The sequence below is a fragment of the Chionomys nivalis genome, chromosome 15 (assembly GCF_950005125.1).
Source record: "Chionomys nivalis chromosome 15, mChiNiv1.1, whole genome shotgun sequence".
Lineage (NCBI taxonomy): Eukaryota > Metazoa > Chordata > Mammalia > Rodentia > Cricetidae > Chionomys > Chionomys nivalis.
The window spans coordinates 27294307-27366395 of NC_080100.1; the positions used below are offsets into that span (position 1 = coordinate 27294307).

The window sequence follows — 72089 nt, forward strand, 5'->3', positions numbered from 1 at the left end:
AGTTCATCAAAGAAGAGAAACTATACCAGTAAGGCTTTGATCTTTAGTGTAAGTTAATTTCCAAAGCCTTGGAGCCTCTGCAGAGTGAAGAGTCAGAAAAAACTTGGTCAGATGGAGAGCAGTTCAGTCAGCCCGCAGAGAATGTTGCCTCGGAGATAAAAGTGATGTTCAGGAGGAAGGCAAAAGTGAGGAAGGCCAAGACACTACTCCTCTATTAGACAAAACAGATTTTGCTATAGAATTGCAAAATTTGCAGATACAAATAAAAAGAATGAAATAAGGCGGGGAGTTTCTTCCCATTAGAAAGAAGAGAGGGAATAATTAATCACCATCAAAGACCTCTGGAGTCTCCTTATGAAGGAACTGAGGAATTGCTGCCTAAGGTCATAAGCACGCAGCCTCAGGTGTTTTCCAGTCACTGTGTAGCAACTTCCTGCAAACCAATATCCTCAAGGTTATGTTCAGGTGAGTTGGAGGTCTACAGAAATGACAGCTCTGAAGTTGTTAAAGAAGAAGCAGAGGCATAGGGTATGCATTTACCTAAGGTAAGACAGATTTTATATAATTTGGCTACTCAGAATAGAGTAATTTCTCAGACTTTGTGGTAGCTAGACTAGAAGCTGGTCCTCAGTTGCCGAGCTTACTTGGTGGGAAGGGGAAGCAGCGGCCATGGAACATAGTACTCAGGCTAGAGAAGCAAAAGTGGAGGAAGCGAACTGGAATTCTTATGACTGTTTGCCTAGGTCACAGTTCCTTAAGACAATGACTCCTTCAGATAAGGGATTTTGGTATTGGGGAATCGGCTTTCTAAAAGACCTTTTGCGTATCAATAAAAACAGCTTCTGCAGAGTTCTAGAAAGTCAAGTCCATGGAGACTGATTTCCCACTGCTGCTTTTGCTAAGCACAGATTCATTCTGCAGTGTCTCTCTTTCTTCCACCGGCCCTCATAACTCAGAACACTAACAAAAGGTTCAACTATATAAAAGTCGCCAGTGGCAAGTAATTGAACTTACAGACACACATCACTGTTGTTATTTGGCACACCTATATGAGAAAATAAGTCCCGAACAAAAATGCAAAGTAGTTAAAGAAGTTTATAAGAGAATGCTGCAAGTCATTGGTAAAAGTAGTTCAGAGACAAACAAGATTTCTGTTTACAAATATTTACACTTAACCAGGCAGTGGTGATGCCAGTCTTTAATACCAGCTCTCAGGGAGGCAGAGGTTAGCGAATCTCTGTGAGTTTGAGGCCAGTCAGGTCTACAGAGAGAGTTCCAGGACAGCCAGAGATACACAGAGAAACCTTGTCTAGAAAAACAAACAAACAAACAACAACAAAATACTTACACTTGTAAACTTTAACTCTTTCATAAATATCTACAAAAATTTATTTCTTCTTTGCCAGCTTCTTTAATTATATGTCAGTGGAGAGGAAGATGGTTTGAATGTAACCACTTTGCTTCTTATATATTTTTTTACATTGTAATTAATCTGATATTAAAAGTAAATCTAGAATTATCTTTTATTTGTACTATTCCTGTGGGGGAAATGCTTTTTTTCTAGTGCAGGGGTTCTCTGTGTTTAGATTCATTGTGGACTCTGAGGGGCTGCCTGTTGCCTGTGTATCACTGTGGGGAAACCGGCTTTCCTTGGGAGGTTGTTATGATCTTGGATAAACCACAGAATCATATATTCTATGGTTTGGGGGTTAACAGTCTCCTTTTCTGCAAATAACAGACTAGACTGCTAGCTCAGATCCCTTCCAACTCTCTCTCTCTCTGAAAATGGACACACCGGAATATCAGTTGAACAATATTCCCAGTGTTAAGACTTTCCATTTTGATTACTATGATTTGGCTGCATCACTATGATTGTAATTACAACTTTTTTTTTCCATTTACTTTATGTGTATGGATATTGTGCCTGCATGTCTGCAAACAATGCTCACAGAGGCCAAAAGAGGGCATCAGATGCCCTGGGTCTAGATAGTTGTGAGTGGCCATGTGGTTGTCAGCCAGGCAATTCACCCAGTCCTCTTATCCGATCATCACCCCAACTCGTGACTGTCAGTTTTATTTAGTCGGTTTGGCATGTTAGAATATGGATCCTTCAGCTTCTGTGAGCTGTTTGTCTCCCGTGCAGGCTGCTCTAGTTTTGGCAGTGTTCCTCTGGCCTCAGCCTCTCAAGGGCTGGGATTTCAGGAGTCGGGCAACACTCCAGCAGAAGCATTTGCATTCTTCAGTTCGCCTTGCTCATATGATGATAAAATTTTCCTGGCCTTCAGTTTCTTGATTAGAAAGTATCTGGAAGATTTTGTTAATTGTTTTCGATTAAAAACCATATACATATGTGCCAGGTATACAAGCACCAAGGACACAGCACATGGTTTTTGTTCCGTGCATTTTGAGTGAATTGACAGGAGGATGACCCTGAAGTTACAAAGGCTAGTTGGAAGCAAGTCACTGTGGTTAGTCACTCTTAAAAGATCCAATACTATTTTTATACTTTTAGTATTTTCTACTAGGCAAGAACAAAAACCTTAAAACTAAGACGGGAAGGATAGAGTTATTCAAGATATACTGTGTCAAACAGAAAAAACTCACAAAGAGCATTAAGATGTCCGTGGCCATAGGCAAGAATTAGCATTCATGGAATACAAAGCGGTTTGAGTGCCTATTAAAATCCGGAAGAACTCTTAATACTCATAAGAAGCGTCTCAAGCTGAACTAAACTACCTACCACGTTTAGGGCGCAGGACACTGAAGGTACTTTAAAATGTGAGCTAGCAAAGATATATCTGAGCTAAAACAAGCTGCAGAGTTAATATTCATTACTCTATATAGCACCTCGCGGACGGCCTAATTGTTCGTCTCGGAGGAGCTCAGATGTACCTCACCCTTCCGCAGACTTCCGTTTCTGTAGTCCGCGGGACTACAATCGTTTTATTTTCGGCAACTTCTTTCCTACAGGGACAACAGCTGCAATCCTCTTTCCAGACCTTCCAAGCGGCCCGCTGCCAGCAAGCAGCAGGGGCTGCAGGGGCGGTAGGGGCCGCATTCTCCCCGCAGCCCGCGGAGCCACCCGACGTCCCATTGGCTCAGCCTGGAGCATGGTCGGCTGCCGATTGGTTAAAAGAAGTAGGCGGGCGGGAGGTGTGCCCTGACGTCACAGCACAGGATTGTGGGAGGGACGGGACGACGGGGAGGAACTAAATACCCGGAACGACCTTTGCGGGCCAGGACGGTCACCGCCCGGAGCCTATGTCTCCGCCCACCGGCCGCGTGGGCCCCGCCCCCGCCCCGCCAGCGAGGCCATCAGATGATCGCAGGCCGCCGCGGTCACGTGGACGGGCCGGCGCGCCCCGAGCTGGCCATGGCGGCCGCGGTGTCCGGTGTGGTGAGGCGGGTGGAAGAGCTCGGGGACCTGGCTCAGGCCCACATACAGCATCTTAGCGAAGCCGCGGGGGAAGACGGTGAGGGAGCGCCGCAGAGGGAGGCGGGTGGACGGTGGGGAGACCCGCGGGCCCGCCGCGCTCGCTGGCCAGAAGGCGCGGCCTGCGCTCCGAGGCGGGGTCCCTGGTCCTGGCCCTTCGAGGGCTGGCGCTTCTGAGCCGGCCCCCATTGGGCAGTCATTTACCCTCTCCTCAGAAGTCGCGCTGCCAAGGCAGCGGGCTTCATACGCCTTGAAACCCTTTCTGTTTACATCCGACCAGATGTGTAGTGTCGAATCTGTGCAAAGGCTAGAATCTGAGTAAAAGTCCACACGGACGTTTTCCTGAATGCCTCACTGTTCCCAAATGAACGATGCTTTTTTCTTTCATCCAGTAAATACGGAGAGGCGTGCATGACAGTTCACGTTCTCATTACTGCCTTGTAAATTTCCCCTTTGTGTTCAGCTCAAAATTCAGTTGTAAATAAACGGAATTTCACACAGTTGTACTGGTGTTAGTTGAAATGAGCTTCCCTCCACATCATCTCAGTCCTCGCCAAGCCTTGTGTATTCTGAGAAATGTCTGAGATGTTTCCTCGGGAGGAAAAATAAAATGGGATGCGAAACACATCGTTCTTTTGACATCGGAATCAGTTTGCTTTTTATAATTTCTCAGTTGCAATTGGTTCAGCAGTGCTTCATTTGAATGTTGAGCCTTTACCGTGCACGAGCCTTAAAATGCTTGTAGCTAGACTCATACATTTTCCCAAGTGATTGAATAGTTGGTATATTTACAGAATCGGTTCTGCAATTAAATGGCCCACTTTCAATGAAGAAGATTTGCTAGAGCATTTCTACGTCGGAGGGTGTTCCTCAATGTCCCACACACCACACAGAGGCTATGTCTTTTGGTCTGTGGCAAGTGAAACAGGCTTCAGTAGTGACTGTTGTCTAGTTCATATCCAGATTTCTTTTAATTCTAGCTTTATTTGGATCATCCCAGGGAGCCCGAATAATTTTTATTCACTTATTGCTGAACCCAACAGTCATTCATATTTTCTTTTGAAAGAATTCTGTGATCCTGTGTAGAGGATTCCTGGAAAGAAAAGTTCAGTGTTATATAGTTTTGGAGTCTTTATACATCTGAAATTTTACTTAAACCACAGCCATGACTGTCCACTTTATGAGCTCCTATCAGTGTTGAAGTTAATTTTACTGGAGATTTGCTAATAGAACTTACTTAAGCCTAATTAATACAAGATTATATGTATTTAAATTATACTTGACCCTTTTTCATACGACAAAAACAAAACACATCGTAAACTTATCCTTTAGCCTAACAGTTACTTTTTTTATTGAGTCATAAGTATTGAAAGTTTTTATTCAAACTAGGTTATATAAGGCGCATCTCCATTCCACTTAAGAATGCTCTTTGTATTTGTGGCCATTTGTTTTGGTTTTTTTCTCACTATTAGCAGTATAATACTGTCTTGTATGGAATTAGACCGTAAGAAGGATATTTTCCAGAGATTATGTGAGTCACTTTTCTCTTTTGCCTTGCCAGTTTACTTTAACTATTTCTAGCTAAAGGGAATGTGTTTTTATGGACTTTTCTAGCTATGCCAGCACCACACCCCTCCTATGGGAATAGCTATAACATCTTGCTTCAGCAATGACTTGGTTCAATACAAGTCTCGGCATTTACTATAATCTTCTAAGCATGTCGGGAGTGCAGCATTCCATACTATTTGGGTTCACAGTAGAATCTTGTTTTCTGAGTTGGTTGGTTGGTTCTTTTAGGCCAAGGAGAGATAGGAAGAGACCTAAGTAGATAGCATTCAGCGTAGGTGAATAGTGATCCTACAGCAACAAAAATTCCTCTAAAGCTATAGTTTAGTTTTTTTTTTTTTTAACCTGGGAAAGCTAAAGGGTGTTATGTAATTGCCAGCTGCCATACCTGATGGTGTTTTTTATTCTAACACTGAATAACTTATCTCTTTATGTAACTGCAGAGGCTGGATCAGATGAGACCACACCAACTACTACATTGTCCACTGGCAAATGGTTAGGAATGGTCCTGTGTTTCAGATAAGAGGCCTAGAGACTTTAGTGTCTTGTACTGTGGTATGCATATATACATTTTAGTACTGAAGTGAAATTTGAGGGAGGATAGTGTCTTTGGGACCCACAAAGCCTGAAATCAGAAGTCAAGAAAATATGGCAGTGACGGAGATGGTGAAGGTTGGAAAGTTGGTAGATTGTGATAAGTGTATGGAAGTAGAAGAGTGTTTGCTTGTCGTGGGTTTTGTTGGTTTTCTGTAGGTTTTGAAGGAATGAGGTAGTTTGCCCCATACCAAAATTTTAAAGGAATAAGATAGCCCTCTAGATTGTAATTGTAGCTATAGCAACTAAAAATGGAGTATGTTAGAGTTGTTTACAGTCTGATATTTTCATAAAGATTTGGCCAATTAATCTTTTAGGAAACATTTGCAATTGCATTTATGAAATTACATGCATTCAGTGGAAGCTCTTTCTGCAAATTTGTGGATTTTGCATTCCCATAAAGGTTGTAAATTTATTAAGTATTTTGCGTATTTCTACATTGCAAAAAATATAATAAACTGAGAGCTACATAGATGGCTCAGAAGGTGAAGTGCATGCTGTGCAGTGTGGTGAACTGCTGTAAATGTGAGTTGTAGCGGGCCACATGTAATCCCAGTGCCCTCTGGGTAAGTTGACCAGCTAGACCAGCAGAATCACACGCTCCTTGTACAAGTGAGAGGCCTTGCCTCAATATGTAAGGTGAGGAATGATTGAGGAAAACATCTTTTTTTTTTTTTTTTTTTTTTTTTTTTTTTTTATTTTTCGAGACAGGGTTTCTCTGTGGTTTTGGAGCCTGTCCTGGAACTAGCTTTTGTAGACCAGGCTGGTCTCGAACTCACAGAGATCCAACTGCCTCCTGAGTGCTGGGATTAAAGCCATGTGCTACTACCACTTGGCTTGAAGAAGACATCTTGATGTCAGTCTTTGCCCTCCACGTGCATCCTGAATGTGTGTGCTCATGTGTGTAAACATGCATAATATGCATGTACACTACACATAACATACCAAGAAAGAGTGAGCTGTATACTTAATTCCTTAATAAAGTCTCTTAAGAATGCTATTTCTAAATTTAAGAAATAGTAACAGTGAATTTAAAAAAAAAAAAAACTAACGCCTTTGCTTTGAAGAATAAATTTATTTCATTGTGATTGGGTTTTATGTATGAAATACTTAATATTTTAGGTAAGAAATTGCTATCTTGCCACAGTATACTTTCTTTATATCATTTCTGTTACATAGTACTTTTTTGCTTAAAATGCCCTTTGGATTTATTTAAAATAATCATGTTTTTATTACTTTCAGATCACTTTTTAATTCGGGCCTCTGCAGCTCTAGAAAAATTGAAACTCTTGTGTGGAGAAGAACAAGAATGTTCAAATCCATCAAATCTTTTGGAACTGTACACACAGGTACTAACACAAACGTGATGTCTGGCTTTACTGAGGGTGTGTGTAATGCACACATTCATGTGGACGTGGAGACTTGTGGACTTGTGTGTATTCACATGGAGATCAGAGGTTGATGTCAGGTGTTTTCTTCAGTCACGCTCCATCTTGATTTTTGAGATAAGGTCTCTCGTTGAACCGTAACTTATGGATTCAACTGGGCCAGCTGGCCAGCCAGTGAGTGCCAGAGAAGTACTTTCTTAGCCTCCCCAGTGCTGGAATTACAGGTGCCCAATGCCAGGCTCAGCTTCTTACATGGGTGCTAAAGATCTAAACTCAGGTCCTAATGTTTGCATCAAATACTTCATTGACTGAGCCATCTTTCTCAGTCCCTGAACTCTGGCATTTTGATATCAGATTGATTATTTAAATGCTAGGCTTCCAAAGGTTATATAAATAAATAAAATCAATTTATAAACTTGTTTATAAATAAAATCAAATTAATTGTAAAGCATTGAATTTTGGTAAAAAGAAAAAGAAACTGCAGTTTGAAAGGAGTAACGTTCATTAGATACGTAAAGAAAAATACTGCTATTAAAATAATTATTGAGGGCTGGAGAGATGGCTCAGCGGTTAAGAGCATTGCCTGCTCTTCCAAAGGTCCTGAGTTCAATTCCCAGCAACCACATGGTGGCTCACAACCATCTGTGATGAGGTCTGGTGCCCTCTTCTGGCCTGCAGATATACACACAGACAGAATATTGTATACATAATAAATAAATAAATTATAAAAAATAATAATAATAATTATTGATAACTAATCAGAATACTAGAAATTAATGCCTAATTTTCTTCCCTGGAATTCACTTTTTCTTGGGATGATTCTCTCAGTAAACATGATTGCTGTGTTGTCATCATATGTATTCGTGACATTTTCCTGTTACTTTTTGCTTTCTTAGTTAGGGTTTCTATTGCTGTGAAGAGTTACCCTGACCACAACAACTTTTGTAAAAGAAAAACATTTAATTGGGGTGGCTTACAGTTTCAGAGGTTTAGTCCATTATCACCATGGCAGGACATGGTGGCATGCAGACAGACATGGTATTGGAGAAGCTGAGAGACCTACACTGCTGGCAACAGGAAGTAGTCTGAGGACTGGGCATGGCTTCAGCACATATGAGAACTCAAAGTCTACCTCCACAGTGACACACTTCTTCCAACAAGGCCACACCTACTGTAACAAAGTCATACCTCCTAAGAGTACCACTCCCTATTGGGGCCATTTTCTTTCAAACAACCACACCTTCCTTTTGGGTGGTATATGCTTTCTTGGTCTTTCCAAACAAGCTGACATCTGAATGAACTGTATGCCATTATAGTAATTGATACTTGAATAGCACTTTATAGTTGGCAAAGTGCTTTCGTATGCCCTTTCTTGATTGCTAAGAGAGTAAAGATAAAGTAGTTATGAAAAATGGAGGACTTGGTTAAGTTTGGAAAGTGCACATTTGTAGCACTGTGCTTCTTCATAGGAGGTACATATGAGTGTTACTGCCACCAAGCATGACTGACTTAGCTTATAGTAGCTAAACCCTAAGAACTAACTTGAAAGTCTCTAGCTCTTCAGAAAACTTTTCACTCTTGTCTGCTATGGTGAGTATTCTGCTTGTCTTTCACATGAGGATCCTCTAAATACTGAACTTCCCCCAATACAGCAGAATATCTAGGGATACAGACTTAGATTTCCCATGCCTTGAACTCTGCTCATGACTCTGATTCCTTAGCTTCCTTCTGTAAGATGCTCATGGCTCTGAATCAAGATTATAAGAAGCTGATCTCTCTGCCCTTGGAGATAAGGCTTAGGCTTTATTACTTAGGCATCACAAATTGTGCTTGTAGTGTTTCATGTGTTTTACATATTCATTTTACTCTTAAAGAAAGGAACTTTGAAAGGTACTGGCTTGTCCATGGTTAGTTTTTTGACCAGTAAAAAAACTACCACTGTAACCCAGTTTCCAGCAGATTAAAATAAGTAAGAGGACTAAGGAGTTTTAAGGTCTTACAGGCTGCTGGGGACTCAGTGTTAGAATTGCACACATTGATGGCATACTTCATTTATGTGGTGGCAGGGTGTATGCTCTCAAATACTGGCTGTATATTTGGGAACACAAATCCCCCAAAGATTCAGCATTAAAAAGTAGAATTAGACTATAAAACTTCAGGCATTTATAAACCATTCGGGAGTTATACAGATATGAACAGCAAATAATAATTGATTACATTTTCATAATTATGACATGTTAATTGAAACATGAATCTTCATTTACTTCTTGAAACAGTAATCCTTTTGGTGCCTGAACATTGTGCTTCCATTCAAATTTAAATACAGTGCTGACATGGTTGAGTGTCTAATAAAGCTTCTATATACACAAGGCTAACCACTTTGCTATCCTGTAAAGTTTCGTCTCTTACATATACTTTTTTTTTTGTTGTTTTAAGGCCATATTAGATATGACATATTTTGAGGAGAATAAGCTAGTAGATGAAGATTTTCCTGAAGACTCTTCTCCCCAGAAAGTAAAAGAGCTTCTCAGTTTTCTTTCAGAACCAGAAATTTTAGTTAAAGAAAACAATATGCATCCCAAGGTAAGTGCTGTGTACATGCAAATTATAACAGAACATTGTCACATTGTCTTGCCACTGTTCTGCTCTTTTGTTTGTTTTTGTTTTTCAAGACAGGGTTTCTCTGTGTGGCTTTGGAATGCTCTTTAGACTATATTTTTGATGCTTGTGAATGTATCCTTGTTTTAAGTTAAGATTAAAAGAAAGAGGTTTGCTGAGCTTGGATTCATATGCTTTATTCCTATCACTTGGGAGGCAGAGGCAAGGGGATCTGTGAGTTTGAGGCCAGTCTGGCCTACATAGTGAGTTCCAGGCCAGCCAAAACTATTTAGGAAGATCTTGTTTCAAAGTGGATGGGGATTGGAGGAGAGGAGGTTAATACTCTAGACCATGATCAGAAAAGTGTATTTTATGAACTACTTTCAGAATATTTATATAATGGAATTTTAATTGTATTGCATACAGAATCCTTTTCTAACACAGATATTTCCTTGTCACCTTTACTTTTGCAAGCACTGTTTTTTGACAGTCATAAAATCTAATTGTCTTTATTGCCTTTTTTTCCTTTAGAGTTTTGAGACAGAGTCTCACTGTGTAATACTGGCTGCCCTTGAACTCTGTAGACTAGGATGGCCTTAGACTCACAGAAATCCACCTGCCTCCACCTCCTAAGTACTGGAATAAAAATCATGTGCCACCACGCCCAGTCCTTACTGTCTGTTTAAATCCTGACCCTGGTGAGCATTGCCGCCTTTCTTACTGGCACTGATCCTTTGTCTCCTACATGTTATTTTCGCCATTTTTAGAAGTTTTTGCTTGCTCTTTGCCAGAACTCTCTCTTCTTCATTGTAGAGACAGGCATTGCCCAAGGATGTCTCCTTCATGCTTTGATGTCTCTGATCTGTCTCTAATGTCCTGTTCACATGCTTTGTTAACTGCCTTCTCTAGTTGGCCTTATGTATCTAGGTATCTAGTCCTGGGTTATTCCCCCCCCCCTTTTTTTAAATGTATTTGTGGGTACAATGTGTGCATGCTCATGTGTGTGCCATAGTAAACATATGGAGGTCAGAGGACAGCTTGCAGGAGTCAGTTTTCTTCTTCCACCATATGGGCTCTGTGATTGAATTCAGGTTTCAAGTCGTGGCAACAAGTACCATTACCTGCTGAGCCTTTTTGCTGGCCCTGCTGGATACTATTTCAAGTAAATGATTTCTTGTATTTGTGTGCCTGTTGACCGTCTATTTAAATATCTTCTTGGCTTTATGTATTTCTTAAGGCAGGCTTTCTGGTAGAGCAATTACCTCAAGATTTAAAGGCCATACCACTATAAACATTTTGGTTTATTTAAGTTATTTTTTCATATATAGCTTTTCATTATTCTAGCAAATTAATTCTTATTCTTTTCTGTAATTCCTATTTCTTTCTAGAAAAATAGATATTATCTTGACTCAATGTGTTCCTAAAAATGGTATCTTTTTAATGAGAATGGATTTTGCATTTTTCCAAGTAATAGTAGGGGAATTTTCTACTATCATATTTCAACTTAATTTTTAATACTACTTGAAATTAAAGAGTTATTTTGCTGTATATATACCAATAGATGACAATATTTCTACTTAATTCAAGCATAAGCATTCCTCTGTAACCTTATCTGGACACATTCTGTGAAATGAGAATGCTTTTAGTTGCTTAATTTTCTTTAGAAGTTTGATTTTGTAAATATATGGCTTTTTTGTGGATATGCCTTTTGTGTTTCTTTTCAGCTGTGCGATTTGCTTGGAGATGAGCTACTGGAATGCCTCTCTTGGAGACGAGGAGCCCTGTTATATATGTACTGTCACTGTCTAACTAAGAGAAGGGAGTGGCTCCTGAGGAAATCTCACTTGCTCCAGAAGGTAAGAGACAATTTCATTTGTGATTTTGATTGTTAGCTTTACAGACTTTAGAACATTTTATAATAACAGTAGTGAAATCAGAGGTTCTGGGCTAGTAGACCTACATTTTATAATAACAGTAGTGAAATCAGAGGTTCTGGGCTAGTAGACCTACATTTTAGGTTCACAGACTGTGCTCTTGGGATTTCTGTAAAGACTAAGATGACACATGAAAGAACAGCATTTGGAGACTACTACATGTGTTTCTCAGGTTCTTGAGTTTTATTTTTGTTTGAATATAAGATAAAGCTGTTAATTTCTAAATATTTTCTTTGGTGAAAGAAGTTTTGTTTTGTGTGTCTCTTTGTAAGCAAGGTAATCCTGAGAAGCCTGTAGGACTCTGCTTCTAAAACAATATGACTGTCTGTTCTAACAATTTTTATTCCAAAGACTTGAATCTTAGTATTGTGTCACTAAGAATTCCAGCTCAGTCTAAATATACCCATAGTTTGCATAGTCTTGGAAATGGGAAGCCATACTTTTAGGGTAGAAAAAAATTAGTTATATCTGAATCATAAAACGGGCCAAAATATAGTTCACTATATTTCAATATATAGTTCAATATAGGATACTTGTCTAGCATTCATGATGCCCTAGGTTAAGTACTAAGTACTGCAAAACAAACAAAACTCCTTATTTATTTTTAAAGGTTTTTTGAGTTCATGTTTACAACATTCATCCTTTGATAACATTTTTTTAATAACTGCATTGCTGCAGCTTGTGTTTGTGGTTGATATTTCCTCCTTGTTCCATATTCATTATTTGGGAGGGTTTACTTATATTACAACAGTCTCAGGGTGATAAGTATTTATGCCATTGGAATATCATAGTAATTATATGTATTTCTGTATCGGTCCATTTATCCTTGAGTAAAGAATGAGGCAGAAAGTACTTGTTTATAGTTCCGTGCATAATGCTGTAATTTATTTGATTTATTTAGTACCTTGTTGATGGGATCAATTACTTGCTGCAGATGCTAAATTATAGATGCCCTGTCCAGTTAAATGAAGGTGTTTCTTTCCAAGACCTAGACACAGCTAAATTACTGAGTACAGGTAAGGTAATTTCCTGTTAACATTCCTAAGTGAAGTTTTCTTTCTTTTTTTTTTTTTTAAGAGTTTAGAAAGCTTGCTAACTGTACTCTCATTGTGTGTTCCTACTACTCCTGGTCTACCTAGATCTCTTATTCTAAGTCTAATTTGTCTTTATAACAAATTAACATGCTTTGACCTTAAATATTTAATTGCAAAATTTCTGGGAATAATGTTAAAGGAATAGTCATCTTTTGATGGAAATTGTCCTGGTATTCTTTTTTCATAGTGATACAAAGAAACTTGGATATCTTTAGCATCTGTGATAGTTTAGAATTGAATGATCTACCAGACACATGATAATGCATAAGACTGTCAGTGTACTCAAATATAAGATGTATTATAACAATATAGTTATATCACTGATCCTAGAGCATCCTTCAAAATAAACTTTGTGTTCATGGATGCAGTTCAGAAAATTTATGAGAGTTCTGAAGTTATGTACAGAATTTAGGCTATAATCTAGCAGGGTTCCACCAGTGAAATTAATTCTCAAAGAAGGTCCTAAAGAGGCCTCATAGAAATGTTAAGAATAACTAAATCGTTATTTAAAATATTATATGACAATACTCTGCTTTGTTTGGGGAATTTCTTATCTAGGTAAAAGACACAGCATTGATTAAGTTAGAATTGCGCTAGTGATAGTGGGCTTTTCTGAGCATTAATAAATGGTATGAAAAATGTTTATTGCTAAAGACATTATTAGTTTTTCAATAGATGATGTTGCTTTTTATAAACTTAACTCTAATATAAATGACCTTCCCAGGAATATTTAGTGATATTCATGTGCTGGCTATGATGTACAGCGGAGAAATGTGCTACTGGGGATTAAAGCATTGCGCAGATCTACAGTCAGAAAATCATGAAGTTGATACTGATGTTTTTGGAGCAAGTTGCACTACACACAAAGAGCCTTTGGATTTCCGAGAAGTAGGAGAAAAAATTTTGAAGAAGTATGTGTCGGTGTGTGAAGGACCTCTGAAAGAGCAGGAGTGGAACACGGCGAATGCTAAGCAGATCCTGAGCTTCTTTCAGCAGCGCTGTAGCTAGGTGTTCATCTGTCCTCACTGCTTGGAAGAAGATGGGAGAGATGGAAAGGAAGGCTTCAGGAGAGGCGATGTCTACACTGATCCTAAGTATATACACTACGTAAAGATGCCCAGCATGGCTACCCTTCTCTAATGCTATCACCGTTCATTGTATAGTCCTAAATCTGTGAAAAAGTAGTCTCTCCCTTCTAAAATAGCATATATGTTATTCTAACTGAACTGAACTGCATACAATCCTGCCACTGGTGAGGAGGACCCCAGTTATATTTCACTGTGGTAAAATATATGTAACACAAAATCTGCATACTTCAAAGATGAAAATCAGTTCTCTCCTTGTTTCAGATATATAGATCAGTATAAATGTAGGCAATTAAAAGATTATAACTATATTTAGATTTCATTTCCAGTAATCTAAATGGCAAAAGATTTTAGGAATGAACCATTGTATTTATTTTGCCATGTATTACTAATAATACTTAAATTATTGACTTAGTTACTTTATAAATTATTTTTCTTATTTTTGTTTAAAACAAAAACTGCATGGTTTCTCCAATAATGAAGATAAAAATCAGTGTAAATGATTCTATCAGTTCAGATGCTTTTAGGGCACATCTTTGCATATAATGAACTTTACATATGTTTTGCCTTTATTAGGATTGAAATGCTGATGGTCAGAGAGCCTAGTTTACTGTCTTGCTCACATCTTTCTGCCTACCTCAACTCCTGTTGTCTTGGGATGGTCTGTATGATGATCCCTTCTGATGCACTAGACTTCTGTCCCAATGACATCTCTACATTCCAGTAATTTCTGCTCCTGCACCTTGTGCATTAGCCATACTCAGTTTCTCTTTCTAAAATCTTAAGTTTCAGTAACTGATAACAATTCTCCGCTTTTCAGCTTTTAAAATTTCCTTGTTTTTATTGGTTTCTCTCTGTTTTTATTCTACAGCTTTTATCCTTTTTACAGGTTTCTTTCTTGACTGTTCTCCTAACTCTTGGTGAGCCTCTTTCATGCTTTCTTTGCCCTGCATTTCATGGGACGTCATCTGAACTACTCTCTCCCATTGTTTCCTCTTCTGTCTTATCTGGTAGTGTTGTCCTTAGCTGGCTTTCATCACTGTATTAATCCTCCATCAGCTGTTTATTCTTAGGAGACTTAGTTATGTGGAAGGCATGTAGTCTTTCAGAGTGTTTCTACATGCGTGACTTCACTTAGAAGAACCTTGACTGTAAGCAACGAAGGTGCCTGTTCTTTCCCCCTGTGGTAAAGTCGAATTCATTAGTCACCTCTACTGTTCTTCTTTCACAGAAAGTTTAAATTCTGAAGGAGTCAACTTATATTTACTAATTTTTCTGTTTTAAAGAAAAATAGGTTGCCTATTTTTTGATGACTAATCTTTTCTAGTTCCTTGTTTTCTTGTTGTTTCTCACTTTCTGTCTTCATGTAAGTTCTGTTCTTCTTTCTCTTTCTTGCTTTTTACTCCAAATGCTCATGCTAAAGAATATCTTTCACAGCCATTTGGCTTGCAGTGCCCATAATATCAGGCTGATTTCCCTGCCAGGAACTTGAGCCCCAGTCTCCTTGCTTCCTCTGAAGTTTATTTCTAACTGCCTATTAAATACTGACTGCACAGTAATTTTAAGTTCAGTATGAGCAAAAGACAAATACTTCATTTTTAATGGAAAATCTTCTCTGCCTCACCCCCTTCCCCCAGTTTTGTGTAGTTTTTCAGGAAGGGAAACAGAAGGTTTACCTTCCCAGCCTCATTTCTATACTCACTCTGATTTGTCTTCTAGATCAACATTTTTTCAAACATCAAAATTACAGGCTCCTTTTTGATAAACAAAATTCTGAATAGGCAATGGTAGCTAGGGGAGATTCCTCCATCCCTGCTTCAACTCCTGGCATATCTTTATAAAACCAAGATTTTTATGTTTCCTAGCATTTTAGCAAGTTTTATTATGAAAATACCTTGGCTTTCTAAAATTAAATAATCTTTAATGTGATTTTTAGAAGCACAGACCTTTTCAGTGGGTCATAGTCAATTAATCAAGTTCTTCCAGTACTTTCCCAATACACTTATGTGTTATAGCCTCAGTACCTTTGTAGACACCATTATTTCCAGGCCTTTCTTTGTGGTCAGGTAAATAATTTACTTGTATGATGTACTTTTAGTAATACTGTATCCAGAGGCTGTTTTCAGCCCTTTCCAGTAGAAATTAGATATTCCTTCATATTTTCTGTCTTCCTTTTCCCACATTACCACAGCACAATGTGTTGTAATTATTTTTCTTACTATTAAATGAGCTCCATATCTTAAAATTTTACCTTTGCACATACTGTTCATTGTATGGTAGGTAGTTATGTTTTTTGAATTAATGAGGCATGATTTGAAATGCCAAATTTTGCACAAAAGGGTTGCTGCTATTGCATTCCAAACTGCCATGCCCTCTATACCAGTGGTTCATACATCAAAAAGGAAACTACATTCCTCAGAAGAGTAAAGTGTTAGTTGGATCCTAAACCTGAGAAAACAAGACCTTGTCTTCAGAAGCTGAGAACTTCATGTTTTGCCTTTATTACCTTTGTGGACTCACTGGTTGGTACAATTATGAGGGTATTCTTGGGTGCTTTTGTATAATTTACTCCCTCCCCCAAACAATTGGAGAACAATTTGTAGACCATAGTAGTTGCAGTACTTTTTACTGTGGTATTATAAATGAACAACACATTTTGTATTCATTTAATCTTGATGAGTAAATTCTTTTATGTAGAATGAAGTAACCTCAAAATACCAAATATTCCACATATAGACAATAGTTAAGCCTCCAATCGATTTTTTTCAACAACTGTTGTATGCCTACTACATGCCATATCTTGTCCTAGGCACCAAGGATATAGCTCTGGAAACACTATCATCCATCAGTGGATGAGAATATACAGCATGTCAAGGAATAATGCTATTGAGCATGATGTAGGGTGTAAGGGACAAGTGTGACTTGGAGATGGGTGCTGTTTTATTTAGAGTGATGAAAACGGCACATCTAAGCACCTGTCTTCAATTTCCATCCTGTTATTTAGATACCTTGTATATTAAGTACTCTCAAAGATTTTCTTAGGGAAGTCACTACCTACAACCTTCTCACTTTTGCTGCATTGAATGAACTTCTTATCAGTGGCATTTCTAATGTCTACTGCCTAAAGACCTTGGCATTTTATTCATGTCAAGTAGTTTTCCTTCTACCTTCCAGTTCCCTTTTCTGTCTTCTGTAAGGTTCCTATATCTGTCCACAGAAGCCAAACTCTGTAGTTTCTTTAATATCACTTCCCTATATATTTAAAACACAATATGAGGTAACATAGTATGGGAATATTACATTAAGAGGTACTTAATATGTCACAATTAATGTATACATTATATATTCATGCTGATGTTCAGTGGGTTTTGTTTTCCTACTTCTAGTGAAAAATCACTTTATCTTCAGTTGGAATTCTCTGCTGTTTACTAAGATGTAAAATGTTATAGGATTTCTCACAATCCTTAAATGTTTATCCTTAAATGTATGAATTTTCTGATATCGATCGGCTGTAAGACTTGAATGTGAGTTTGAGGCCAGCCTGGTCTACAAAGGAAGTTTCAGGACAGCTAGGGCTATTACACAGAAACCCCTTGTCATAAAACAAAAACAACAACAACAAAAAGACTAAGAGACTGTCTCTTACTATGTTTATAGACTTTTAGGCTACTGTGCATTATTTGGTATTAAGGCACATATGGCATTCCCTTGTCTTTTGCATACAGTAGAGTGAGGTAAGAGTCATGACTAAAAGCCCACCATAAAGTTACATTCCTAGCGTTACAGCCTTGCCATCAGTGCTTTGATCTTCATTAAAATGTACGAGGTGTGTGTGAATTTGTTGTCTGACTTATCTTCATGACACTTTAAAAACCCACTGCTACTAACATGGTCTGCTTTAGATTGCTTGTATCCTTGGTCCGTCTTTTAGGGCCCCTTTTGTAACTCATCTGCCACAGAATCCAGGATTCCATAGTTCTCTAGTATTACTTACCCTGAGTTCTTTTAATATAAAATGAAATACATTATGGAAGTATTATATTAACATAAACTTAATATAGCCGGAATTAAAAGTATTCATTATATACTTATGCTGGTATTGAGTAGTTTTGTTTTTGCAACTTTTAGTGACATTTTCCAACTACAGTGTTTTGGAACATGATTAATAAAATAAAACCACATTCCTGTACTTGTTTCTTGTTTTGTTTTATATTTTATTCTTGCATCAGAATAAAAACATTTCCTCTCAGTTTGCTGTCCTGATTTTTGAATGCTTTTTTTCTGGTTCTAATAACTTGCAGACAGGTTAGCATAATGATTCAGATAGTGAGTTCTGGAGCTAGAAGGCCTGAATTAATTCACAACCCTGCCATCCTAACTGTAATCCTATGTAAATTACTAAGTCTTTTTGGCTTTTAATATTCTCTTTTTATTATTTTAAAGAATGTTTAAATGGTGTATTTCTGTGCTCAGGCCCGCAGAGGCCAGAGGCTTCAGGTCTCTGGAGCTAGAGTTTCAGGTGATGTGAGTCGACTGGTGTGGGTGTTAGGATTCCAACTTCCATCCTCTGCAAGAGCAGGAGGAACTCTTAACCACTAATCCAACTCTCCAGTCCATTAATCTTACTTTCCACAAATATTTCTATAAGGAATCTGAATTCTCCTCATTCAATAGATAATTCACATTTCCTTGTAATACAGGAGCTGTGGCATTTTGTTTCTTCAGGCTTAACTGACTTAGTTTCTCATGCTAATTTTCTTTCTATGAAAATAAAAGAACGTAGGGAGGAGAAATGCCATATAAGTAATTCTTACCTTTTCCTGATGACCCGAGCCTATGCTTGATCTATTTGCTAGCAATGGCGTGTGGAATAATCATTTTAAATTTAGATTCTCACAGAGCCCCAATTACCTGGTCGTCAAGCTTTGTTGAACTTCTTTCCTTGTCATTTAGATCCTCAGCTACTACTTTCTGAATGATGGGCCTATTGCAAAGCATTTATGGTCTGCTACTGAGCAGTAAGTACTGTTCCATGCGCCATATATTATTCTCCATTGTTTTAATATTTATATACTGGCAACTTTCTAGTAGCCTAGTATGTTCTTTAAAGGTTTAATGTTTATAAAGATGTGGATCTCGCCTTCTACTTTGAAGATTAAAAAATGGGATTAATTTTTAAATATCCTATGAATTAGATATAAGAGAACATTTTGACAATAGAGGTTAAGCCTATTGTATATGCAGATAATAAAATTTAAATGTTTTCACAAAAACAATATAGCTGGGTATCTTGGAGTGGTAAGTACTTACCGGTTGACAATTTTAGATTGAGATAGTCTATTTGAAAATATCTGATACTTGCTGCCAAGTGTCTTTCCGGAAGGAACCATATCCAGTGCTATATAATATAGTCTACCTCCTTTTTTTTAAATGTCTTTTAAATTAAGATTAAAGGGGCTGGAGAGATGGCTCAGTGGTTAAGAGCATTGCCTGCTCTTCCAAAGGTCCTGAGTTCAATTCCCAGCAACCACATGGTGGCTCACAACCATCTATAATGGGGTCTGGTGCCCTCTTCTGGCCTGCAGGCATACATACAGACAGAATATTGTATACATAATAAATAAATAAATAAATATTTAAAAAAAAAATAAATTAAGATTAAAGTGAGCAGAATAGACATGGCTTCCAAAAGACTAAAAATTCACTTGTTGCTTTTAAGAATACCACATTCTGTTTTCCTATCAAATTTTCTTCCATCGATCATTGAACAAATTTTTAGTGTACTTAAATTTTTGTAGTGAACTTAAGACGCCATTTTGGTATAAACTACCTAATGATTGGGCTTTTTTGAGGCAAAATAACAACTCTTACGTAAACAAAATATGAGTGGCTACGGCCAGAGACTACTCAAGTTACTTTGAATGGCACACTGAGTTGCAAAAGCAGTTCGCAAGGACAAAGGCCATATATGAAATACATTTACCGCCTCCATTGATGGCATCATTATTGTACCCAGCCTAGATAAAATTGGATAAATCTTCTCTGGATTTCAGATGTTACATTATTTACTTTAAGATAGGTAAAGGGGGCTAGAGAGATGACAGCTCAGCAATTAAGAGCATGTACTGTTCTTACATGGACCTGAGTGGGTGGCACACAGCTGCAAGTCCCAGACCCAGGGGATGTCTCTGGCTTCTGCGGGAACCTGCGATTCATGCAAATACTCACATACCTATAGTTAAATTAAAATCTTAAAAATTTTGTAAAGGCTAGATGTTTGCTAGCTTACTAACCACAAGTTTTATCTAATATTCCTGAGAAGGTTAGACCGAATACAGTGATTGAAGGTAAAGCGCTATTAAAGGACATTACTGAGGCAGTTTTGGCTCTCCATCCGCGAGACTCTTTCTCCAAAGCAGGATGTGCTAGTCAGTCAATATCACATATCCTGCAATATCTTTAATACAGGTATGGCTTCTTGGAGAACTTTAGTTCCGCAGCCTCCTGATAGTCTCTGTAGGCTCAGTTTTTACAAAGCTCCAAGAAATTGGTAAATTGGTGATTCCAAAACACGGATGCACACAGCCCACTTATACCTAATTCTTAAGGAGAAGCAACTGTAATTAGAACCAGTATCACAGAAAAGGGTAGCTATTGAACAGGCCATCGCTCCTAGGCCTTGCAATGAATGGAGCCAGGAGCCAGGGATCAAGTGTGTGCGTGTGCGTGCGTGCGTGTGTGTGCGATGTAGAATAGTCTGGGGTAAGGAGGTAGGGCAGAGGGGGCGGTCATTCTGAGGCCAGAAGGTTCCTAGCAGTGGAGAAAGAGCTGGCTGTGGTGACCAGCACGAGTGGGTGACCGATGGTTGGCGCGGACCTCTGCCCGGAACCGCACCCAGCAGGTCAGCCCCGGGCAGCCCAGCGCGGCGGGCGGAGACGGAGACGGAGGCCGAGCGGCCAACAAGCGGGTGCGCCCGGCTTCGTCGCGCGGCGACGGCGGCCATGGCTGGAAGCGAACCCCGCGGAGCCGGCTCGCCGCCGCCCGCCAGCGACTGGGGCCGCCTGGAGGCCGCCATCCTGAGCGGCTGGAGGACCTTCTGGCACTCGGTGGGCAAGGAGCGGGCGGCGCGGACGGTCCCCCGGGAGGAGGCGGAGGAGGAGACCAGCGCGCTGACGCGGCTGCCGGTAAGCCAGCCCAGAGCGCAGGCCAGCCACTTCCGGGTGTGTGCTCGCCTGGAACGACAGTGCCCAGAGTCGCCCGGACGTTGACTCTTGGTGTGCCCCAGCCAGCCAGGGTCGCCCCACGTCTCACACGAGTGACCAGCGAGATCGCCCACAGATTGTCCGCGGTCCAAATAGGATATCTGGAAATCTGTTTTAGGGAAACGGGTTAGCCTGGGAAAGCATCCCACTGTCTCTGTTCTTCAGTCCCAGGCTCAGTGTATTCCAGTTATCGCGTGGAGCAAGCAAGTTTCACACGCCTTAAATGACAAAACTACTACGTAATTGAAAAATAAACGAAGTTACAAGGGCCCCAGGTTAGAACAGATCACGAGAAGAGTGCATATTATTTAAAGTTTCAGAGAAAGATCAAAAAATGAAGAGATCATACATTGTTGGTTATTACATTTCTTTTATCTCAGTTGGATTATTGGTGCGTCCCACTGACATTCATTCCAAATGAAAACTCCCCAGGCTTCTTACCTGTGTCCTTTGAAACGGATTGATAGGCTGTATAGAGAAATTCAGAGGACAGAGTCACACACTTTCATTTGATCTAGTGGTTAAAAATCAGAAAATTTTCCACTCGATAACACGTTTATTCTGAGAAAGAAATTATTAACTGGTATATCAAAATACCCACAGAAAGAAAAATATGGAAGTTGTTATTTTGCTTGAAAGACAAGGCCTTGAACTTTCAAGAATGTTTCATATGTGTTAGGAATGAAAACGTTGAGTTTTGATTTTTCTCTGGGTGGAAGGAAAATAAATAGACTTAGTAGTATGAAGAATGGCTCGCTCGGTTGCCATTTAAGAGAGCAATTCCTTGTTGATTATCTCAGCCGTGCTCCTTTTCTTACGTTCTGTCGCCTCTGTTTCAGATCGATGTGCAGCTGTATATCTTGTCCTTTCTTTCACCCCATGATCTGTGCCAGTTGGGAAGTACAGACCGTTACTGGAATGAAACCGTGAGAGACCCAATCCTCTGGAGATATTTTCTCTTGCGGGACCTCCCTTCTTGGTCTTCTGTTGATTGGAAGTCATTTCCGGATCTAGAGATCTTAAAAAAGCCTATATCTGAGGTCACCAACAGCACGTGTTTTGATTACATGAAGGTGTAAGTATCAATTTCTGTGAATTAGCAGGAGATAGTAAATTTTATACTAAGTAGTCTACGCTAGTTCTAACACTCCTACTAATTTGTTGCATGGAATTTGTCTAAATGGTCCCTTTAAAAAAGTTATGGGTTGAGCTAATTGACTTTTTTCGTAAGACTCTTACAGTTTTAACTTTTGTGTTATTTCCCTGTGGTGACCAACCAGTTTTCAATTAATTATATGTGATACAGTTGGCAAGAAAGAAGACATTTCTTAAAATTCTCATAATCTTTCTAATATGTTTTGTTTTGTTAAATTATAAATGCTTATAAATGCCATAACCAGAGAAGGAATGTCCAGAGATCAGAAAACAATTCCTTTTGGCTGGGAATAAAACCATTTTTGAAACATTTTTTTAAAATTACTATTATTTATTGTGTGTTTGTGTGGGTAGACACACACATGCTATGGTACTTATGGAGGTCAGAGGACGACCTTTGGGAGTCCATCCTCTCCTTCCACCAAATGGGTCCCTGGGATCAAACTCAGATCATCAGACTTGGCGACATTTACCTGCTAAGCTGTCATAGCTTCTTTTTGTAATTTTCTTTTTTTTTTTAATTAAAAATTTCCACCTCCTCCCCACTTCCCATTTCCCTCCCCCTCCCTCTCCAGCCCAAAGAGCAGTCAGGGTTCCCTGCCCTGTGGGAAGTCCAAGGTCCTCCCCCATCCATCAAGGTCTAGGAAGGTGAGCATCCAAACAGACTAGGCTCCCACAAAGCCAGTACATGAAGTAGGATCAAAACCCAGTGCCATTGTCCTTGGCTTCTCATCAGCCCTCATTGTCAGCAGTTTGATCACATGCTCCATCAGTCCCAGTCCAGCTGGCCTTGGTGAACTCCCAATAGATCAGCCCCACTGTCTCGGTGGGTGAGCGCACCCCTCGCGGTCCTGACTTCCTTGCTCATGTTCTGTCTCCTTCTGCTCCTCATTTGGACTTTGGGAGCTCAGTCCAGTGCTCCAATGTGGGTCTCTGTCTCTATCTCCATCCATCACCAGATGAAGGTTCTATGGTGATATGCAAGATATTCATCAGTGTGGCTATAGGATAGGGCCAGTTCAGGCGCCCTCTCCTCAGCTGCCCAAGGAACAAGCTGGCGTTGTTGTTCTCCCTGTCATAACTTCTTTCATGTGTTTTTTATTTTGCTAATTTTCAATGAGGTATATTTGGGTGCCTTTGTGTATTTATTTAGTGTTTTGAATGAATTGTTGCTTTGGAGACTATGAAAGAAGTGTTTAAGAAGTTTGATATTAGTAGCTTTAGTGATATTTTAAAATTTCTGGGATTTAACACTAAATATCTGTAGTCCATCCTTATTTTGGGGACTCTCAATCTTAACATTAGTGACATTTGGAGCAGGTGTAGGGGACTATCCTGGAAACTGTAGAATGCATGGCAGCATCTCTGGTTCTGCTAAATTGTTGCTGGTAGCACAGCCTCCTGTTCCCCAGATGTGAAGATAAAGTTGTTCAAGCATTGCCACATACTTTAGGATGAGGGATAAAAATCTTTCTCAGGAAGAGAACAGTTACTTTTCTATATAATTAGTTTCATCCATTCAAACAAATATTGGTGTTTCATGAAAGAAACTAAATAAAAGATAAGAAGGTAAAGAACATCTTCCTCCGGGAGGGTTCTGTAGCTTCATGATTCCTCTCACTCTCTAACTCTTCGTGTTCTTCCTGCCATGGCACTCTGCATACATGTTATAATGGGTTGAAACTATAATCTCGATGTTACTATGCCTTGCAAGGACGCAGTAAGTGATATATTCTCAAATGAACAAAAGCTAAATGCTTTCTGTTTTATTTTATAATTCTGACAATTTTCTGCAGTTATAAAATGTGCTGTCCGTATACGAGAAGAGCCTCGAAAGCCAGCCGTCCTGTGTACGGAGCTGTTACCTCTTTCTTACACTCATTGATCATTCAGAATGAACCCCGATTTGCTATGTTTGGACCAGGTTTGGAAGAATTGAACACATCCTTGGTGTTGAGTTTGATGTCTTCTGAGGAACTTTGCCCAACTGCTGGTTTGCCTCATAGACAGATTGATGGTAATTTAATTTTCATGTTAATATATAATACATAGTAATTCTAGCACTAGGAGCTTGATGTTAGTGTTAAAGGATGGACATTTCTAAAATTAAATCTTGTAATTTTATCTAGAAATTGTAATTAAATCTAGAAATTGGTGAACGAACTCTCTGGTCCCACTGGAAAAAATAATATAAGAAGTATATTTTTCTTAATTTCTCAAATTTGTATAACTTAGAATTTAATATGTTAAAATAAGTTATTGTGTTTTAACAGTCCATATCGTGTTTACAATAAGAACAATTTGTGAAGAAAAGCCATTGAACATCTGTTTGCCAATTATTTTTTATACATGTTGGGATTTTTTTAAAAAAAGAACTGTATTATTACCTGCCCTCTACAGAAAAAAAAAAACAACAAAAAACAAACAAATAAACAGAAAGCAATCCACAAAACAGTATGTGACCTTTGGTAAGGTGAGCAAGTGTCATAAACAGGAGTAGCAATGCAATGTAAGGTGTGTTTTACTCACTATACAGCATAGATTCAGAGATTTAGAACAAATCTTGGTCCTCCATGGAGACAGTGGCTCTAAGTGAGGCTACAGACACAAGTCCTGAGGTAATTAGAATATGATCAGTTAGTTTCTGAACAGAAACAAGAATCAAAGAAGGCTGCACATTGAAGAAGATGCCAGCTAAGACTCATCAGTATTAACTGCATTATTGTCTTAAAACAGGAAGGCTAAAAGCACAAAGTTCTGAAGTGTCTATAAATCTACCAGAGCGAGGTAACCAACAACAACAACTCTTGGGAAGCATAAGTATGTGGGAGCTGCTGAAGAAATTTCATCAAAGGGCTGAGGGGATCAAGATTTCACTTTAGAAAAGTTTACTCTGACTCCTGATAAAAAACTGGTCAGAAGGGCCTAAAGAAACTGCTATAGTCTACGATTAAATTATATGAAAGGAGTCATTGGGTGAAAAAGAATGAATCGAGGTTGAAAATTGATGCAATTAACTGTTCTTAATGATTATGCAGTAAGGATAGCAGATTTCTGTCTTGTGGTTTCTGTTGGGTTTAAAGTCATTCACTAGGGTAAGGAATAACCAGAGGAGAATGACTTTTGTGGCTATTGCTTTTTTCTGTTTTCTTTTTTTCTTTTTGATTTTTTGAGTGGCTATATCTTTTAGTGGCAGGAGCTAGAGATCTTGTCAGTTTTATTTTTACTTGTATCTGTAAGGACAGACATATCATAGGTTCCACACTATGGTGGTTTGAGTGAGCATGGCCTCCATAGGCTCATATATTTGAATGCTTGGTCCCCAGTTGGTAGAACTGATCAGTAAGAATTAAGAGATGTGGCTCTTTTTTGAGGAGGTGCATCACTAAGGGAGGGTTTTGAGGTCTCAAAAGCTCTCATGCCATTCCTAGTTAGCCCTCCCTCTGCCTTGTGCTTGTGACTCAGATGTCAGCTCTCAGCAGCTGCTACAGCCTGCCTGTTGCTATGATCATTTCAATGATGGGCACAGATTCTAACCATTTGGAATCATGAGCCCCCCAAATTAAGTGCTTTTATTTTATTTTATTTTATTTTATTTTATTTTATTTTATTTTATTTTATGTGGTTTTTCGAGACAGGGTTTCTTTGTAGCTTTGAAGCCTGTCCTGGAACTAGCTCTTAGAGACCAGGCTGGCCTCGAACTTACAGACATCCGCCTGCCTCTGCCTTCTGAGTGCTGGGATTAAAGGTGGGCACCACCACCGCCCGGCTTTAAGTGCTTTCTTTTATAAGTTACCTTAATCATGGTGTTTTGTCATAGCAGTAGAAAAGTAACTAACACACACACACATGTTAAATGAATGGCTTACAGATTACATGTCCAGATCAGAGCAAGATCTGAAGAAATTAACATTTGGGAGCCATAGATGATTCAGGTTCCCATGGACTTGGAAGTTTAGGAGGCTAGAGAGAAAGACAGTAAGCTGCAAGCTGAAGTCTGCAATAGGGGAAGGAGATGATCATGATGGCAACGTTGCAGACGAAGAGACTGCTCTCCAGCTGAACGGTGTCTTTTTCAGATGGAACTATTCCAGATGGTTCTTGAGTAATGGTTTAGACAAGTCATTGGAAGTAGAGAGATCAGCCCACTTCTTCACTATAGGATATGAGAAAATAAGCAATTTTGATAACTGGGAGTCCATGGCAAGGCAAGTATTATTTAAGGCAGGCCAGTTTCAGGCAACCCTTCAGAAAAAGTCAGAAGATACGAGGAAATTCGACAGTTGTGAAATGACAATTACATCCTCTTTACAGTGACTTAAGTGATTGCTTGAAAATGCCAGTCTATGGCAGAAAAGAATATTGGTTGCATAATAAGCTGGACTCCAGTTAGGTGTGTTGAATGGATAATTTCTGGAAATTAAACTGGTAAAAACAAAGCAGAAATGTCTGGTTCTCTTTCCATGTACTTTTTGTTGAATAACATGGCTGGAGGCTAGAGGATCATGTGACTTGGGATAGTTATATTTTAAATAGTACCCACAAGTCCAAATCTATACAGGGTATGCTTAGAATGGTGTGATGTATCATACCTTATTTAAGTAGAAGTCAAGAGTTTAGGGAATGAAAGACTGGAGTAGTCTCTAATGAGTTAAGTGGGAACAGACTTTGTCAATTTGTTTGTATATCTGGAGGCCCATGGCTTTGTAGAGAAGAGAAACCCTTAGATATGTAAGTAAGAATTAAGTAAGGTATCTACTGTTGCAGGAAAGGCTAGTTAAAGCAAGAGAATTTAGAAGATTGGTTGAAAGAAATTACAGGTTGTTAATTTTTACTAAAAGGAGAATGGCCACAGAGAGAAGTGGACAGATGGGAAGGGAGAAGTTTCTAGGAAGAACTAGAGCTATGGAACCAGGATGTTTCCAGGAGGCCAAAAAATACATTGGTCATTAACAAAACCCCCACCACCAACAAAACAGAAGAGGCCAAGAAAGGGGTAGCAACTGTGTTGGGTGACTCAGACACACAGAAGTAAGAAGCCAATAGTTAGCAACCTAAGGGTATCAAATATTGATCTCAGGCAGCCCTCACAGGAATCCCTAGGAAGTATAGCTTATTTCATTTTCGTGGCAAGCTTAGGGTTCTAATTCAACTGCTCTAATTCCAAATCTCAGCGTCTGCTGCTCTGGCTCAGTTTCTACGGCATTTCTAATGCTGCACCTCATGTTTGTGAACAGTTTCTCAGACGGAAAGAAGGGGGTCTCCACTGAATATATACATGGGTCATAAGACCAGTGGAAATGTGAAATATGAATAGGAGTCATGTTGAGGATAAATAGAAGTAGGTGCCATGCCCCAGCTGCTGCTGTGATGCTTGTCACGTTGCCTGGAGACTGGAAAGTCAGGATGCACTCAGTGCTCTCTCTATCTGTGCTGCCAAAGTTCACACAACTTGCTCTCCTCATCACAAGCATGGCAGTTTATTCCAAAGTTGCATGTAACTTGCTACTTTTTTCCCCTTTGCCCCTTTTGATTTCACTGCATAATCTTTCAGAGGAATTTTTAAGTGTTTTTTATTATTAGCTTGTTTGTATAACCAACTTTCTCATGTAGGTATTGGATCTGGAGTCAATTTTCAGTTGAGCAATCAACATAAATTCAACATCCTGATATTATATTCGACTACCAGGTAAGGCTGCCTGAAACATCAGCAGCGGAACATCTATTGCAGAGGGATGGAACCTGTTTCATGTCTTTTTCTTATATATTTTCTTATATATATTGTATATTTTCTTCGTGCAGGAAGGAGAGAGACAGGGCAAGGGAAGAACACACAAGCACCGTTAACAAGATGTTCAGCCTCCAGAGTGAAGGCAGTGAACAAGGAAGTCGCTACAGTGTGATTCCACAGATTCAGAAGGTGTGTGAAGTTGTAGATGGGTTCATCTATGTGGCAAACGCCGAAGCTCATAAGCGTAAGCATTCTTATATTTCTTCTCCAAGGTACAGCATTCTTTGCAAAATAAATAACCATATTTTTACAGCACCACAATACTACAACAGTTAATTTTACCACTGTGATTTCCTGGCCATTACTGTCACTAGTGTTAGGACTACATGGGAACTTCCTAGCATGCCACACTGTAATCCATAGATTTTGCCCATTATCTAGGACATCTGGTTTCTGTAAGCACCACAGAGTCCTGATATGTGCCTAAGCTTGATTCTATAGGCACGTTTTTATATAGCTGACATTTTAAAATTACTGATGCTTTCTCTGCCTCTGATATATTCAAATAGTTTACATAGATAACTGAAAATTTATTGGTTTATTCTTACCCATACTGTACAGGTGGTGTGGAGATAGGATGTTAGTTGTGTAGATTAAAGTTAAGTTAATTAAATCAGTGGGTTCATAACACTCTCCATATACTCTGAATAATTGTCACTGACATTGTTTTGGTATGACATTGCTGTCATTGAATCTTGAAACAATATTATAACTTCCTCCCAATCCTCTGTGTACAAGATAAAATATAACTATACAATAAATGATTTATTATGCATATTGCTTGTATATAATATGCACGTGATACATATGTCATAGTTATTTAATATGTTGATTTTAATTCACAGTGAATTTATTTCTCTGCCAATCTGTTAAGTCCTGGAGGCAATATACTTAGAAATCCTGGATAAATTATTCATAAAAATAATAAATTATTATCTGTTATTATAGGGCTATCTGTAGAGTGAAAAATTAGAAGCAGAATAAAAGGTAGATTGATTTGTTCATCAAGCAGTAGTTGTAGAGGTCAGATGCTGTATTTGCGGGTAGAGATATGATGAGAGCTACAACTGATAGAGAACTTGCTTTTATCTACTTTTCCAGATTGGTCCCAATAGCCCCCTGTAAAATAGTAGAAAAAGTAGGATATTAGCCTGGTTCATAGCTGAGGCCTCAGACTCAGTTCCAAGCATTGTAGCTGGAGGTCTTTTCCCTGTCCTGTCTGGTGCCGCTGGATCAGTTCCTCTCCCGCCCACCAGTCCGACCCACAGCTGCTTATAAGTCATCACTCAGAGGCTTGATATTAACTGTAATTGCCTGGCCAATGGTTCAGGCTTCTTACTGACTGGCTCTTATATATAAATTAACTCATTTCTAATAGTCTGTGTATCGCCTCATGCTCTGTGGCTCACCGGTAATGTTCTGGCATCTTACTCCTCCAGCGACTGCTGGCATCTCCCCGACTCCACTTTCTTTCTCCCTGTCTCTCTGCTAGGATTTCCATTCTAGCTATACCCTGCCCTTCCATAGGCCAAAACAGCTTCTTTATTAACCAATGGTAATACAGCATATTCACAGAATACAGAGAGGGGCATCCCACATCAAGCCATGATGGATAATAACAAATAAATAAAAACATAGAATACAAAAATTATCTATACCTACTTACTGATTTTTTTCCATAAAGCTTAGCTAGATTTTCATTACGAGCTTAGTGGTAGGATAGAAGACCTCTGATCTTTCGTGAAAGAGGCATGTCTTGATCTGCTACTATTCTGGTAAGAGGAGCCCTATTTTCTATATCTTTTTCTCAAATGAAGCCATAGCTTTCTATCAACAGTGATAGGATGAGAAATTGCCCCTGCCGCTTTTCCCGCAGAGACTGACTGCTCCTGTAGAAACAAATGCTTTTCGCCTGAGCACAGAGGTAGGAATTGAGTTTGAAGCAAGTATTCTTTTGTTTTCTGATTCTGTGGAGGGGAAGGATGTTTTCATAGAAGACCTTTCTACCAGTACAGGGCAGAATTCTGTAGTCACCAAGAACACTTCCACTGTTCATGCTCAGGGGCATCCCCTCCTAAGACTGAAGCTGGTGTGTAAAATCACTATGTAGCCTGGGCTGGCCTTGAACTTATGACATTTACTCTGCCTCATTCTCCTGATTGTGAGTATTACAAGTGTATCATACCTGTCATGGCTAACTGCAGAGCGTTTGAATCCTCTGTGTTGACGCTAACTACAGCAATAGAAGGCAATCCACGAGTGACAGACTAGTTTGACTCTAACCAATATGTTAATGATCCAACAGTCAAAGGAACATGCCTGCTTCTAAGAGTCTGTCCTCGCTATCTCCGGGTCTAACTGCTTTTCTAAATAAAATAAGAACTTAAATCTGAAAGTTCTTAGGCAGAAAAAGAAACAGTGGCTTGTATCTATAGTCTAAGATTCTTGGCAGGCTGATATAGGAGAATGGCCTGGGATTTTGTTTACCACATGCTGTAGTGTTTCTTTATGGCATTATCAAAATTTCTATCTAATTTGAAAGACAGTTTAATATAATTTTTTGGCAGAACAATAAATAAATCTCAAATATAAAGACAGCTTATTGTGTTTAAATCCTGGTAAAAATTTTAATTCCTTTGTGTGCTATTTTTAAGTATAATTATTTTTAGAGTAATGCGAATTGCATATTTTAACTTAAATTTCTTAGGACATGAATGGCAAGATGAATTTTCTCGTATTATGGCCATGACAGATCCAGCTTTTGGATCTTCAGGAAGACCACTGCTGGTTTTATCTTGTACTTCTCAAGCGGATGTAAAAAGAATGCCCTGTTTTTATTTAGCTCATGAGCTGCGTCTCAGCCTTCTAAACCACCCGTGGATGGTAAGGTCCTAACTGCTTTGATGACAAAGAATTGATTTTTAGTGTACTTTCTATGGTACGTATTTATTTACACAGGCGTACATGTATGCTTGCATGTATGTGTCTTTTTGAGCTTTCTTTTATGGCAACAAAATAGCTAAGACAATAACTTAAAAAAGGAAAAAGGGTACATAGTCTCTCAGTTTTTAATGTTTTGGTTCATGATCAGTTGACCGTCTTCATTCTGAGGCTGTGACAAGGTAGAACATCATACTATGAACACATGATAGAGGAAACCTCTGTCTTAGAGAAAAAGAGGAAGAGAAAGAGGATGAGACTGAGATCCCAGGATGACCTTCAAGGAACATCTCAAGTGACCTCCCAGAAGTCACCACTTCTTGAAAATTCCACTGCTCCCTAACAGCAGTGTGGGGTGAGGTCAAGTCTCTGACACTCAGAAATTTAGGGGACACAATTAGAATAATAGCATTTGTTTTTTAAATGAACTGCCACTCTAAAGTGATTTAAGGGTTTGATTGATGGGTGGTAATAAATTTGACTTGGTCACTTGTTCCTTACTCACCTCTCCTATTGTAGGAACAGTAAGACAGTAACTGGGAGAGGTTGAAAGGACCCCACTCCTGTGCTTTCTCAGCACCAGTGTGTATGCTTTAAGAATCTTAGGATGAGGGCTGGAGAGATGGCTCAGCGGTTAAGAGCATTGCCTGCTCTTCCAAAGGTCCTGAGTTCAATTCCCAGCAACCACATGGTGGCTCACAACCATCTGTAATGAGGTCTGGTGCCCTCTTCTGGCCTGCAGGCATACACACAGACAGAATATTGTATATGTAATAAATAAAAAAAATATATTAAAAAGAATCTTAGGATGAGTAGCATTCCTCATGTTAAAACACAGGTCTTTGGGGATGAGAGTGTTGCTCAGTGGTGAAGTACCTACCCAAAATATAGGAGACCCAAGGGTTTGGTGCCCACACCACTATTATCTCATAGGTTAGTGCTTTAAAGTTTATTTGAATAATAAAATCTTTTTTCAAATGATAGTTGGCATGAAACTCCACAGATAAATTGTTTGTACTAGTTTCTATTGGTAAATTGTTTCTGTTTGAATCTATTATTATTATTATTACTACTTTTGAGTAATAATGTGTAGTTCTGGCTATCCTGGTACTTGCTATGTAGATCAGGCTAGTCTTGAACTCATAGATATCTACCTGCCTCTGCCTCTGCCTCCCAAGTGTTGGGGCTAAAGATCTTTCTTTTTTCCCCAATCTAGCTAAAGGTGTGTTGATTCTATTTAAAATCCAGGACCAAAAATAAATAAATAAATAAATAAATAAATAAATAAATAAAATCCAGGACCAACTATTTATCCTTTGTGATTTTAAAGTCATGGTTTCATTTATTTCTACTGTTTTCCTGGTTGTTTCTTCCCATCTCATAATATGGTGTTTGTTTTGCCCTGAACTCCTGAGATACATTGTTAGCACGTGTGTTTGAAATCTTATTTATTTACTGGGACTTGGGCCCCAAGTATGCCCCACTTTTGAAATTGTGTGTGTGTGTGCATGTGTGCTTGTGTGCATATTTTAATATAGGTATTTGTTGCTCCAACTTGCCTTTTTATACTGTGTTTGCTGTATCCCTTATATTTGGTACATTTTTCCCATTTTTATTTGTCTTTCTAATTTATCCATTGGCTCATTGTTTGTTTAATAGGATGTTAAGTCTATGTATTTTCCCATTTCTAACTTTTTGTTGTTATTTCTGTATTTAACCATAAAAATATATATTTTTTCCACTTCATCGTTACCATTGTTGAAGATTTTGTGGTCTAAAATAATGTCTAGTCTAAAGAATGTTCCAATCTATGTTGGAGAAAAGTATATATTCTCCAGCTTTTGGATAAAATGTTCTCTAACGTCTGTTAGGTCCATTTGGGTTTAGTTAGCTTTGTAGTATGTCACATTTATTAGTTGACTGATTAGGTTCGTTAAAGAATGTTCTAGTTAGTTTTGTTTTGTTTTGTTTTTCGAGACAAGGTTTCTCTGTAGCTTTGGGGCTGAGTTTTAGTTTTTAAAGAGGATCCTCTGGAGAAATGAGCAAGAAGCCTGTCCCTCCCATTTCTAGAGCTGAGTACTAGGAAATAAGCCACACACTGAAGTGGTTAGAAGATGTTAGAGATCACTTATTTACATGATTGCTCCCAGTGATAGTGCTTGCGGAACTTAGTCTTCGTTCCGGTCATTTTATTTTAGCTCTTCAAAAAATAATGTCTAGAGAAATGCCACTCATTAGGATTCGGGTTTGAACTGACAGCACCCTCTCTCATCTGCTAACAGGTCCAGGATATGGAGGCTGAAACTCTGACGGGTTTTTTGAATGGCATTGAGTGGATTCTTGAGGAAGTAGAATCTAAGCACGCAAAATGATGTTCCCTTTGGACCTTGGGAAGCCGCAGGGCAGGACTTAGGTGTTTTTCATCCATCCTGTTCCTGCCTTTCTGTGGGAGGGCTTCACACTGGACAGCTATAGATGCCATGGTTCTGACTCTACCATAAATCAGCTGCAAGTTTCAATCCGATTACTTTTCCCCAAAATGAACTCTCTTATTTTTGATAACTTTTATATTTTCTGTCTTTTTGAAAATATTAAATTCTGAAAAACGAAAGCTGTGGTTCTCTCATTTCTCACAGTTTCTCTGTTTTGCCATCAAGTTTGCCCTGATGGCGAATAGTTTTTCATAGCATCTTTTCAAGGACTCGTAAACTGGTTATGGGAAAAAAGGTTTTAATCTATTCTCAATAGAGACACTAGTTATGAAAATTTCAGAACTGCATTAATATGGCCCAAACCCCTGTTCTTTTTTGAGAGAATAGAAAGAATATTATGCTATATCTGTTATTGCTTCAGTGAAAATTAGTTTTTCCTGAAAGTTGTTGTGTTCAGATAATTTTGAGCATGTGAGTACTGAATCCCGACCCATGAAGAAAATACCCCAGAGATTTACATGTGTTATACTACTGCCTCACCAAATGCTCGTGTTTTGCCGAGGAAATGGCCTACCACGTGTTGGAACTGGGGAAATTTAAGATAATAGTGAAAGAAATATAAATGTTGCTATATGGTTCTGTATTTAAATGTATTTTTGTGTGTGTGTGTGTGGAGAAAGTTGTAACATACATATGATCATAGTCTTTCTAAATATTCAGGTGACTGTCATTTCCATTTTGACCTCCTGGTGAAGGTCTTGCTAGCAGAGGTCACAGCTGTGCTGGACCTCACCTGTCAAGAGACACCTAAATGGGACTAACTTGTTGAGCAGGATTTTCCTTAGATAACACATTTACCCATGAATCCATTGATCTCCTGAGTAGCTTCAACCCACTCATGAAAGCAGCTCTCAAATTGGCTCTTAAAGATCCCTTTTGTTTCTACCTCTTAATATTCTACACAAGGAATTAAATTCAGCTCGTGCTTCTGAAAGGACAGATTGCATTAAAATCACAGCCATGGTATTTTTCTTGGCTTTAGTTGAAGGAACAGAGACACAGAGAAGTGGGGAATTCTATTAACATTCCAAGTCCCAAGTCTAAGTGGGGATGAGACATGGAAACTGCAGATTCCTTCACCTAAGTTAAAAAGTTACGAGTTATTACAATGGTAATCGAGAAATCAATTTCCTGGGGCTGTTGAGATGACTCAGCATGGAAAATCCGGACAACCTGAGGTAGATCCTGTGTTAGTTACTTCCCTGTTTCTATGATAAGACACCCAACCAAGGTTTCTTATAAAAGAAAGTATTTACTTTGGGGGTTCATGATTCCAGAATGTTAGAGTCCATGGCCATCAAGATAAGAGACGTGGCAGCAGGCGGGCATAGTTGGTATAGGGCAGTTGCTGAAACTTCACATCTTGATCCACAAACATGAGGCAGGAAGAGAGCTAATTGGGAAATGGCATGGGAATCAAAATCTATCCCCATTGACAAGCTTTCTCCTACAAAGCCACACCTGCTAGCTCCATAAACTGGAGCTCAAACATTCAAATATATGAGCCTTTTGGGGTGGGGTGTTATCATCCAAACACCACACATCTCCTGAACCTACACTAGAATCAAATCCCAAAAGTTGTCCTCTGATCTCTACGTGTATGCAGTGGCATGTATGCATATATGAACATGTGTATGCTTGTGAAGAAACACACACCCACACAGTAATAACTTTTAAAAGTCAATTTCTTGGACTCTGTTATGGCTCACTAAACTCCCATCAGGGCGGTTTAGGGGATGAAGTAAATAATCAGCTAGGCATGGTGCCTCTGGTGTTGATAATTCTACTGTACAAAAAAGTGAATTCCTCATCTGACTAGAGAGACAAGATTTTAACTTGAAATTATTGGTTTCTCTTCAAGACATTTTAAACTAATAACAGAAGTGGTGAGTGTTGGGAGAGCCAAGGTTTTGAATAAGGCTTTGACAATGTATGTCAAGTGCCTTAAAACCATTGTTGTGATTTAGTAACTTATTTTTTTAAAGCACACTCTAGTGGTTTGAATGAAAATGGCTCCCATAGCCCACAGGGAGTGGCACCATTGGGAGGTGTGGCTTTGTTGGAGGAAGTATGTACCTGGGGGTGGGCTTTGAGGTACCTTCTCTTCCTGCTGTCTACTGATGCAGATGTAGAACTCTTAGTAACTTCTCCAGCACTATGTCTGATGGTACTATGCTTCCTGCCATGATGATAATGAATTAAACCTCTGAACTGTAAGCCAGCCCCAATTAAATATTTTCTTTTATAAGAGTTGCTGAGGCCACAGTGTCTCTTCACAGCAATAGAAACCCTAAGACACATATCTTCAAGGAAAAGGCACTGATATGTACAAAATTACAACTAATTTTTAAAAAAGAGTTCAACATAATGACTGAGAGGAAGAGAAAAATGGTTTTTCACAACCATTCATGCTATATTAATCAACTTTTCTTATGAAAGGCCTGAAATATTAAACTTGAAAGAGATAAGGTGAATTTTGGCTCATGATTTTGGAGTTTCTAGTCCAAGACAGAGCTGTCCATTGTTTTGAGCCTTTAGTAAGGCATCATATGACAGGCATGTATGGTAGAGAAAACCATTCATAAGCCAAGGAGTAGAAATAGGAAAATACCAGATGGTGGGGCTATGTAACAGCTAAGGACTCCCTTGGTTTCTATTGCTTTAAAGACTCATAGAACTTTAAACTACCACCTGAAGGTCAATATTTTGTGTCTGAACCTTTAGAGGATGTTGCCTATTTTCCAAATCAGAGCATAAAAAAACACTTGGTTGAGAAACTTTCAACCCCAGAACTACGCAGAGAAATGCCTTGTAAGCTTTTTAAGTTGCTATTTGTTTTATGGGTGACCATGTGTCACCCACATCAGTGGTTAGCACATAGTAGATGCACAGAAAATACCTAGGTTGTCTAGAACTCGTTTCTGGACTTTTCTTCAAATTGCACAAGGCAGCAATTAGTATACTCCCAATTCTATGGTTAGTATAAGTCAGTGTTAGGTATCTATAACTGTTAAGATAGTCAACATAAGGTTATTTTCATCATCTCAACATAAAACCCTGCTTTTAGCTATTGATAACCCATCTATTTATCCCTTCCTAACTTTTCTCAGCACTAGTACTAATACACTTTCTCTCCATAGATTTTCGTATTTAGGCATTTAATACAAACGGAATCATGAAATAAGTGGTCTCGATTCCTCTCCATGATTGCTTTTAGAATTTTTTTCTTCCTTAAAAATAGATTTATTTATTTACTATGTATGCAGTGTTCTGCCTGCATGTGTGCCTTCAGGCCAGATGAGGGCACCAGATATTTTTTATTTTATTTTATTGATATTTATTGAGCTCTACATTTTTCTCTGCTCTCTTTCCTGCCTCTCCCTTCCGCCCTTCAATCCTCCCCCAAGGTCCCCATGCTCCCAATTTACTCAGGAAATCTTGTCTTTTTCTACTTTCTACTTCCCATGTAGATTATATCTATGTAAGTCTCTCTTAGTGTCCACATTATTGTCTAAGTTCTCTGGGATTGTGGTTTTCAGGCTGGCTTTCTTTGCTTTATTGGTGTAGGAGGTTCTTCTGTATTTGTGTTGCTTTCATTGGTTGTATAAAGAAACTGCCTTGGCTTTTTGATAGGGCAGAACTGAGGTAGGCAGGGAGGACAGAACTGAATTCTGGGAGAAAGAAAGCAGAGTCAGAGAGACCCAACATGAAGTTGACAGGTCAGATATGCTGAATCTTTCCCAGTAAGCCATGACCTCGTGGTGACATACAGATTATTAGAAATGGGTTGAATCAAGATGTGAAAGTTAGCCAATAAGAGGCTAGAGCTTATGGGCCAAGCAGTAATTTAATTAATACAATTTCTATGTGGTTATTTTGGGGGTTAAATTAGCCCGGCAGCTGGGACAACAAGCAGCCCATTCCTCCCTACTACACTTTATGTTTAAAAACCACCTGTGAGTGAGTACATGTGATAATTGTCTTTCTGTGTCTGGGTTACCTCACTCAAAATAATGTTTGCTAGCTCCATCCATTTTCCTGCAAAATTCAAGCTGTCGTTATTTTTTCTGCTGTGTGGTACTCAATTATGTAAATATACCACATTTTTCTTACCTATTCTTTGTTTCCAGGTTCTGGCTATGACAATCAAAGCTGCTATGGACATAGTTAAGCACATGTCCTCGTGGCACGATTGAGCATCCTTTGGATATATACCCAAAAGTGGTATTGCTGGGTCCTGAGAAAGGTTGTTTCCTAATTTTCTGAAAAATCACCACACTGACATCCAAAGAAGTTGTATCAGCTTGCATTCCCACCAGCAATGCAGAAGTGTTCCCTTTTCCCCACAACCTCTCCAGCATAAGTTGTCATCAGTGTTTTTGATTTTCTTAAGTGTCTTTCAGCCATTTTAGATTCCTCTGTTGAGAGTTCTCTGTTTAGGTCTGTACTCCATTTTTTTTATTGGATTATGTGATCTTTTGGTGTCCAATTTCTTGAGTTCTTTGTATATTTTGGAGATCAAACCTCTGTCTGATGTGGGGTTAGTGAAGATCTTTTCCCATTCTGTAGGCTGTCTTTTGGTCTTGTTGACCATGTACTTTGCTTTACAGAAGCTTTTCAGTTTCAGGAGGTCCTGTTTATTAATTGTTTCAGTGTCTGTGCTGCTGGGGTTATATTTAGGAAGTGGTTCTCTGTGCCAATGCCTTCAAGTGTACTTCCCACTTTCTCTTCTATAAGGTTCAATGTGGCTGGTTTTATGTTGAGGTCTTTGATTCATTTGGACTTGAGTTTTGTGCATTGTGACAGATGTGGGTCTATTTTCATTTTTCTACATGCTGATATCCAGTTATGCCAGCACCACTTGTTAAACATGCTTTCTTTTTTTCCATTTGGTATTTTTTGCTTCTTTATCAATGATCAGATGTTCGAAAGTGTGTAGATTGATATCCGGGTCTTCTATTCAGTTCCATTGGTCCTCTTGTCTGTTCTTATGTCAATACCAGGCTGTTTTCAGTACTGTAGCTCTGTAGTAGAGTTTGAGGTTAGGGATTGTGATACCTCCAGAAGTTCTTTTATTGCACAGGATTGTTTTGGTTATCCTGGGTTTTTTGCTTTTCCAAATGAAGTTGAGTACCGTTCTTTCAAGGTCTTTGAAGAATTTTGCTGGGATTTTGATGGGCATTGTATTGAATCTGTGCTTTTAGAATTTTTAATTGGCATTTTTCTCTTTAACTTCTCCTAAATTTTCCCACTACATCTGGTAACTTTTAAGAACTTCAATCATTCTATTAAATTTAAAATTTTTATTTTGTTTTTAGCATATTTTTGCTAATTGTTTTTCTACCTTAATATTTCTACATGCCATCCTATCTACCTTTTATTTGAGACTACATTAGTTTCCTATTTCTATATGTGTCCCATTTTTAAGGGCTTTTCAATCAAGAATAATAAACTTTAAACTGCCTAATTTCTGTATTTTCTTTTTCAAGCAGGCTCACTCATGCTCCCTTTTCATGAGTCATCTGCAGAGAAAGGTAACCTTTCCAGTTTCTTGAGGGGGGCAGCTCACTCGGAGTTGGGCCGCTTCCTTGTTTATATGTGGTTCACATTTGCTTACATATTTTCTTTCCTTTGATTTGAGCCCCTGGCATCCAGAAGTCCTGCCAAGAAATGCATGGCTTTGATTGCTTCAGCTGCAGAGACCTTGGTTGCCTATGTGTTTCTGCCTTTGTTTCTTTTGGAGAAGCCCAAAACCTAAGCCTTAACAAAAACCATGGGATATTCCCAGGTTTTCTGGACTTTTCTGTCTCTTAGCAGAATTTCCTTGAGGAGGGAGTAGTTGGCTGAGTGATTAGTTTTCCCATTTCATACTTTCTATTTGCTATCCACTAGGCTCATCATATTGTCATCAGAAGAGGTAGTACTGTTTTTTTTTTCCTCTTCCTCAAGGTGGGATGTCTCTACTACTTTCTGAGGACTAATATTGCATCCACCAATATAAGCATAAGCTAGCATTGGGTTTTAATCAACAAGAAATGCTACTTTTCTTTAGAACTCACTTTATTTAGATTTCCTTGCATCTACTGCTTTATTTGGTTTAGAGTAAAGGTATATATATATATATATATATATATATATATATATATATATATATTCTCTGTCTTGTGTTTTATCTACCCTCTTCAATGGACTAAAAGAAAAGGATAAGTTTTCATTTCTCTTGTCTTTTCTCATTGCAGCAACAATCTTTTGTGACCTTCTCTATCCCATTTGCGTCTCTTGCTGGTTTTCATATTGTCTCTTAGATACCTTGTGATCTTGTAGATTCTCTCATTATTAAAGCATTCCTAACATGGTGTCTACATGCAATAGCTCACTGTAATTATCTAAGTAGTGATGACAATTATATTTTGTGAAAACTGTTCCTAAGTTCAGCAAAAGATCCCTCTGCTTTCTTTAGACCTCCAGAAGGTGGTTCTGTTGCTATGTATTGAAGATGGAATCATTGGCCAGAAAAATAGCCCTTTCAATGCAACTTTTACAATTTTTGATCAGATTGGAGATTCAGTGTTTTCTGAAGCATGTCTTGGAGTCTATTGTCTTGGTTATAGAACATCGTTTATAAGTGGGTTAAGCACGTTGCTGCAGCATTCCCTGAATTTTTGCTGTGATGGACTGGAGTGTGAGTTGACTAGCTTTAGCATGGGAAGTTTCTCATACTTACTTTCAGGGGAAATACAGAACAAATGTACAGGAAGCAGGTTTCAAGGGACTCAGGCATGGTAGAACATGACTCAAGCATCCCTTCATGAAAATTCACAGGAAACTTTTTTCAAATGACATTAAGACCAGAGGATTGCGTTGAGAACACATATAGAACTATTATAAATTAACACTAAAAATAACCAAATTAAAATGTGTAGAGAATCTGAATAGAGATTTATCTCTCCAAAAATGATACACAGTGATCAATAAGCAACTGAATAAACTCAACACCAGTAGTTATTACAAAAATAAAACCCAAACCATGTTTTAGCCAATGATGCTGACAAGCTTACTGAGGAGGTGGGTAATGGAAACTTATATGTTTATCAATAAGAGCGTAAAAGGGTGTAGTCATTTGTTAACAGATGAGCAGTTCTGCAAAATTTTAAAATTAGATTTATCTCTTAACCCAGCAATTCCATGGCTAGGTTTATACCTCAAAAAAAAATGCAAACTCACTTACATACAAAAACATGTGTATGAATGATCACAGCGGCATTATCCATAACCCACAGGACCATCACATGGCAAGTGGTTAGACTACTGTACACCCACTGTGGATATAATATTAATTATATATTAAATAATATAAATAATATTACCCAGTGTAATGTTATTAGAAAAAAAGGAGAAGTATTAGCACATGCGCCAATGCATATGAACCCTGAATACAGGAAAGATGATATGCATGATTCTACTTAAGCAATGTAGAGTAGGAAAACAGACAATCCATCAATCACAGTTGCCTTTGACGATGGGAGGAATGGGAGCATGGGATGTTTGGTAATAAGATTTTGAGGTTCTTTCTATATGTTTGGAGCCCCCTTTTAAGGAGCTAAGTTACAAATTACCATGTTTCAGTAGGAAATCTAGATTAATAGTTTATTAAATTAAATAGTAAGCAGTAATAAATTACACTGACTGGATAGAGAAGGTTTTCTTCCTTGGACTTGGATGACAGTAACATGTCCTCTACTGCTGTATTTCTGTGTATTTCCCTTGGATTTTCTGCAGCTGACTTCCTAAGATGGTGTCTGTTATTGAATAAATATACATATTCATAACCACTCATTTTGGTAAACTGGGTCCTTAAGATTTATGAAGTTGAAGTTTTGGCTTATTTAATATTTTTAAATTTGAAGTCTTCCTCATGTAAAAAGCATTAATGAAATTAGTGGGTTCTTATTTATATGTACTCGGGCCAACCTTTTTGAATTGAGTTTGTTTACAATGGCGTGTTAGTTACAGCAGGGCTTGATTTTGTTGTATAAGCCAATTCATAATTTTAGAAAAGGTCTGGCTACGTCTGTTTTATTTGTTGATATAATTAGCTCATGTTATTTTATTGTATTTACTTTGTTTTATATATTTTGCTGTTGCTTTTCTGCTAATCTAGGCTCAAGATTCACTTATCTTCCATTTGTGCTTACAATATGTATTGCATGTTACAAACACACACGTATGAGTAAAATGCATAGAACAACAACTCTCTTTACGTGTTCCGTGTTTGGGTTGTTCTTAGGATTATTTGCATCATTGCCTTCTTCGGCTCTCACTTTCTTGGAGGCTCTTGCTCTTGCTGCCCACTTTTGGATGTCTTGCTCGCTTGCAAGTCTCTTCTGCATCTTTTCTTCATCTTCATCATTTTGGTACTTTAACCTTGGCTTATGATCTCGATCACACTCTCCATCTGACTGATTCTTTCTTGACCACTTTCCAACTCAGTCTTCTTTTCTGAGGAATTTTTAAATCTTTGGTTCCAGAGTCAGTTAAGTCTCATCTCACATGATCTTGTGTATTTTTTTCTAATTCAACTTTTAAGTATACCTTTTTGAGGTTCTCCAAATCCCTGCAAATGCTTGTTGAAGGATATTTAAATTAGATTTCCTGTTTTGTTTCATTTTTCTCTGCTTTGTGGATTGTTTTGTAATTCTCCTCATCGGAAATATTTTGGTTTTTACTTCATACTTTTGATTATAGTAACTTGTGTGGATGCAGGTTTTTCCCTTCTGTCTGTTTGGGTGTATTTTACTTTCCCAGGTCAGCAGTAATTTACAGAAAGGGAGAAAAGCTGGCAAAGTGGCTTTCTTAGCTCTTTAGCGCCCTCTTCTGATTCAATGTTGGTGGACAGGTTTTGGAGTTTTTCTTTCTCTGTGTGGTTTGGTTGTTACTCTGTTTGTTTGTTTATTTGTGTATGTATTTATTTAAGGCAGAATCTCATTCTATGACCTTCTGACTGGCATGGAACTCCAGCATTGCTGAGGCTGGACCTGAACTTGTGGCGATCGTCTTGCCTCCCTCAGCTTCTGGAGTGCTAGGATTTCAGCACGAGCAGTCACTTTATTAAGGTAACCTGGAAGGATAATGAATCAGCATATCTTGGTTTCAATTTTGGTTCATGTTTGTAGAAATTTTACTTTCTGTCACTTATATATATTTTTCCCCTTGGCTGCACGTACTCGAAGGTCTCTCCTTCAGTTCCCCATAGCCAGAACTCATCTTTGCAAGAGCAGAAGTATTCTCAGCATCTCGGCCCAATTTTCTTTTTAAACACACTTTCTCAGTCATAAAAATCATCTTTTCTCTGGAACAGCCATCCATCCAAATCCTTTGCTCATGACTGATAAGACGGAACCTCAGGTTTCCAGGGGGCAGTGGGAGTGGGGGATACCGCCCGATGCTGCCAACGCGTGGCAGCCTGAAGAGTTCAGAGACCTCAGTCCAGGTGGAGTGGGAACTCTTGACTTTGACACAGGACGGAATTTCAGAAGTCAGTAGGAAGCAAAGTTAGAACTTGTACAGAAAAGGTTTTAACCAGATTGAAGAAGTCCCGGAATCCGGAGAGGGGAGTTTGGGGAGCAGACACGACACGAAGACACAATTGAAGACTTTTCAAGAGAGATTCACATGTATGTGTCTTAACGATAGACTGTAGAATTCTGGTGCAGTAACTCTGACTTAAGGGTTGCCAAAGAACTTTCCTCCCCTCCCACATCCTTTCCCCATTTGGGTAAATGAGGTCATAGGATGATTCCATAGGTCACAGGGTTTGAAAGAGTCTTTACTGTGCTAAGTTCCAAGGGAGTGAAGGTGTGTCTGTCGATGGTAAACAAAGTCCATAATCTTATGAGATTCTCAGAATGTTACATGTTTACAGAGGGGAAAGAGTAAGGTTAAACTCAGAGCAAATGTGTTCAGGCATATGCTTGAGAACATGCTTCATTGCTATTTTAACATTTTTATTTCAAATATCTCTGTTTTAGTTTTAAGATTTTCATATTATATCGGTTATTATCTGAATATAATCCACGTGTGTGTGTGTGATGTATCTAAGTGTGGGTCGGCCCATGCCTTACTGTGCATGTGGAGGTTGGAGACCTACTATGGGGTGTTGGGTCTCTGCTTCCTCTGTGGGATCTGTGGATTGAACTCATGTAATCAGAGTTGCCTAGAAAATACTTTGATCTGCTGGGCTATCTCACTGTTGCTGAAATAGCTTTCTTTAAAGAGAATTCTTTCCCAGGCCGGATACTCTCTTCATTTGGAATTTATATATGGTGGGTTAATTATAATGGCCACCCCATAGGCTCATATGTTTGGGAACTTGGTCCCCCAGTTAGTGAAACTGTTGGAAAGGATTAGGGGATGTCATTGCTGTCACTGGGGATGGGCTTTGGGCCTTTAAGAAATGTTTCGTTCCCAGTGTGCTTTCTTTCTGTCTGTGAGCTCTCAACTGTTCCCCCTGCCATGTTTTTGCTTTGCTTTTGTGGATTCTAGCCACCTGAAACCATAAGCCCAATTCAGTGGTCTCTTTTATAAGTTGCCTTGGCTCTGGTGTTTTGTCACAGCAGTAGAAAAGGAACTGAGACACCAGAGCTGCACAATATATTCTTATTTATGTGGTATTAGCAAGAACGATATAACAGATCCAACTGTTGCTAAAATTGTACCATGGGGCACAGTATATTTAGGACATTCAGGTGGGAAGATAGGAGATGTGGGGGAATCGCATGAGGGGTGTAAGTTGAGAAAATGGAGTGGATATAACACTGGTAAGACTTTTCTTTTATCTACTTCAGTGTTTAGTGAAAAGAAAGTGAGACAGAATAGAGCTAAATGAGGCATCTTTCTTAGGTGGTTTCTCATCACCGCCTCTATGAAGATTCCCTTTTTAAATGGAAGCGCTAAGAAATAAACACAAAGCAGCAGGCGGTCATCTACGAGGTTTACACTTGAGAGCTGCAGGGCCAAGTTACCAGAAGTAGTAGAATGACTTTGTGTGGGCCCACGTTAATACCTCTCCTTAGCCACAAGGGGGCGGCAAGCAGCCGGCACCCCAGGCTGCAGAAAAGGGAGCTGGCGGTAGCAGGGCATAGGTTATTTTGCATATTTGTATATCAGAGTTCATCAAGGAAAGGCTCTTTCTGTTCAAGCATGGTTGTTTTTATGTTTAATTCCCCATCTATGTAATTAAAAAAAAATCCCAAACAAAAAAACAAAACAAAGCAAAACATTCAGGTGAAACACTCATAAACCTTCACTCACAAAGATTAAGGGAAAAAGTGATTTCTTTTCCTTAAAGATCTAGCAAAATTTGATTCTTTATTATTAATTCTAATCAAACAAAAGGGCTTTTTAATTAAGTTGACTTCTAGGCTTTATGTTCCATTTGCACAAGAGGAAATGGTTACCATGCTTTTTCTTCACCTTTTGATAACTGGATGAGGAAAGAAAGATTTCTGTTTTCCATCTAGCTAACTTTTATGTTTCTTAAGAGTGAATTAACTTTTTTCTTATTAATATGACTAGACTAATTTAAATTTGTTCACTTTGGCTTTGAATTTAACTTCTTTATTCTTTAAAGTTTTCTTTCAAGCTTAATTTTGCCATCAACTATGCTTCTGTTCTCAGAATTTTGTGTCAAGGGTATAAAGTCCTTTTGACACATTTCCTAAGAGCCCTGATTCTGCCAGGGTGAGCGTGCTCATCAATCCTCTTCAGCAGATGTTAACATTTATTTTTTATAAAAAGCAAGATAGTAAACATTTTTTGGTTGTAGGCAAGACAGTCTTTTTCTTAACTCCTCAGTCCTGCCATTGTAGAGTGGCAGAAACCCAGAGATAACTCGTGAATATGGGGAAATCGATGAAAGAAAAGTTTGAAAGACCCAACAAGAATTGGATTTAGTTCTCAAGTCTTAATTTAAAGACCAATGCTCTTAATACATGTTGATTAATTGGTATGAATCTGCATAATTGTACTGTCATCTAGACAACATTGGGTCATATCTTCTATTCTTATCTTCCTGTCCTTGGTATCCATTACTATCTGACATTGATTATATTGCTTGAGATAGGATGGTAATTAAATATTCAAACTGTAGAATAAAAATCTGAGTTTATTATTTCTCACTACATAAGACTGACTTTGAAAGACTGTGCAATTATGCCTACTCTCTTCTTAAATATTCTGGAAAGTGTGCGTTTTAGCTAGCGGTGTGTTAGAAATGCTTACCACACTTGAGAGGACACAAAATGCAGACCTGTAGTGTATGGCAACATCTGTGTTTGAACTCTTCCAACTTTTGCTAATTTAAACTTAAAATTATTGCCAGGCCATTTCTGAATACAAAATCAGGAATGGGTGAGTTTGAAGGTAGCTGGCTAGGCTTCCAGCACTAGGGATGGTTTTCCTCCTGGTGAGCAGTCTTAAGTCTAATTAGTTAGCTGTTGTTTACCTATAAAATGTGAGCGCCACTATTGCACAATGTTAAGTACAATTTTGCGATGTTGGTCATCGTTGTGGTTTGTCCTGGCTAGTTTTATGTCTACTTGACACAAGTTATCGTCATCTGAAAGGAGAGAACATCAGTTGAGAAAATGCTACCATAAGAGAAAACTTTAGGGCATTTTCTTAATTAGTGACTGATGGAGCCTCCCTGTGGGTGGTGCTACCCTGAGGCTGGTTGTTCTATAATAGGCTGAGTAAGCCACAAGTCGGGAAGCAGCATGCCTTCATGACCTCTGCATCAGTTCCTGCTTCTAACTTCCTATCCTGTTTGAGCTCCTTCCTGTTCTGACTTCCTTTGATGATGAACAGCTTATAATTCAGTAAATTCTGACATTGTGTGAAGACACAAACATGTTTGTGTTTCTGATGTATAGCAAACTCACAATTTAGTAACATACATTCATGTTTTTTCTCTCTTTTTTTGTTTTACAGTTTATTGTCTTTCTTTCTTTTTAGTGTTCAGAATACAACTACAGATAGAGAGGTTAAAAGGTTTTAAGGAAGTCAGCCTGGATCTCCTCATTTCTTGGAAGAATTATCTGTCTTCATTGAAATGTGATTTCTTTAGCTAAATGAATAGTACCAGTGCTTTCTTACTGGTCCACTGAAAGAAGAGGCCCAGTACACTTAACTAGAATGTTTGATGTAGTCAGCCTTCAATAAAATTTAGTTTTAATTGGGCTGGCTAGATGACTCAGTGAGTAAAGACAAGAGCTACCAAGCCTGATGACCTCAGTTTGATCCTCTGAATCCACATGATAGAAAGAGAGAAGCAATTTCTGATTTATACACAGACACACACTCAAATGAGTGCAATTAAAAATTAGTCATTCTTCTTCTTATTAGTCTTATTGGCACAAGTGAAAAAACAACCTTTTGCAACAATAGGACTCTCCAAAAGCCAGCAGGTGTTCCCCATTTTCAGCCAAAGTCTAAGTGTTAAAGTACAAAAGGGAAAAATAGTTACATTGTTACCAGATTCTTGGATTAAAATGTGGAGCTCTATTTAATCCATCCTATTATGTTACTTCAGTCGTTCTCCTGAAATCCCTCTACTCTTGTCTCTTTAGACAGAGACTATAATTTGTGTGTATGGGTGAATCCAGAAAGCATTGTCTAGATTTGTAAAAGAAATCTTAAGAGTAGGTTTTTTTTTTTTCTTTTTTTAGTGGAGACTTATTCTTACCTACAAATGCCCCAGTCTTGGCTTAGCTTGTTTCTGGTCAGCTTTTCTAACTTGAATTATTCCATTTTTCTTTAACTACATTTTGCCTCTGGGAAAATGGTTTTTATTTTATCTTTTTAACCTTTCTTTATTCTATATACCTTTTTTCCTTTCTTACTCCCTGGCTGGCTGTGCGACTGTGTCGTTGGCTCCTGTCTTTATGCTCTTATTTTCCTTCCTTCAGCTCCTGAGTCTTCTTCAACCATTAGAAAAGATTTTTTTTTCCATTCTCAGCCTTCTACCTGAATTTTTATTACATGCTGGCCACAGTGTAGAGAATAGCACTCTCAACCATTAAATAACATTGTTTGACTATTGTGGGGGAATGGCCTCAACAAGAACACCTCTTACCAAGGTAGGAGTATGGGAATTTAGAAATATTAGGAAAGAATACAAAGACACGTGTTAAGATAATAAAACAGAAACCATAGTACCGGGATGGCATTCCAGTGAATACTGAAATTGCCCGTGTTTAATTTTTCATGCACTTTTATACCTCAATATAAAAGGTGGAAGAAGGCAACAAAAGAATTCTTTAACATGATATAAAGGACAACTCGAACAGTTAATTGCTTTAACACTTTGAGGCATCAAGTCATTAGTATCCTGTTGTTTAGGCTGTGAAGCCACCCTAGACCAAGGATCCTGAAGAGAGGCACTCCCCAGGTAACCTCAGCGGATCTTTGTGAGTTCGAGACCAGCCTGGTCTACAAGAGCTAGTTCCAGGACAGGCTCCAAAACCACAGAGAAACCCTGTCTCGAAAAACCAAAAAAAAAAAAAAAAAAAAAAAAAAACCAAAAAACAAAAGAAGGAACAGAAGTACTCTTGCGTATCCTGACCAGGAAGGAAAGGATTTACTTGAATGAGCCATCTTAATGCCAAAAGATCCCAGTAACCACATCCTGAGTCAGAACTTGTAGCTACACTTGCCATCCATTTTGAGCAACCTCCAAGCTCTCTGACCATCAGACAAGGTGGCTATAGCCTCACATTTTGGGGCCTCCACAGAATATAGTTTGGGCATTATGTCATTTCGAGTAAGCATATTTCTTCCTTGTTTTATCTTAGCTGTGTAGGAATAGTGATATGTTCTTTTCCTCTTGTATCTCCTTTTCTTGCCAGTAGGGGGCACCTGAGGATTTTAACTGTATCTTCTAACTCATTATTTCAACGAAGCTACACTTAAGGTCTGCCAAGATTTTTTTTTTAATTCTCTTATTTTTTTGAGATTATAATATATTCTTCTTTCCTTTTGTTCCCTGAAAACACCCCAGATACTCTTTCAAATTCATGGCCTGTGTTTTTTTCACTAATTGAGGTGTGTGTGTGTGTGTGTGTGTGTGTAGTACCCTAAATGTATAAGTTACAACCTGCTCAGTCTGTATAACGTTACTTGTATGTCTATGTTTTGAAGGCTGACCGTTTGGTCTTGGATAGCCAGTTTTTGTCCTCTTCCCTGGGAAAGACTGTTTCCCCCACTCTCAGCATTCCTTAGTTGCTTATAGTTCTTGTGTACATTGAGGCCTCCTGACTGTGTTAGCTTGTCTATCACTGTTGCTTATTCAACTGACGTTTAGGCAGTCATATTGGTGAGACTTTACGGGTGTAGCTTCTGACATTTCAAAGAGACACAATCTCATAGCAATCTCCCTGTTCCTCTGGATCTTACAAAATTTCCACCTCCTTTTCCACATGATCCTAAGTCTTAGGTGTGGGATTGTTTTGTAAATGTATCCATTGAGATTGCTTTCCACAACTCTGCATTTCGTTTCGTTGTTGTTTTCTGTGATAGTCTCTGTTGTAAAGAGAAGTTTTCTTGATGATGGTTGAGGGCTACACTTAACTGTGGACATAAGGACAGATATTTAGAATGTAGTTAGGGTTTAATGCTGGTTTATCAAAGTGCCCGTTGTAGGTTCTTCTCCAAATTCTATAGCTTCAATGTTCCTAGGTAATAGGCTGGGTTTCCAGTACTAGGAACACTTTGCCTTCTGCTTCTTGTTGAGCAGGTCTTAAGTCTAATTGTAGAGCAGCTGGTAAACATCAAGGTGTTCAAGCCACTCTCATTGTTATGGTCATTGTTGTCGCTCATAAGCATCATAGTGGGGTAGGACTATTGTTGCCTTCCTTCTTTAGAAGCTTGCGACTTCTGGTGGATGAAAACTAGTCCTTAGGAAGGAGGCTTTCGGGTCATTTCCTGCTCAGGGTTGTGTGTCTGAAGTGCATGTGTTCAGCAACAGGGACTTACCTTCCACTTCTGGGACTTACCTGCCACCTTTGGTGGCAACCAGGGACAATGGCAATAAGATGTATGTTTTGGGAGTCTCTTGGCCAATCACTCAAAAGAGGCCTTCTCATACCTGCTGTTTTATTTTTTCAGATAGTGTATACATTGTCAGACCATGTGGGAAAATTTCATTTAAACTATGTATGTGTGTGTGTGTCTGTATTTATATACCAACTTACTTGTATTATGTCCTTTTAGGTATGCAGTCAATAGTATGATTTCTTATGACTTTTTCAGACATCCTTATTGCTATTTTACACTCCCTCCTTGTTTCATATTTATCTATACTGCCCTATTAGAGATCTGCATTTTGGATAATTTGGACATTCTTCTTACACTGTCCAAGCAAGCCTTTTAGAGTACTCTTTCAAAAAGACAGCACTAATGCTCCATCCTGTATCCGTAAGCTCTCTAACCCTTCCTCTGGAACCCAGGGGCCTTAGCTCTAAGTTCCAGGTGGAGTTTGCCTCCATACTCTTGTCTTCACTCAATGCATGGTGTAGCTGTTTCCAATTCTTGGAACATTTGTGCTTATTCACACAGCTGCTCCAAGTCTTTCTGATGTCAGGTTCATAAAGTCAGAGTCCAGTTGTCACCTTTTGTGTCATTTTATAACGCCTGGTTCATCCTCTGGGGAGCAGCAAAAAATTTCTAAAAGTTGGAGGCTCTGCACGGAAAGCCTGACCTGTAACTTATTTCCTTCTTTCCTAAAGAAATAAAATTGTAATGTGTTTTATATCACATCTAGAGCCCTCATCATTTTTCTAAAATGTTGCTGTAAGTGACAAAGAATATAAGTAGACACTCTACTGTATATAAAACACTTTACATTACAGCAAAATATGTGTAAAATATGCCATGACTTAGAAACTTTAGAATATGGAATATAAAAGAACATGCAACAAAAATACCTGTCAAAGATAAAAAAAAAATACATTGAAACAATTTTCTATGGGGATGCTTATCAAATAAGTTAAAGAAAAATTGGGAAAGGAAAAAGCATTGCTGTCACTTGGTACTGGTTGTGGAAGGTAACAGTGGGCACACACTGGGCCATGATGAGAAATTTCAGGCAAACCATCAGGTAAATTATTTGTTATCCTTCTTCGCTTTGCATCTGCTGAAAATGTTCATGGAAAAGTAGTGCAAGTCAGTTAGTGTCAGAAGATGAAACAATTGCAAAGCAGACCTGTGATCATGCTCTGTGCCGAAGGTCAGCTTCTGAGATGAGATGAGATGGTTACCATGGGTTGAATTTCCCCTCCATTCCTCTTGTCATGAACTCTCATTTTCATCATGCCTAAAAATTAATAAACAAAGAAAAACTTGCTAAAAAACCGACTTTAGATTCTAAGCCTCCATGACCTAAGAGAGGAGTGGTAGCTGAAATTAGGAAGATTAATTTAGTGAAAATGTACCTCACCAAATGACAACCCAAAAAACTGCCCAGGATCAGAACTCCATGTTCTTTGTATTCCTCGGGTGTGTTACTTAATAACTATCTATTAAGTGAATATAATACATGGATAAGTTTTATGCCTGAGGAAACTTTCCTGCGGCAAACAATGTTCAGAGTCCTGATCATTTTATCTCATGTTCAGAGATGGACAATGTGCAGTTTCAATGAAGTCTTCGTTTTCACTCAAGCTAAAGGATAGTTGATTCTTGCTTGGTCCAACTCAGACTTCCATTCTCTTTATAATAGACTTCATCTAATTTTGCACTTGAAAGTGCAGAGCCTTCTGCTGATGGAGTGGGATCTACCAACAACACTACGTTGAATATTTTTAGAAGTGGGTGGGGATGGGAGTTGCTCTCTGCTCAGTGCTGGTGCAGAAAACAAGATCCAGTCAAGGAAATGCCCCCTTCTTAGTCATCTGTCTGTGTTTTGTACCATGAGAAATTCAGAACTTTCGAGTAGCTACAGAGAAGGGAGAAAACAGCCAGACGGACTAGAAAAGGATTGAATAATGAACTTGGGGTGAGTCACATGAAGATGACTCTTGCTGGTAAACAATGAGCCATTGTGGGGTTGCTGTTAAATTATTGCTAAGAGATTTGGAATTTGAAGAAGCGGGAGTCCAATATATGAATAATAAGAAAGCAACTGGTCTCACACTGACTTAGGAATCAGCTCAGATATTGATGTAACAGGGTCAAAAGGTCATGAGAATTCCATTAGGTTACATTAGGCTGATTTTTTTTTTTTTTATAATGTTGAGCACTGATATGGCCCCATCAAGGTTCAGCTTTGGCCCCTTGCTTGAAGTTCTTAGGGAGTAACCAGAACAGCCTGATTTCCTTCTGTAACCCCCTTCTCCACCTGAGCCAGTTCCAGAAAATGCAAGTCTGTGGTCACAGCTCCTAAGTCAAATTCAGTAGACTGGTCAAGATGTTTTTAGGTATTTGTTCTGATTTGCATTTGTGGTCAGGACCGAGACCCCTTCGAGATGATTTCTTCGACCCCTCTATGATCTTGACTACAACTGTGTCCTCTATGCTCTGTAACGTTGTGTCTAAGTCCCCTAACTACATGTAGGACACTATTCCCATTGCTTAACTCCGGGAAGTGGTACAGGCTTCTTTTATTCCCATGTCCAGAGAGTTTTAACATACACTTTTAAAAATCATATTAGACATTAGGATTTCATATTAAAAAATCTTTGCTTGCATTCTCAATACCTCATACTTGGAATTTTAGCCATGGCCAATATCCAACTATGTTGTATTTACTACAGAACCAAGCCATCTGTGTTCCAGAAGCATCTTAGGTGTGTGAGAAAGTCTGAGCTGCTTCTGGCCACCGTCCAAGCCTGACCGGGGATTCCTTTCCTCACCAGTCACTACAGTTGCCTTAGTGCTCCTCTAAGCAGATACAAGAATCTCAGCTGTTGAAGGGGAGTTTATTTTATTTAGGGGAGGCAGCTAGCAATTTTAAAAGCACATAGATAACATTTGCTTGCAGGATTCTGAGCAAGGCAGGACCTAACTGGTTGTTGAAAGGACCTAGGGCATCCATTAGGCCTTAGCCACCAAAGATCAACCTGGGACAGCAGCTCCCAAGTTCATGGTCTTCTGCCAATGAAAATTGAAGGCATGGACTGGCATGGAAGTACAAAAAGGGGAATGCAGCCTGTATTAAAAAAATATTAAGGGGGGGCTGGAGAGATGGCTCAGAGGTTAAGAGCACTGACTGCTCTTCCAAAGGTCCTGAGTTCAATTCCCAGCAACCACATGGGGACCCCCAACCATTTGTAGTGAGATCTGGGGCCCTCTTCTGGTGCTGCAAGCAGAATACTGTACACATAATAAATAAATATTAAAAAAAATATTAAGGAAAAGTGGGCAAATCAAGGACAACTGAAAAATTGAAAGTTGAAACAACTGAAAGCATTAGGGTCCCCAGGAGAGGAAAAGGCTGTCATGCTCCTCTCTCTAGGGGGTTGGTTGTTTTGTTTAGTTTTATCACAGTGGTAGAAACTGGACAAAGGCCAGGGTAATCCCCACCGAGGCTGGTTAATCGTCTGCCAATGGCAGGCTCACATATTCCTTAATTATGTAGTGTTCGTGGGCTGTGCTGCTGACTCAGGGGTGGCGGAAGGACCACCTCCTCTGCCCCTTCAGCCAGGTTGTCCATCTCTGACTCCTGCTTTGTTAGTATTGACTTTGCCTGCCTGCTCGCTGTGAGTTCCTTGTCCAGCATTGTTAGCGTCTGACCTTGCATGTGTCTCAAGTTCTGATAATTGTACTAAGGGCTCTGTTTTCACAGTACCAACAAATAGCCGTAATAGTTCTTAATCTTAATGCCTTTTCTCTGGGATGGTCTGGGGTCTCCTGCCTGAAATAGGTAGAGGCTTTCTCGGAAGTTAGTGTGTTGCAATAAGCTGCATTATCAACCAGAATACCCAAAAGAGCAACGGCGACAAGTACATAGCCCCTGGAAGTAAGGGTAGGGCTAGACAGCCAGCCTGCTCACACTGGCCTTGCCTTGCAGAGGCCATCTGTCTCTTATCAAGGTCACTTGGCTATCTCACACCCAATGACAAGCTCCTTGCTTGTGTTCTTGCCTCCTTGATTTAATACTAACATTCCTCTTCAACTCTACCATCTGTTTCTACTGTAACATGTGTGAGCAACTTACAGCATCCCCCATTAACCTTTCCCCCTTCCTACCTGGTACACCAACATAGTTTCTGACTCAGTTCCTGCTGCGAGTTCCAAATGAGTAACCTGGTGTCCGCCGTCAGGGATGAGGGGAAGTGAGGCAGTGCTTCACGGCAGGAGCTGTGCAGCCTACACTACACAGAGACTACGCATTTCCAAGCACCATCCTGATGACATCACTCATTGTTTCCGGTTCCTTTCTAGTCCGTACAGAACCACAACATATCACCTACTGCTTCCGGTTTCTTTCTAGGCAGTGAGGCAATCACTGCAATAAGAAAACCAAGCCAGTGGCTCAGTGTGTACAGTTTAGCTTCTGTGTTCTGCCCTTTTCCATTCTCATTAAGCCCAATCCTGTGTAACCTCATTTGGGAAGTGTGTGTCTGTGTGTGTGTATGTTTGTGTGTGTTGCAAAGGGGAGCTGAATCTTCTGAATGTTTTCTTCATTTCTCCTGAATGAGCTGTTTTCATTTAGCCTAATATATTGATGTTTCATCCGAGTTGTAGTGTGTGCCCAAAGTTTCGATGCATTTCTTTCTGAGATTGAATAATATTGAATGGTAAATATAGATCACGTTTCCTGTTGCTGGATTGCTTCTACCTATAGTTTTTGGGAATAGCATTTCTATGAACCTCAGTTCTTTTAGATATAGACTCAAAAGTATAATTTTTGAACCATATGGTAATTCTGTGTTTAGGTTTCGGAGGGACTACAGGGCTATAGTTTTTTAAATAGATTTTTAAAAATACAGTATATTCTGATCACAGTTCTTCTTTCCCAAACTTCTTTCAGATTCTTCCCACCTCCCCATCCACCCAAATCTCTTTTTTCTCTCTCATTAGAAAACAGATAGAAAAAAGAAAGCCCCCAAACCATAAGAAACATATATAGACACAGAGATACACACATTTGTGCACACACAGAAACTTTATAAAAACATAAATTTGGAAACTATAATATAAGAACAAAAGACCTATAAGGTTAAAAAAGTGTCTAGACAAAGCATTATGAGACAAAATCCTTCCAAAAACACCACTGAGTTTCTTTTGTTAGCCATCTACTCCTGGTCCTGGGCCCTGCTCTTAAGTGTGGTTTATATACACAGTGAGACTCCATTGGAGAAATTATTCCTTTGTGAGTAGTTTTCATTTGGACGTATCTTCTGGGTTAGGGATAGGGCTTGAGTCCACTTCCCCTCTTACTGATAGGACAATATGTGGTGTAGACCCATGCAGGCCCTGTGCCAGTTGTCGGTCTCTGTGAGTTTATATGTGAGCCAATATTGTCATGACCAGAGGGCCCTGTTTCTTTGGCGGTTTTCATCCCACTAACTCTTAAAATCTTTCTGATTCCTTTTCTGCAGAGTTCCCATGTAGCAATTTTTGACAATAGATGTATAAATATATATCCCTATTAGCAATATACATGTTCCTCTTTCCTCTCCCCTTCTTTTTTCTCTTCTCTTGTCTTCCCTCCCCTCCCCTCCCCTCTTCTTATTTCTCTTCTCCTCCCTTTTCCTTTTATGTCTCACCTCCCCTCTCCCTTTTCATTCCTTCTCTTTTTCTTGTTTCTTTTTCCCTCCCTCCCCCAATTTGTTCTCTTTGATTTCTCCTTTCTCTTTGCTTCCCTTGTCTTCCCTTCCCCTTCCATAACATGACTCTAATTGTGGTAACTATTTGTCTCTTACTTAGTTCAAATGCATCTTCATTTTTGTCTTAGTTCAAGTTTCTATTGCTGTGAAGAGGCACCATGGCTACTCTTATAAAAAAAAATCATTTAGTTGGGTGGCTTATACTTCAGAGGTTCAGTCCATTATCATCATGACAGGACACGACAGGCAGACATGGTACTGAAGAAGTTGAGAATTCTACATCTTGATCTGAAGGCAACAGAAAGTGACTGTGTCACCAGGTTTAGCTTGACTATAGGATACCTCAAAGTTCATTCCCACACTGACATACTTCTTTCAACAAGGCAACCTGTACTCCAACAAGGCCACACCTACTTCAACAAGGTCACATGTACTCCAACAAGGTCAACTCTACTCCAACAAGGCAGCGCACCTTGTAATAGTGCCACTCCTTTAGGGGGTCATTTTCTTTTAAAACAGCATAATTTCTATATCCCAATTATTTGTTACATGTGCCTGACTCATGTAAGAAACCACAATAGTAATAGATCAGGTAGGTGTTTTTGTGGTACTGGAGATTGAACACATGTATGTGGAAATTTAGAAAAAAAAAGAATGAAATCAAGTTTAAATTCTCACAAATACCATAGATTTGGCACAAATACTCTTCTCTGGAAAAGTCTCTCATGGATGGTAAGTAGTGTTAGAACACCATTGAGATTGTGTGTGTGGCCTAGAGGTTAGCTCAGAGACGTGAGAGGCCTTGCTGAAGATTCACTTTGTGAATGAGATGGTACAGTAGAATAGTTTCTATCTTCTGTCTTGTCCATACTCCGATCAATCCCAGCCTTTAGACTGAAGCTGCTCCTGACATGCTAGATACACACAGATATATCTAAATCTAGGTTTAATTTCAACAAAAAGCCTTGTAAGCCTGAATGTGCCAGAAAGTGTGACACGCTCACAAGTCAGTTCTACTGCAAACAGGGACTAGAAAAGGGAAGACCATGCCTCTCTAACATTGGCAGAGAGGAATGAGCCCAGGGAATTTGAATTGGACTTCACTGGCAGAAGAAAGCATGCCACAGAAACAAGGGGACTATTGTGTGTTTTTGGAAATAGCAGTGGACTGGAGATTCTGATCTCATGAGTCTCTGATCTGAATTGACTGACTGACAATGTCTCAAGTGTGATAAACTATTTGTACTTGGTGACCACTGGGTGTTTGCTTTATAAACAGAGACTGAGACTTGCCCTCAGAGTATTGGCATTAAACAGAGCCAACTGTGTTCAAAGGGAATGGCTAGAATATGCTCAGTGACTCAGGGATGTCCTTAGAAGAAAAACATTGCAAGTGTCATTGGAAAGAAATGTGAAGAGAGAAAAGATACCAGCTTGGGTAACTATAAAGAAAAAGATGGATGGAATATAAACATATCAGCACATATGAACAAGTAATGTAATGTACGGTATTAGAATAGCAGTCTGCAGGCACACACTCACAGATGTGAAGAGATTGGGAAGGTGTTCATAGAAGCAAAATGATGTGATTTCTGATCATTCCAGACAAAATTAGCATAAGATAGAACACAGTGGGACTGTAAGGCAGCCGTGTGCTGGCGAATAAGCACACTTTCCTGTGACCTTCAGGACCGCTAATCGAGCAGATTCCTCTTTCTTCTCCAGCACCCTTTAAAATGATATAAAGTGGTAGCAACACACTTTAGTAAGACTATTGGAAATAGATCAAACCTTTGACACATTATTCCACAAAAAAGATATAGATAAGTTTAATGGAAAACAGACAAGAAAAAAAATCCAAACCAACTGAAAATCGTAGATTGAAGGAAAAGACTACAAAATTGAGAATGTGCAAAAAACAGGGACAGATTCTGGGGATGTCCCAAAGGTAGCCCTGAGGCAAAATCAAGGGACACTGGACCGGTAAAGCAGGCTGGCAGTGTACGGGGAAAGCATCAAGATTTGTCTAGCTCACACACATACCCCATCTGGCTCCAGTTACAACAGCTGGCTATGGCCTCTGTCCCAGGAAAACTTTCCAAGGACAAGTCTATAACTCAGCCTGGATAAACAATAGTTTCTCTAGGGGAGATGTACTAAGGACTATTGACACTTGGGCCTACCACCAGACCAATTCACTTTGAATCTGAAAAGTAAAAAGTGCAAAGGAGCCCCAGTTTGTATGTACAAATAGTCTTCCATTTTGAAGACCGCCATCCAGGATGTACACCTCCTAAACAAACCACAAGATATAAGGGTATTAAAAGAAGAAATGATAAAGTTTATAATGAACTCCTAGTAATTACTGATAGTTTAGATAGTTTGACATAATCACAACTAAATAATTACTAAAGTGATTTCAAAAGTGAAGACAATTTAGTAACAACTTGGTATTCAAAGTTGAAGTTGCGTTACTCAGCCATGAGAAATGGTTGTGCAAGATGAAGGCAGAAGAAAGTAAAAGTGAAAAGAAGAAAATACGCAAGACTTTGTGTTTTTGAGACGATAAAGATCTGTTGAGAAATAACATTAGAGAAAATTTTTATTTAAATTTTGACACCAGTACAGTGGTTAATTAAACCAAAAAGGGAAGTTAAGAAAGTAGAGGAGGCCTTGTCATTTAACAAAGAGTATGACACTTAATAAGAAACAATAAAGAAAATTTTCAGGAAGGTTAAAACACATCAGGAATTACTAAATATAAGTAGGTTGAGTTTTCTTTTAGAAATATAGGTTAAAATAATGAGTAAAAATAGAAACAACAGAAATTTATTTATAAGAGTTGTTTGTAAGTGCTACGGCTTACACAAAAACAAGAAAAGAAAAAGTGAGCGGGAAAGATCTGCTTGATAAAAATTAGCAGGAAATTGTGTAAATATTGGTATCAGCGAGAAGAAAAAAATGTAACTCCAAATCACAACATGTAAAGCTATCAGTATGCAATGTAGAAGGAAAGTACAATTATAAAAGAAGATCAAAGTCTAAGAATAAAAGGCAAAAATTTGTCAGGACCTGGTGGTGTGGTGGCACACACCTTTAACCTCGGCACTCAGGAGGCAGAGGTAGGAGGACCTCTGAGAGTTCGAGGCCAGCCTGGTCTGCATTGTGAGTTCCAGGACATCCGGGGTTATGTTGAGAGATCCTGTGTCAAACAAACAAACAAGCACCACCCTCAATTTAAAAAAAGCAAAGATTGTAAAACAAGCAAACAAAAAAATCCTCAAAACCACAAAAACAAACAAGCAAACAAAAAACAGATCCTTTAAGGGAAATTCTTGGGTGTTTTAGCTTAAGATGATTAATACATTTTTTTGAAAGTAAAGAATTAAGGATCTATTTATACACACATATATTTTCTCTGTAAGTAAATCCTGGGTCAAGGAGAAAACTTAAAGCAAATATTTCAGATAGCAACGTAGCCTGAACTGGCCATCTCCTGTGACTAGATTGGTGCCGAGCCCAGTTGTCAGCAGAGAGGCTTCAGTCAGTAACTGATGGAAACAGATGCAGACCCACAGCCAAACATTAGGTGGAGCTCTGGGAATCCTACAGAAGAGGGGGAGAAAAATTGTCAGAACCAGAGGGGTGAAGGACACCACAAGAAAACTCACAGAATCAACCAACCTGGACTTACAGGGGCTCACAGGGACAGAACCAACAAGCAGGGAGCCTGCATGGGACTCTGCATATATGTTACAGCTGTGTAGCTTGGTCCTTTTGTGAAACCCCTAAAAGTGGTAACAGGGGCTCACTCTTTTACTGGCTTTTGGGACCCTACTCCTCATACTGGGTTGCCTTGCCCAACCTTAATACATGGAGAGGTGCTTGGTCTTATTGCAATTTGATATGCCATATTTTGTAGATACTCATGGGAGACCTGCTCTTTACTAACTGGAAACGGAGGAGTGGATTAGGAGGTGGGAACAGAGGGGGATTGGGGGAAAGGATTGGGAGGAGAGGTTAGCAAAACTAGTTGTTAGCAAAACTCTTGAAATAATTACCTGGATTAGCAGTTAAAAGAAAGAAAATTGTCTTAATAGATGTCATAAATGCCTATTAACTTACAATTTTGGAGGTTTGTAAATATATTTTTTTAAATTCGTCAAGTAAAAGTAGGTTTGTCTGTACTTTGTGTTTTCCCGAATATTTATAGCATCTTGCTTACCCCTGCATCAATGAGGATTTTGTTTGTTTGATTATGAAAAACAAGCTTTTTTTCCTACTCATCTCTCATCTGTCTTTGGCAATGTTGATAGAGCTGTACCGTCACAGTTGCAAAAACAAAAAGATCAAACAGACTTTGTCACAAGGGCAAGTTATTTCTCTAAACATAAAGCTCGACCCATAGGAGAAATGATCCTTATGTGACCAAAGAAACACAACCTCCCAACGATAATTATTCCACTGCTGCTGTCAGTGTGAGCAACAGAAGGATGGGAAATTGGCCTGATCCCAACAGTGCATACGATGTGCTGCCAAATACACACTCGCGTATGACTGCCTAGGGCTTGGAATGAGGTTTGCATAATTAAGGAATGGAAACTTTAATTTACTTCCAGCTAGCTATAAGTGAGCTAAAAGTAAGTGAATTGAGGACAAATTGAATGTACGGGTCTACTTTCTCAACTGTACTACTTACATAACTGTTTATCAGACAATGAATCCTAATTTTATAAATAGAGATAAAATATATTCACGGGCTATGTTGTGTTAATTCAGTACATCTACATAAATGTGTTATAATCTAATCAAAGGTAATAGCATTTCCGCTTTTACCAATATTAGTCATTTTTATGCATTAGAGATCTTGCATTTTCATTTAAAATGCATCCTGTATTATTTTAACCTACAGTTTTCCTACTATCATAAAGAGAACCAGACAGAAATACTCCACACTGCATTGTTGTGTTTTGAATTAGAAATGTTCGCATCTCCTCTCTTGCACCCTTTCCAGTCTCTGTGTGAGCTTCACTCCACCACCATTCCATCCCGTAGCACTGACTCATTTCCCACAAAGGAATGAAAACATGTGGTATTTGTATCTAAGTGTCTAGAAAACTTCACCCAGTACAATGATCTTCAGTTCCGTTAACACTACTGAAAACGACAATTAGAGTAATTTCTCTACACTTATGAGTACATAATATGTGATTAGGTTTCTACAACACACATTTTCTTCATCCACTGAGGGGAATCTGGGTTGAAACAATATTTTATCTACTTTAAAAGGTACAGCAATAAATATGAGAGTATTTGGTGGTTTTTTTTTTTTGTTTGTTTGTTTTGATTGTCTTGATTTGGGTTTGGCATAATGTTTTTACCTTCAATGTTAACTTGGGAAGAAGTGCTGGGTCATATGACAGTTCTATCTCTAGTTGTTGAAGAGTCACACTTTGTTGAAGACATCAGTAAATCCCTTAAAGAAAATCAAGAAAAAGCAATCAAACATAGTAAAGAAACTATTCAATACTTGAAACTAAAATAGAGACAATAAAGAACACACAATCTATTAAATCTAACAAAAGCTTAACCCAAAATATCCAGGACACCATGAAAAACCAGACCTAAGAATAATAGGTAAAGAAGAAAGAAAAGAAGTTCAACTCAAAAACACAGAAAATATATTTAGCAAAATTATAGAAGAAAACTTTCCCAACTTGAATAAAGATATGCCTATGAAGATACTGTACAGAACAACAAATAGACTGGATCAAAAAAAGGTCCCCTTGCCACATAATAATCAAAACAATAAACATACAGAATAAAGAAAGAATATTAAGAGCTGCAAAGGAAAAAGGCCAAGTAACATATAAAGGCAGACCTATCAGAATTACACCTGACTTCTCAGTGGAGACAATGAAAGCCAGAAGGTTGTGGTCAAGTGTTATGTGACATTAAGAGCCCACGGGTGCCAGCACATCCTTTACTATATCCAGCAAAACTTTCAATCACCATAGGAGGACAAACCAAGATATTTCATGACAAAACCAGATTTAACCATTAACTAGCCACAAACCCAATTGTACACAAAGTACTAGAAGAAAAACTCCAACCCAAGGAAGTTGGCTAAATCAACAAAAACACAGACAATTAATGATCTCACAGAAGCAAATCCCAAAGAAGAGAAAAACGCACAAATTAACATTACCAACAATGAAAACTAAATTAACAGGAGATAGCAATCACTGATGATTAATATCCCTTAATATAAATGAACTCAACTCACCTATAAAAAGACACAGGATAACAAATTGGACATGAAAACAGAATCCATCCTTCTTCTGCATACAAGAAACACACCTTATACTCAAAGACAGATAGCACCTCAGAGTAAAGGGTTGGGAAAATGTTTCCAGTCAAGTGGACCTAAGAAACAAGCTGGTGTAGCTATCCTAATATCTAACAAAATAGACTTCAAACTAAAATCAATCAAGAGGGACAAAGAGGACATTTCATTTTAGTCACAGGAAAAATCCATCAAGAGGAAATCTGAATACTGAATATCTACGCCCCAAATACAAGGGCACCCTCATATGTCAAAGAAACACTTCTAAAGCTTAAATCATATATTAAGCCCCACACACTAATAGTGGAAGACTTCAACACCCCACTCTCACCACTGGATAGGTCAGTCAGACAAAAAAATTAACAGAGAAATAAGAGAACTAACAGATGTTATGACTCAGATGGATTTAACAGACATATATAGAATATTCCATCCAAACAAAAAAGAATATACTTTCTTCTCAGTACCTTACGGAACCTTCTCAAAAACTGACCACATACTCGGTAATAAAACAAACCTCAACAAGTACAAAAAGTTGGAATAACCCAATTATCTTAACGGATCACCATGGTTTAAACTAGAATTCAACAGCAATACTAATTTAATTCCAGGAAGCCCACGGACACATGGAAATTAAACAATACTCACCTGAATCATCAATGGGTCAAGGAAATAATAAAGGGAGAAATTAAAGATTTTATAACATTCAATGAAAATAACCATACAACATACCAAAATTTATGGGACACAAAGCAGTGTTAGGAGGAAAGTTCATAGCACTAAATGCCTACATAAAGAAGCTGGAAAAATCCCACACTAGTGAATTAACAGAACACTTGAAAATTTTAGAACAAAAAGAAGCAAACTCACCCAAGAGAACTAGACAGCAGAAAATAATCAAATTGAAAGCTGAAATCAACAAAATAGAAACAAAGAAAATAATACCAAGAATCAATGAGACAAAGAGTTGGTTCTTCCAGAACTAGGGATTAGGCTATTGCTGCATTAGGCCTGACCATGCTTTTGTTTGGAGGAATGTGGACTTTGGGTCTTTAGATTAGGGAAGAAGTTGAACGTTTTAATGGGGCTTAATGGTCCATACTAGTAGGAGCATGGAAGAAGGAGCACTGAAGGTGATTTGAACCGTGAGAGCCTGGCTCAGAGGTTCCAAAGGAGAACAGATTTAGTGTGGGATCTATAGTCCAGCCTTGTGATTTTTTGGTGAAGAATGTGACTGTTTTCTGTTCTTGTGTAAAAAATCTGCCTGGCTAAATTTAAGAATTATTAATAGCTTTGACAGATGCTATTTCCAGATAGCTCAGTATTGGCTATGTCATTAAGTTATTAGTGGCCATGGTTATGTAAATCTATAATACAAATGAGCAAGCTGAGCAAGGAAAAATACAAACTGTACAGTTTGATGAGAAAAAGAGCACCAGAAAGTATTATGGAGTAAAGTTGAATGCTCGAGGAGTTAAAAAAGTTTTTTGCTGCTGCCATGGAAGGCAGCCCTGCTCTGCAGGACCTGCTGTGGACTGAGGGCCACCAGGCACTGCACGCCTGGCTCTCTACTAGGAAGGCTGCAAATTTCTTTTCAGAGAAAGGGAGGAGAGGTTTCCATCATGTTGGCTGTCGACTCTCCCTGTGTGTTAAACCGTTTATCAGTTTACTCATCATTTCCATCCTGAAAGATTTTTAACGAAGGGAAAAACCAACAGCAATAACTCACTGGTGAGCAGCTAACTCCTACCCATGACACCCTGCTTTTCATACAGAACTAGCCAATGTTAACTCACATGTAAATACTTTCCCATTTCACACCGCTGTATTATACGTGTAAACTTTTCTTACCTGCTGGTTGTCTTGCTTTCTGGGTTGTTTTTAACTGAGGACAAAGTGCTCATCTACCAGAGGGGACAGAAGCGTCTTGTGGCATTTCCCATGTGGTGTCCTCCGTGGCACCCATTAACCCCAATTCCTATGCAGAGTATCCTCTGTGGTCCCTCCCCACATGCCCACCCTGGGGCTGGGGAGGGGGGCTCTTGCGTTAACGTCAGGATTCTCAAATGACATTTTCATCAATTAAAGAAAAATAAACCCACCTCTCCCTTCATAACTGCCCAAGCCCTTGCACCCTCCAGTCCTGCGCTGCTGCTAATAACAATATGATGGCTTACTCTGCTACTCGAGAACTATTTTTATGTAATTAATGTATGCTTTCTTGTTTATAAATGCCTGATTTTCAAAAGGAAAAAAGAAAAAGCTTGGCATATTTATCTATTTCTCTGTGTACCTGTTAGTCCTTTTGCCCCCCCCCCCAAAAAAAAACCAGAAGACATTGTACAATAAAGGACTTTGAGAGTAAAAAAAAAAAAGTTTAAGGAAAAGCCTGATCCTAAATAGTCTAAAGGGAGTAGTGACCTCAGGCAAGATCCTACCCATCTAAGTTTCCAACTTGTATAAAAGGAATTAAAGAAAAAATCAGGGCCAGATATGGTGGTGCATGTATTTAATTTCAGCACTCTGGTGGTAGAGGCAGGCAGATCTCTGAGTTCAAGTCCAGCCTAGTCTACGAATCTAGTTCCAGGATAGCCAAGCTTAGGCAGTGAAGGAAATAATTGAAAACAGAAAGTTGATGAAAATGTATTTGAATGAGGGAACCATGTTCCAGCCCCAGCAAGCAACAGAACTTCAGAAAGGTTCAACCTGTCTAAAGCCTTGACAGTTTCTGGCTGTAGAGTCAATGATATAAGAAAAGGGTTGTGGAATATCCCTTTATGACTAAGGAATGTTACTGAGGCTAGATATGTGTTAATGGTGTCCCTGCATAGAGGCCTAGAAAGATCACTGCATGAAGCTGAAGCTCAGATTGCCTTTGAGACTTCAATTATTTCAGCAGACACATAGCAGGTATTTGGTAAAACTTGACATCATTCCATGACACTAGTCCCTATCAAGCTGGCATAATGGATCTCAACACAATGCTAAAAATTTGAAAATATTTTCCCTAACAACCAGGGAAAAGAAAAGACATCATTTTTCAACAATCTCTTTCAGACAACATGATTATGTATGAGAAAGAAAAAAAACAAAGTTAGAAACAAATCAAAAAGCATAAAAATAAGAAGCCAAATTATTCTGTTTGTAGATGAATGTGCCTGTGTGTTTCTATCAAAATCTAAGAAGTATTCTAAGAGATCAATAGAAAAGATAAATGAATGGAGTGTTTAGCAGGGTACAAAGCCAATATAAAAAGCCATCTGCTTTTCTGTGTATTCATGGTGAGTTTTCTGAGAAAGAAATCATGAAGCAATCTCATTTATAGCAGTCACAAAATAGATCAAGAAATAAACTTTAGAGAAGAGGTGTTAGACTCGAACAAAGGAAAATTATAAAACATCAATGAAGAAAAACTGAAAAAGAGCACTAAAAGGCAGATAGTCAGTTCATGTACATATTCTGAGAGAACTTAAGTAGTTAAAATGCCCATGAAACCCAATCATGCTACGGAGTCAATGAATCCTCATCACAAAGCAACATTTTGCACAGAACAAGAAAAAGGAAACACAGAATCTCCCAATACCAAAAATGGTCTTGAGCAGAGACATCAAAACCAAAACAAATGGCACTGGCAGAAAACCAGATTCGTCAGCCAATGGACAGAACAGTAGACCCAGAAAGAGTCTCTATTATCTATATTTTACCAATCATCTACAAAGGTTCTGAACACCCACAATGGAGAAAGGACAATGCCTATAACAAAAGGGCTGGAAAAATTGGATTACTGTATGCATAAAATTGTAACTTCATATTGTAGGTGATCGGTCCCCAAAAGCACAGGAAAGAAAGGGAAAGTCCGGGAAAAATAACACTACATTAAAAAGTTTCTATACAGCAAAAGAAACAATTAACAGAGAAAAAGAAGCAGCCTATAGCATGGGGGAGGTATTTTTTCAGCTAGCTATTCATCTGACAGAGTGTTAATGCTCGGAATATATAAGGAACTTCAAAGGGGCTTTCCTAGGAGACAATCTCACTACAAACTCCCTGGTCCTCTGTCTTTTACAATATTTTTTGTCCCCTGTTCTGTAATTATCCTTGAACCTTAGGTGAAGGAACTGTAGTGTAGCTAAATTAATTGGTTTGGAGGAAGGAAGAGAAGGGCAAAATGTTGTCATTATATTGAAATCTCAAAAAATAAAACAATAATTAAAAATACAACAGAAAAAATCCCCCAAATAATGCAACTAAAAGGTGATAAATGATTGGAATGGCCACTGTACACAAGAAAAAATCAAATGACCAAAAAAATATATGGAAAACTTTGCTCAACGTGTTTAGCCATCTGGGAAAATTCGAAATATCAATATATCATCTCATCCTAGTTAGAATGCTATTAACACAGCATGATGAAATAAAACAAGTCCAGAAAGTACAAAGTCCAGAAAATATAAAATTACTTCTCAAAGTAATGCTATGGTCTTGTTAGTCAATGGAAGACAAATGAAAGGCAGGAAGTTAGAATAGTTGACCGTCTGCCAAAAAAGTCCAAATAGGACCTGGATGGGATCAAATACAAGCCTGATATAAACTATAGCTTGTGGTATTAAGTTACTGAGCCTCCCTGAGTTTCAGTTTCTCTCATTGTAAGTGAGATTGTTAGTAGTGGTACCTACACCAGAGGGCTGCGGTGAGGATCAGTTGACCTAGAATCAACTCAAACAGCTCCTGGCATACATGGTTATATGTGGGTAATTGTTATTTGTTCTCTAAGGATTGTCTTGACACTAAAATATAATTCCACAAGCAATTATTTTATAAAAAGGGCTTGAAAAGTAATTTGGTTTTATAGTTAGACTATTTTCTGCATGAAATATGGCAATGTTCACTTCTTGTGGAGGCAAAGAAGTGTAAATAAATATTCTCGTGGGCTTAGAAGTGTTTTTATTAGGAAAGAAAGATGGTCATGTCGTTGGATGACCTCTTAAGCAAGGACACCAGTGAACATTATATGGAGTTTACTTTAAAAACATCTGGAAAGAATCTTTCAAAAGAATCACCTACCTTATTTTCCTTCAAGTTTGTAAACTGTATCTTAGTCTTCCTAGGCAAGCAGCAATGTTTCCTGAGGGGAACTGTCACAGCTCTCTTCCCTGTGAGCCAAAGTTAACTCACTGTGACGTACAGATTTATGAAGACTCTCTTTGTCCTGTGACCTGAAACTAAAGTTTAACCTAAAGGAAGAAGAGGCAAGCTCTTTTTGGATAAGCGTGCACTGGAGGCTGGAATGAAGGTACAGGCCTCCATTAGAAGTTCATTGCCTAATGTGCTTACAGTCCAGAGATGGGATGATTACTCAAAAAATGTAAACATGTTATGAGCTGAAGTCTTAAAAGCAATAGTGTAGAGGCTGGAGGGATGGCTCAGTGGTTAAGAGCATTGCCTGCTCTTCCAAAGGTCCTGAGTTCAATTCCCAGCAACCACATGGTGGCTCACAACCATCTGTAAAGAGGTCTGGCGCCCTCTTCTGGCCTTCAGGCATACACACAGACAGAATATTGTATAATAAATAAATAAATAAATATTAAAAAAAAAGCAATAGTGTAATATCAGTAGCTATGCTTTGAGGAGGCATTGCATGCTATGGGATAGTTGAAAACGGCCTAAAGGAGATGGCATTGCTTTCTTTGGACAATAGCGTTTGTAGGGAATGACATTGATGGCCCCAAGAAATAATGCACATGGAATGGACAGACATACTAAACACTGAGAGCAGAGAGAGTATTGAATTCATCTCCCAGAGAGATTAGATTTTATTAGGAAAGACAGAAAATAGGTAAGATGACAACGAGGCACATAAAGAGAATTGTGACGTGATTAAGGGGTGATTGTCAAGAACAGGATGGTGATTAAAATGATTGGTCTCAGGACTTATTTTTGAAGTAACAATCATAAACAGGACTGCTGGTGCATGTTTTATGTTGGACCCAGTCTTGTAAAGATGACTTTGATTTAGGGTTTAACATTTGTCATAAATTCTTCTTAAAACACATCAATTTACAACCTCAGCAGAGAAACTGTATTTTCAAGTTGTGATTTAAGAGGCTTGAAGACAACGGTAAATTTAAAACCCTCTGCTAATTTCCATGCTCTACAGGCTTTTGGGGTTCTGAATATTGATTCTCACTGGAAAATCGTAATGGCAGATGCAGGACAAAGGAAGCAGGGTGAAAACTGGAGCTGAATCTCAACCGAGTCTCCATCGTCGGCCCATTTCTCATGATTAATTTCTTGGCTGGTAAACTAAATATGAGACTAAATTCCATTAATGGAATACTCTTAATTATTTTCTGATGAAGTAGAACATGAACCCTTTCAATTACAGTATTTGTCTTTCTGTGTTATCGCTGTAGTAAGTCTCCATGTCTTACGGATTGCAATTCTCTTCTTTGATTCAAGGTGCATTTATTGCACTGCAAACAACACAGCACCAGTGCATACATCAAACCCAGGCAATGAAACAGAGTAAATAAATCATTAAGTAAGAAAAAAACCTCAATGAAGACATTTTCCAACCTATAGTGAGAATTTGAATGGCAGTCTTGGTATAAACTTTCTTTCTTCAAGCTATTGCCATATTTTAATTTTAACATTTTATTCATTATTTTCCTGGTCAGTATTGAATCAGAAGAGCTGGGTGCTAACCAAGGAGCTATAATTTCATGTAATTAGTTACAAAATTTCCTGTCAGAGGTTGAGGTTAACTGCAGCAAGTCAGCATTAGATCCTGCTCAAACACATCACTTGAGAGATGGTGTATCAACAGTGTTTTTGTTACCAACTCACCGAGAAATCAATGTCCCCACAAACTAAAACAATACAGAGAATGATTGAGAGTAGTCAAGAAAACATTTTGAAAGCCTTATAATAATGGTGTTATATTTTATGTAGTAGATATATCTGAAAGCTTACATGAAAACCAAACAGCATTAATCAAGCTGTATTTCAAATAAATATACAATAATGTTCAAACACAAATACTAACAAATCCTCTGTAAAGCAAACAATCTCTCGATATTCTGAAGTTGTGTGAATCTTGATTTGACTGAAAGTGAAGTATATCTTTAGTGAACAGTCAATAATTCCTAGAAATAACCCATGACTCAAAATAACTGGATTTAAGTGTTTGAATTGTCAGTTGAAAGTAGAAAGCAATTAAATAAACCACTTAAGATACTATGCAACTGAACATGTTATATTTAAGAATGTTTACGTATATGAATGTAATAACAATGAAAATAAGAGGGCATAAATTTAAAGGAGAGTTGGGAGAGGCATATGCAAGGGTTTGGAAGAGGAAAGGGAAGGGAGAAATGTAATTAAATTATAATCTCAAAATCTTATGTAAAAAAGATGTAAATATGATTGGGGGTTGTGAGTCTATTCAGAAAACAGTGAGAATGGGAGGAGGCTATGAGTGTAATGCTTTTATTTATTTGTTTTTTACATTGCTCTAAAAGTCCTCGTGGGTTTCATGAGACGATAGGACAAGTTTCTGTGTTAATGTCTGGGTTTAGGAAGCATTGAAGATTTCACTGTAAGTTTCCCTGCATCAGCAGGGGGAAGAAAGTACAGGACATACATACCAAAGACTTACATGAGATTAATTTGAAAAAGAATTGAACTGTTCTGCTACATCAGATTCTTTTTTGTTTGCCACAGAAATAAAAAACTGCCAAGAATCTGATGAATGACAATGTCCTGGCAGAATTTTAAAACATGCCTTGTATTTGGTAAATGTAGTTTTCTTGAATGAATAACTATGCACAGTACCATTTACTTTTTAATTTTTATCTTTTAAAATGTATTTGATTTTAATATCTGTGTGCCACATGTGTTTGTGGTGCCTGCAGAGACTAGAAAAGGGCATAGGATCCCCTGGGACTGGAGTTACAGATGGTTGTGAGCCACCAAATGGTGCTGTGAACCAAATGTGGGTCCTCTGGAAGGGCAGCTTTTAAATTCTGAGCTATCTCTCCAGGCCCTAATAAACAGTACTTAAATAATTTCCAAAACTCACATAAAACTACAATAAAATATATTTGATCAAAATACCTTAGTATTCTAAAAACTTTTTTTAATTTGTCACACGCAAAACCTCCCCTTTGATTAATTACGTTTATAATATTCTCAGTCTTGTTGAAGTCAAACAAAAATTATCCCAGGAAAAAAAATTATACTTAAGCTACACAAGCGTTTTAGTTTGGCAAACTGAAGTAAAAATACTTTCACATTTGAACTCCTAGGAATTATTTATAGCAGTATTTGGAAAGGTGACATAAATTTCCAATTATTATTTTTTTATGGTGCTGAGATAGAACACAGGTCCTTAGGGATACTAGAGAAACACTCTAGTACTGAGCCACACCCTGGGGCTAACATAAAACTCTCAAAACTACTATTTAAACACTTACAAAAGAATTAAGAAATATGCAAACATAGAAAAAGGATATGTAGATTTCAAGATCTAATATTACTAATATACATACATGCAAATTGCTCTACTATTTAGAGTAGTCTCTATCAATATCCTGTTGATGTAATTTTTTCATAGAAATAGGAAGAATACTATATGTCTTGTGGACTCACAAAAGACCCAGAGTAACCCAAAAATCTTAAAAGAAGATCAAAATAAAGGTAGCACACTTCCTGACATTATAGATATCACAATGCTACAGTAATTTAAAGGGCAAGGTGTCAGCTTAAAGACAGACATATGGACTGATAGAACAGCGTAGAGATCCCAGAAATAAACCCATGCATTGACAGGATGTCAAGAGAGCATAAAACAAAACATAGTCTTTTCTAATAGAGATGTTAGGAAAACTCATTGTCTACATGTAAAAGAATGAAAATAAACATTTATTTTATACCATATAAGAAAACTTCTCAAAAGGCATAAAGACTTAAACATTGTGTTTTCAAGATATGAAGCCCCCAGAAGGAAACATTGGAAGAATGCTTTCTGATACTCGTTTTGGTGATAATTTTAGACAGGACATCAAAAGTGTAAGCAAAAATGTAAAAAAAATAGACAAATGGGATTATGTATAACCAGAATATTCTGTAGATCAAATTCATTGTATCTCTCTGCACTGTACTTTCTGCTACCCACTACAGGAAGAAGCTTCTCCAAGGGTGACCATAGTTCTAGTCTATGGGTATAAACATCAACATGTAGGAGCTTTGATACATTTGCTCAACAGTAGCAACAACAATAACAACATAAACAACCTAAAAGAAAAAAAAATTAAAAAACCCACCACACTTCCAAAACAATATTGGATTCTCCAACATGACCTATAACTTCTCCAGGCATGAGTTTTAGGTCAGGTCTATAGTTTCCAGCTCACTTCTGTGTAATTTTCCTCAGTCCTGTATACTGCTATCCTCATTGATGGGGATTTGCCGTTCAATCCTGTGGGCATTCACGAGCAAGGGTGTAGTCTGTATTGTTTTGGGGGACTTGTGGACAAGTAACACACGGGAAAGCGTCTCATGTCTAGGACTTTTGTTTAACAACTCTAGACTTCTGGGAGTAGCACTATCCTCCATTCAATTCTCTTTGAAAATTTTATTTTATATTAACTTTCAAAACACTAAGTTTCCATGTAGCCTTTAAAAAATCTTCTAAGTTCTGGTTAGTCCCTTCTTTTCTTGGGCTTCATCTCTACATAACCTTTGCCATCCCCAGCGTTGCTTCTACTTGTGCTCTATTCCCATCCCCCACTTCAAGGCCTCTTCCCCAACCAACCTTCCATGACCCCTTTCTAACTTCTCAGTCCCCACAGACATTCCAAGTCAAACACACAAATCTAGAAATTTGAAGCTAAGATTTGCAGGGGAGAGAGCATACAGTGTTAGTCTGTCTGGGTCTGGGTCACCTTACTCAGCATAGTATTTTCCAGAGCCATTCATTTTCCTGCCAATGTCATGATTTCAATGTTCTTTGCAACTGAAAAGAATTCCATTGTGTATATCTATCACATTTTCACTATTCATTCATCAGTTGATGGACATTGGCTGATCCACTTCCTAGCTGTGTAAACACAGCAGCCATAAACACGGATGTGCTAGCATCTCAGTAACAGGGTAGTCTTCTTTGAGTATGTGGCAAGGAATGTTAGAGCCGGGTAATGTGGTGACTCTCATTTTATCTTAGATATGGTTCTATTTTTTTCCACCATGCTGATTTCTACAGTGGCTTTACTAATTTACATTCCCACCCACAGTGGATCAGTGTTCTTCATTCCCTGAATTCTCACCAGCATTTGTTGACATTTATTTTTGTGATATAATATAATTTTGTCTGATTCGGTTGATGCAGAGTCTCAGAATGATATTAATTTGCATTTTCTTAAGGGCTAAGAATGTTGACCACATTCAAACATATTTATAATCCATTTGTACTTCTGTTCAGAACTCCTGGGCCACACTTTCACTTGAATGTTTCCTTGGTGTTTAATTTCTCGAGTTCTTTATAAGGTCTACATATTAAATTTATGTCAAGTGTATAGCTGGGAAGGA

At 38.5% G+C, this 72089-nt stretch overlaps 2 protein-coding genes across 2 annotated transcripts; both read left to right on the plus strand.

Annotated features, from left to right (window-relative positions):
- The first annotated feature begins 3239 nt into the window (after positions 1-3239).
- Rimoc1 (RAB7A interacting MON1-CCZ1 complex subunit 1) lies at positions 3240-17941 on the plus strand. Its single transcript, XM_057789986.1, has 6 exons — positions 3240-3473; positions 6836-6942; positions 9418-9564; positions 11304-11435; positions 12415-12529; positions 13332-17941. Exons 1-6 carry the CDS (start codon positions 3320-3322, stop codon positions 13613-13615), a joined length of 939 nt encoding a protein of 312 aa, XP_057645969.1. The 5' UTR covers positions 3240-3319; the 3' UTR covers positions 13616-17941.
- Positions 17942-20467: 2526 nt separating this feature from the next.
- Positions 20468-33424, plus strand: Fbxo4 (F-box protein 4). The gene is made up of 7 exons (XM_057789824.1): positions 20468-20876; positions 21794-22029; positions 23906-24126; positions 27723-27798; positions 27912-28084; positions 30608-30783; positions 33123-33424. Exons 1-7 carry the CDS (start codon positions 20694-20696, stop codon positions 33210-33212), a joined length of 1155 nt encoding a protein of 384 aa, XP_057645807.1. The 5' UTR covers positions 20468-20693; the 3' UTR covers positions 33213-33424.
- The last annotated feature ends 38665 nt before the right edge of the window (positions 33425-72089 follow it).

Bases quoted from the DNA above. Each gene is read 5' to 3' on its own strand.
- Rimoc1 (XM_057789986.1), top strand. From the start codon at position 3,320: ATGATCGCAGGCCGCCGCGGTCACGTGGACGGGCCGGCGCGCCCCGAG. The intron at 3,474-6,835 runs GTGAGGGAGCGC...TATTACTTTCAG, and splicing joins CGAAGCCGCGGGGGAAGACG to ATCACTTTTTAATTCGGGCC. The intron at 11,436-12,414 runs GTAAGAGACAAT...TGATTTATTTAG, and splicing joins AATCTCACTTGCTCCAGAAG to TACCTTGTTGATGGGATCAA.
- Fbxo4 (XM_057789824.1), top strand. From the start codon at position 20,694: ATGGCTGGAAGCGAACCCCGCGGAGCCGGCTCGCCGCCGCCCGCCAGC. The intron at 24,127-27,722 runs GTAATTTAATTT...TTTCTCATGTAG, and splicing joins GCCTCATAGACAGATTGATG to GTATTGGATCTGGAGTCAAT. The intron at 27,799-27,911 runs GTAAGGCTGCCT...TTCTTCGTGCAG, and splicing joins ATATTATATTCGACTACCAG to GAAGGAGAGAGACAGGGCAA.